Here is a 72,089-nt window from a genome sequence, read left to right on the forward strand (position 1 = left end):
TATTGAAGCAAGGGTAAGATACCAAAAAGATATATCTAGGATAGAACTCGTCTGCCTTTGCCCGGTAGTTATTCCCAAGTGGGAATCGTCGATACCAGTGTAGCCAGAGAGAGAGAGTGAGGAAACAGGTCCGCTCTCTTTGACGTCTCGCTGGAAAAGGGAAGAGTTTTTCTCGTCCGGGACGGAAGCAGTTATAGTTCCTTAAGGGGTAAGGAAGATCCCTGCGCTATGCCTCTGATTGCTCAGAATGTGCCATATCGCACAGTCAGGGGAGGCACTGACGCACAAGAAAAGAGTTCTATTTGTTTCTGCTACATAACCCCCTGCTTAGGCTGAAAGCCGACAGAGAAAAAGGTAGCAGAAAAATAGCAAAAAAAAAATTAAATAAAAATGTCAATTTATTCACGTTATTTTTGTTTTTACGAAGAAAGAAAAATGTTCTTAGTTTTCTGTAAAAAGTTGGGGAATATTTGCGTTATTTTTTTTTATATAAAACGTTCTTTTTTGTAGAAAGGAGAGAAAGAAAAGTTTCTTTTTTAACAGAAATATACAGTTTTACATAGTTTCTTTGGCCAATGTACCCGTCGGCCACTACGTGTAGTGGTCACATAACTGTTCTCATGTGGAGCATTTACCTCAGGTGTATGATGATGCTGTGTGTATGTTGGAGGAATGTGTGGCTCATGTATTAATGTGTCCAGAAAGGCTCTTTTTACCCTATCTATGGAAACTTCTCTTTTTTACCACTAATGTTGAGGATAAAAGTTTTATCAGTGCGTGAAAGCACGCGATAAGGGCCAGTGTAGGGTGGAGTTAGGGGAGCTTTTACTGCGTCCTTTCTAAGGAACACGTGAGTCCATGTTGATATGTCCTTCGGGACCAAAGATTTTATGGTCTATTCCCTAGGTTGCATTGGTGGTAGCTTACTGAGATAGGCTCGTAGTCTGTTGACATACAGAGCTGAGTCAGTTGTTGTATCCTCTATCGGGGTCAGCATCTGACCTGGCAACAATAGAGGTGCTCCATAGACTTGTTCGTCTGCAGAATATCCCAAGTCCTCTTTGATTGAGGCACGACAGCCAAGAATGACGACCGGTAAGTACTCGCTCCATCGCTGTTGGTCAGGGTAAGCACGTAATGCTGCTTTCAATTGGCGATGGAAGTGTTCTATCATCCTGTTAGAAGCTGGGTGATAGCTCGTTGTCCGAATGCGTGTGATCCCTAGGATCCTGGACAGTTCCTGGAATAGGTGGGATTCGTATTGTACACCACGATCAGTGGTGATGGCGGTGGAACTCCGTAATGCGATATCCAGCCTGATATAAGAGCTCGCACTACAGACTCAGCCGAAATGTCTGTGAGGGGAATGGCTTCAGGCCACCGTGTGAAAAGGTCTATACAGGTCAGGAGATATGTAAATCCCTGACTGACCGACCAAGGTCCAACCAAGTCTATGTGAACATGGCTAAACCGAGCGTCTGGGGTGCTGAATGTTCCAAGGGGTGCACGAATATGCTCGTGTACCTTTGACTTTTGGTAGGATACACAGGAACGTGCACAGGCAGTGATATCACGCCTCATATTTGGCCAGAAAAATCTAGCTGTAATCAGCTTCACTGACGCACAAGAAAAGAGTTCTATTTGTTTCTGCTACAGTTCTCCTGTACAGAGGCCCCCCCGGATTCTACTTTTGCTTTTTCTCGCTCACATACTTTAATTCTGAATTCGTAGCAGTGGGCCAACACCATTGGCCATGTTTTTCTACCAAAACAGTCGTGAACAATTTTTTTAATGTAACCAACTGATATAAATTACTGCACAATAAAAATAATGGTAAAATTTTACTTTTAAAGCCCATCTCATGTTCGTATAGAAAAATATTTTTTTTTTGTTGTAGATTTTGGTGTGAACGAATCTGCTAGCCATTTCCATCACAGAGAAATAGTTTTCCTGATATGAAGAAATTACAGTACTCATGCAGAGAGTGATTCGTGCTGAAATAATAACATTATTATTTAAAAAGCCATTCTTAACATGGGGAGGGGAGGGTGTTTTGTACCTATTCTGTACTTTAACCTTACAATTGAATAAAAAACATATCATACAAAACTTTAATTAAACGTGGAAACACGATTTAAATAGAGCGGATCACTCTCTGCATTAGCACCGAAATTACTTTTTCAAAAAGTGAGTGATCACTTTTCCATGTAAATTTAACTTAAAATAAGCCCCCACTTTCTGATCACATAGTCAGGGAGTATTTTTTCTTTGTTTAGTGGCTAAAAGGTTTTTGTTGTTTTTTGTTTTTTTTCTGCTTTCATCTTTCAATAAAAGACATGAGGAAATTGACGAACAAAAATAAAGAAAAATCTGTATACAGATATGTATAAATCCTTGTTATCACGGGTAACCATTTTTGTATGCGTAAGCTCGTGCATATTTTGCTGTAAACAAGTAGTTTTCCAGATATTAAACAATGTAATTCCTTATGCTATCAGTGGTGACCATTTTTGTATGCAAGCGTGTGCTAGGTGTATCAGAAATTTGGAGGAATGTTTGACACCCCTAACAGAAAACTGCGAATAAAATATAAAAAACTCATAATTTCTCTTTTTTTAAAGTGGGTTGTTTATTTTCTGTATGGAATATACTTCCAAAATAAACTATTAAAGTTGTTTAAAAAATAATAAAAATATTATTTTTTAAAAAACAATGTTTACAAAATGCCAGCATGCCTTCAGGCAGCCATTTTTCTACGTAATAAAATCAATAGAATTTTATGAGTTAAATATTTTTCCATTTTTTAAATTTAAAAATCTATCAAAATTTTTCTATTGGTTCAAGGTTTACGATATTTTCAGGGTCAATGTGAAATTTTATGCTCTTTCCAATAAACCAAATATAACATTTTAGAGAAACGTTTTTTTTTCAAATTCACCTCCCCCCCCCATTTTTAAATGTCTATTAAAATTTTAATAATTAATTTATGTGCCAAAGTTTTATATATCACAAATTGAAGATCAATAAAGAAAATATTATAATTTAAAATAAAAAAAATAGTTTTTTTAAAATTTACCTGTAAAGTCCAAAGTGTAAAACTTATTTTTAAAAAACCACGTTGATTTTTTTTTTTTAAATGAAAGCTCATGTTATGCTTACATCGTCAAGTAAATACCAGACGCTGACGGCAAATATTTCTATTTCATTGAATGTTTTCTTTTTTTTAGACATTAAAAAAAAAAAATTTAGTCGATAAAGAAGTATTAAAATATATTAATCAAAACTCGTGTATTTCATTAAAAGAATTAAAAAAAAACATCGATGAAGCGGATTTTTTGTTCAAGGGGAAAAACTTATAAGTGAATGTGCGTTTCCTTTTTAACTACGGAGGATGAAAAATACTAATTTTGGTTAACACACGCAATAAAAAAGAGACATTATTTATGTCCCTTGGACGAATCCGTATTTCATAAATTTCATTTTAGCAGCAGCAGCTCTTTACAGCTTTGCGCAAAACAGGTTGCGAAAATGCGATTTTCTACGACCCTCGCTTTAAAAAATCCTTTTATTTAAAAAATACATGGAATTTAAAATATAAATATGGATAAATTCTTAACAATGAAGGATGGAACTACCCATTTAATAGTATATTTTTTTAAGTAAGTGATTTTTTGGCATTTATATATATACATATATTTATAAGCAAGTCAAAATATGTTGATTTTCTTTATATTTAAAAAAAAAAAAAAACGCTTTAAAAAAACAAATATTGCATTGTTATTTTTTTAAAATTTGGTCTTTGCTCCTTTAATTGAAAAAAAAAATTAGGGTTTGAATTACATTTTTCAAGTAGTTTATAAGCTTCGAAAAATAAGTTGGATTATTAAAGTTCTGATCATCATTTTTAATGGCCACTTTCTGATACACCTAAGCGTGCGCATATATTCTGCGCATGTGTCAAAATATATACGCGCAAGAGCGCACATATATTCTAAGCGCGTGTCAAAATATGCGCACGATCGTGCATCCAGAAATAGCCACCACTGATAACATATAGAATTACATTGCTTAATATTTGGAAAACTACCTGTTTTTCATCTAATTTTAAACTGTTCGCCAAAGATTGCTACACTATGTGAGAAGTGCGCGAGCCTTTTCTAGTCTCACACAAAAACACGTGTTCACATCTCAAGCTATATTACTTGTCATATACATACGCGCATACAAACATACACGCGCATGTCCACATACATAGATATATTCACGTTCGCGTATATACACTCACATTCACGTGTATACACACACACGCTAACGTATACACATGTACTCACATACGCGCACACGTACACACACAAGGACAACGTCACTTCCCCTTTGAAGGAAATCCACACATGCGCAAAAGACCACCGGAAACAACTATAAAAGCAAGAGCAATAAGCAGCTTCTTTCTTTTCCAAGTCGCCTTCCGAGGTGAGTGGTCTACGGACTAGTCGCCGCCGTTTTGGCACACGCACGTGCCTCACGCCACTTGCTACTATATGTGGGGCAAAAAGCTAACAAACAGTACGTACACCTTATATGCTTTCTCTCTCCATGAACTGGATTGACATTCTCACTCTTTCTCTCTCTCTATCTACAACTTGTGCCGGAGAACACCTCCATGTAGCTGACTGCTAACATGGCGCACAGCTTTACTGATGTCAACCCTCTATCTTTGTCTACACGCTGGACTATCATTCCCATTTCCACTACATTACTCACTTCTCTTCCCACGCGCGAACAAACGATAGTGACCCGAACGTGAGATGAACACACATTTCCTTTTCTTTCTACACCACCAGTCCCGCAACAAACGATGGTTACACCCGAACGCGGACATGAATACGTGTTATACCTAAAACATTCATTCTTTCAACAGTAAATAAACGACATGTTTATTTTATCCAGCAATAATTTTTTGTTTCCTTCATTCCATCCGTTTCATTATTTTCTTTTGTAATGGGATTCGGATTTATAAATCCTAGTCCTCTACAGAAGGCAGTTTGGTACACGAGTGCACATTTAACAGCCTTCCTTTATGTGCTTGTGCATAGCGTAAACGAAGACTGTTAAATGGCGGAAAATAGTCCCAGTGTTCAGGGGTTAATACCGTGCATACAGTAAATTTGCGACAGAAACGGTTATCATATTCTTTTAAAGCACACTGAAATCTACAAAAAAATATATTTTTCTATACGAACGCGAGACAGGCCTTAAAGTAAAATAATACCAAAATAATTAAATTAAACAAAATCATTTTTTCTTATTTCGAATCAAGTAAAAATTCCATTTTTTTTTTTTTTTTTGACTTGATTACTAAAATTAAAAAGGTATTCTAGCAAATTACCTAACAATTTAATAAAGAAAAATATCATAAAAACTGAATTTAACTTGAAAATACTACAAAAAGAAATAGTTTTTTAAATTTAGTAATCCGGTAAAATATGGAATTTTTACTTGATGAAATAATTCGAAATAAGAAAAACGATTTTTTATTATTATTATTTTTAACCATTTTCCTGCGCAATAATATATTTCAGTTTCAAATTGGTTAAACAATCACAAAAAAAAAAGAGAGAGAGAGAGAGAAAGAAAAAAGAAAAAAAAGATCGTTAATGACTGTTCAAAACGGTCATTTTTCTACCAAAATGGCGTTTTGGTAGAAAAATAAATAAATAAAGGTTCATTGATGTCGCCTCGTTGCATGTGAGCGAGAAAAAACCGAAGTGGCTACAGAACCAAAAATATATTGTGTAAGTCTCGTAAATGCGAAAAACACCCTGACACATGAGAAGTGTTTACAGAACGATAACGAAATCCCAACACAAACTCGACATTTTCTTTTCATACAAATATAAAACATTTTGTGAGAGAATCATTAACACCCCAACGGCCCAACACAGTAATCACACACACACACGGTGTGTTACGCATGGTTACACTTATGCGTAAATTACTTCCACATTTTGTGTTATGCGTAGCTAAAACGCAGATAATGTCTACGTTGTAAACTTTGTTAAACACTATGTACGACGAGATATAAGACACGCTATAAGCTTAAAATTTAAATCCTTCAGGATTGCGAATTCGTTTACAAGTAGTAGCGCAGGCAAAAAAAAAAAAAAAAAATGATACTCATACATAATTTTAACCAATCTGTTTTGCGTGCGTTTTTAGAGTTATCTTTACGATTACTGTTTCCATTTCACTTCCGGTTATCCTTCACCCTGTTAAAAATGTTTGTTTGTTTGTTTGTTTGTTTGTTTGCTTGTTTTTTTTTTTTATTTTAAGTACAACAACGTTATTATTTAGAAACATGATGAGGGGGGATTCCTTTACCGGTGATGCAAAAGAATAGGCGACTCGAAGTCGGTAGTAAACTGTAGCAAATAAAAAATTTGCATTATACTTAATTATTTTTTTGCCTAAAATAATAAATGAAATACTATTGTTTCATTGTTTTTAGTATTATAAAAAAAATATACTACGTTATGAAATATTTATATAAGTTTCTTTATTTTTTATAAAAATAAAATACTTTTTATCTGAAACTGTTTGCTGCGGACTTCGAATCGCCTATTATTCTGCAACATCCCTTTACCTATTCTGTACTTTCACCTAACAATTTAATAAACAAAAGATATAGTGAAAGAATCAATTAAAAACGAAGGAGCAATCGGAAGTGAAGTGGAAACAGTAATCGTGAAGATAACTGTTTTTTGCTGCAATCTAACCTTAACCCAAGTTTTAGGCTAAGCTAGGTTCAACTTCTGTAGAAACCCCCCAAAATATTTGATTTAGGAATACAATGTGAGAATTTTATTCTCACATAGTTTAGAACTCTGGCAGAGAGAAAAATAAACACATCGAAAAGCACTCTTACCTGGTTGATTAAGCCAGGTTGTCTCATCTTCTCGATTGCAAAATATGTTGTGTCATTTTGCTGCTCAGCCGAGCCTGGTAGTTAAAACTTTGTAGGAAGTGGTAGGGGGAAAAATCTTCTGTGAAGATTATCATTATTCCTAGACTTTAGGTCCATTTAAACGATGTTCCAATATAAAAAGGCAGATAATTCCACCGAAGAGGTAAAACCAAAATCAACATTCTTGGCTGATTAGAAAGACAATATTACGTCCAAAAAAAGAATGCCTAATTTAGTAGGTTAAATTGTCTTAAAGGTACCTTGAGAATATTGGGCGCCAAAGCCCTTAAATTTATAAGAATATTAAAAATGAGTCCATCATGCATAAAAGATTTACTCGGACTGAAGCTTTCGGTTTAAACATGCTTGCAGGTTAAAAATTCAAATCAACCAATGAGAAAGGCTGTAATTAAAACAATGTGTTAAACCAATTAACCAATGAAATGACATGATTCAAGTCATGTAATTTCTCACACACTGCCAAAGGAGCAAAGACAAAGTAATGGATATCAATTACTTTTTTCCAGTTATTAAATACAAGACAAATATGTATTAGACTGTCAATTAAGTGACAAGTAAATAATTCTGGTGGTCGCAAGGACTTAGGCCATCTAGAACATATGTTGAAGAACGGAGAAAAAAAGGCCAAAGACCCTAGTGTTTTGATGTGATGTTTTGAATATAATAAACTAATCATGACCAAAGTTTCATTTCATTTGAACAAAACACTAAGAAACGGGCCCTAATTAGAGTTGGGGCCCGTTTTGTTTGGGGTCACCCTATATATGTGTTTCTGTCTATGATAAATGAATTTATAGGCAATAAACCTAGTTTTATCTAAATTACCAATATGTTAATAATAACAAGAATTACAACTTGAATATAAGTTAAATGACAGCTCAATAGGTTCTGAAATTAAAAGCTTAGTGTAATACTTTTTCCGAACAATTCGGACAAATCCACTCCCCAAGAGTATCCTGTTGTTTCACCTCAACACAGTCAAAATGATACCAACTGTCACAGGCGTCATAGCACACCACAGGAAATGATCCGTCATTTGCAATGGAACAAGTTCAACAGAAGGAACCACATTCCTCCATAAATTCTGCTGAAGATGACGCAGAAACAGCCTTTAAATCCAGGGGAAATAAATGTTTTAAGGAATGAATCTGTTCGCAACAATCCCTTAGTACACAGGCCGAGCAAACTTTGCCATGAGTAAGTACCTTGACAAAACTCCAAAAGGGTTGAGTTTTTTTTTGCGATTTAATTAATCTCCCACCAACACCTTCTGCGGGCAATCACCTGATATATTAGCATCAATCTCCTGCGAGGACAACAAGTAATTGTTGTGCCATATCTTTCTGAATTTTTCAATATACCTGCGTCTCAATTCCAGAGATTGCAAAAGTTTTGCTCTACTGGGAAGACCAGGACACAAATTGTCCAATCCATAATTATTGATGAACAAACGTGGATTATATAACCAGTTTGTGAGAAATGATTAGGGGTTAAAATTTTGAGACCCCTCCCCCTTCAGTAGTAGTAATATATGTAAGTGGTTGCGAAAACCTTAAAAAGTCTTCATTTTACAGATGAGTGTTGAGTTGCTGTTAAAGTGAAAATTTACCGAAGATGTAAATATGACTATATTTTTAATTATTTCTTTTAAAATCTTTTCAGCCAGCCAACACCAATTAAATACAGCTAGTTATAGATTTAGATAATAAAAGTAAAATTAAATGAAATATGTCATGATGATCTCTACGTGGGCCTTGAAGTGATGTTTAAGTCTTCAAACTAGGAATCCTCAAAGTTTTTGAATGGGGAGTCATATTACTGACTTTTTAAAGCTACGAGAGCCAAAATTAAAAAAAATATATATGACTTGGAAATGTTTTATATTGTTTTCCTCATTAAGTTTTGGCTTTTTTAGTATGAAGATGAAGAAAAATTTCTATGATGTATGTGTTCGATATGGAATGAAGTTATAAAAGAAAAATGGCTTGATTTGATCAAGTAGTTTGTCTTTTTTATCACAACACAACCATCTTGGTAATTTCAGCTACAAAGAGGGAGGGCGCCAGGGGAAATAACTCTATCTAATACTTGAAGCTTGTCAAAACGCACATGAAGTTCTAAAATTTTTATTAATAAATTTTAAAATGATTTTTTTATAAACAGAAAGTAAAAAAGCAATACATAAAATTATTCAAAACTATAAAAATAATCTCATCAAATTTTAGCAAACTTCAAAAATTAGATGGAGTTATCTCCCTTGGCACCCCTCTCTTTGTCACTGAAATTGGCAAAATGACTGCTTCGCGCTAAGCCTAACTAAAATTTGATTTTCCTCTGTAAAGAAAAAAACAACTACTTGATAAAATTAAAGGATTTTTTCTTTTATGAAAATTTTATTCGATAACAGGCACGTACATCACAGGGTTTTTTCATTATCTTTGTTTTTTTTAATATCTTTGTTAAACTGCATAAACACTGAAAACCTCATTCTGAAATGATTTTCAAAAAGAAAAACCACCACATTATTTTCACACATTTCCAGTTTTTACATTTTTCTTGAATATTTTTACGTTTTCAATAAGAGCTCCGCAGGCCAGATTAAAAAACTTTGGCAGGCTGGATCTGGCCCGTGGAGACCCCTGCTTTAAACCATTAATTTAAAAACTAATTTCTACTTAGAATTGATGAATTATTACAAGAACATATAATATATATTGTTTGGTTAGAAAGAGTGTATTGCATCAATTATCTTAATGGCATACTTTTAATGAATAGGTGCTCAGAGGAGTTCGGTTTTTATAAAGTCAGTTCCAAATATTGACCTAAAATTCTGAGTCAATCCAAGAAATGATTGAAGCTGTCTATGATTTGAAAGGCGGGAAAATTAACAAAGTTATATAAGTGGTCATTATAAAAGTTTTGATGAAACATATTTAACGTTTTTATGATATATGCATTGCAAATGCAGATTGAATTTTATGCGACGAAGGCCATCAACTCCCTGTATTTCCTCCTATAACAGACAACACGCTATGCAACATACAAATATCTGTGCATGAGGTCGCCAAGCTAATCAAGAACCTTGATTCCAGTAAAGCAACTGGCCATGACGGCATTCCAGTTATAGTGCTGAAAAAGCTCCAACCAGAACTTGCCCCCATACTTACAAAACTGTTAAACGTTGCCTTAAGGAGAAGTGCTTTTCAACACCCTGAAAAACCTCATCAGTATGCCCTGTATTTAAGAATTCAGGTGAAAAGTCATCTCCCTCTCAGTACAGACAAATGTCTCCTGTGTGTCATGAATAAGTTGTTGGAATCCATATTAAATAAAGAAGTAGTCAACCACCTCAGCAGAAACAACCTTCTTAGTGACATGCAATATGGTTTCTGCTCTGCAAGATCTACATCAGATGTCCTAACGGTTATATCTCATAGGATTAGTGAATCTCTTGACAAAGGCTTCCTTTCCAGGGCAATTGCTCTTGACATATCGAAGGCCTTCAATAAGGTATGGCATAAGGGCCTACTTCACAAGATTTCCAGCTACGGTATCACTGGAAATTTTTTCTCAATCATTAAATTATTTCTCTCTGATAGGTTCATAAGAGTAGTGGTTGATGGGCAGAAATCAGAGGCCCATAGTATTAATGCTGGAGTCCCTCAGGGGTCCATCCTGGGTCCAACTCTCTTCCTGATCTACATCAATTATCTCCTAAAACACATACTTAAATCATTCGTTGACATCTATGCTTATGACACGACCATCTATGGCAACACATCAAAGGCCGTAAATGACAAAGTTCTCTCTAATTCTCTCTCCTCTGATCTTGAGCGCGTGATACAATGAGGGAAGAGGTGGCTGGTCACTTTTAATGCATCCAAAACCAAGCTTCTATCTTTACATCATCAACGCTCTGATCCCCATCTGGCATCAATTGAAATGGATGGCTCTCGTCTTGGGGAGGCTCCATGTTTTGACAAGCTTCTGAGTTTGACCTTTACTCCTGATCTGAAATGGAACATGTACATCAGGTCTGTTGCCAAGGACGCTGGGAAAATGGTGGGATCCTTCTACCGCTCCAGATATCTCACTACTGATGCAATTCTCTATCTGTATAAAAGCCAAGTACATTCAAGGATGGAGTACTGCTGCCACATCTGGGCTCGAGCTGCTGCTAAAAACAGCCTATCCTGCCTTGACAAAATACTAAATAGACTTTGTAGCTTAGTGGGGGATGCCCTTTTCTCTTCTCTGCAGCCTCTCTCGCACAGAAGAGACGTTGCGAGCCTGTCTTTGTTTTATCATTATTTCCATGGCAAGTGCTCGTCTGAGCTCCAATCTCTGATCACCCCTCACCAATCTTTCACGAGAAACACCCGTCTGGTTGAAACTAGTCAATAATTTTCCCCACTCTTTATCTGTGCCTAAATCCAAACGTAGATTCCATGAGCAGAGTTTCTTTCTCAGAAGTGTACGACTGTGGAACTCTCTTCCATTTGCCTGTTTCCCACCTGACTACAACTTGAATGTCTTCAAGTTCAACATAAACAAATTCCTGACAAACCGCCCCCTTAAGTAAGACACTCTATCAAATCTCCAATACTAATGATTACTACAATACTAGCTCATTGATTGCTGTACACGCAATAACCTTATCCCTGAGTGGCCTCCTCCGGGCCTTGATAAGTGGTGACCTCGAGGTAAAAGAAAAAAAAAAAAATGTTTGAGAATTTTTTCTCTCACATTAATAAAACTTAAAAACTATCAGACAAGATCTTGTATGCATGTGTGCTTCTCGCCTGAACCTAACTTTGATAAATACACATTGAATAGTGCTTGTACAAAGAAATGCGACAGATCGATTTCTTTTCTTTAAATAAGATTGCAGGAACAGGAGACATAACTCAAATTGCTTATTTTTGTCGTAAATTTATCCGTTTTCAGATAAATTCGACATGAAACGAGAGCCCGCAAAAAAATAAAAGGCAGAGAAGCAAAAGAATAAAGTTGAAAGCAGTCTTGTTTAAGATGAAGAAAAGATTTTATTTACAAAATAGGTTTCAAATTATTCCCTTTGCAGGTATTCAAGAACAGAAAAACGCCAAGTAACAAGAAAATGGTACAAAGAAAAAAAACAAACTAGTTCATAAATTATAAACGTCACTTCACGAACAACTACCATTAATATAAAAATTAAGAACGAGTACTTCCAAAAATATGCACACAGTAAATTATATGGAACGTGCTCACAAGTTTGAAGACACAGTCATTTGCCTTTTTTTTAACTGTCAGTTTTAAAGGCTTTGAAATTACCCCAAATTTCTTTTCCTCAAAATATGTGCATACCGTCGCTGTGTATATAAAAATTGTAAGGAAGTGTTCACCTCATTGCGACCAGTGTTTTTTCTTTCCAGATTCTTCTTCCATAAGGAAAGGCTCAGGAACCTTGTTCGTGGCAAGGAATGAAGCACGCATCCACTCTCCTTGGCAGCAGGATTCGAAAAGGAAAATTTTTGCACTGGATTCCATGACATCATTCAAAAGGAGCTAGCCTTACTTTTTATTAAAAATTAATGGTAGTTTCGTACATATATCAAAATGTACAAAACCAAGTTTAATAAAGGTACAAAATACAGCAAATATAAAATATGAACCAGATTAAAGATATAACAAACATATACATGGCGATACACAATTGTTAGTGCAAAAAAATTCCAACATTTAAGAAGGCATATTTTAGATTATTTTCAATTTTTGCCTAGGGTTAACTTAATATTAGCACCTATTAAAGAAATGTATGGAAACCTCTAATGAATAAAATTAACACAATAAACAATAGCAAAAAAAAAAAAAAATGAAAAGAAGGGCCTTTTATTCAATTTAGCTTCTTTTGGCATTCGTAAGAATTATACACAATTATAAGTTAGACACAAAATGATGACGTCGCTCATACTGTGTAAAACGTTGGCGATTTTACACAAGAATTTGGAGGTGCCTATCGTTCGTTATTTAATTAAATTACTTTTTTTTTTTATTTAAAAAATATTTTTGACATAAATTTCCTATACCAGGACTGAAAATTATTCAAATTTTAATTTAACTAAACTACTACTTTGGCTGTTTGTTGTTTAACTAAATTGGAACTTATGCACTTATTGTACAGCGTTGAAATAATAACATTTAGAAAGCCATTCTTAATATGGGGACAGGAGGGTGTTTTGTTAGGTGTGTCAGAATTTTGGGGGAATTTTTGACACCCTTAACACAAAACTGCGAATAAAATATACAAAACTTGTAATTTCTTTTTTTAAAGTGGGTTGTTTAATTTCTTTATGGAATATACTTCCAAAATGAACTATTAAAGTTTTTAAAAAAATAATAGAAATATTATTTTTTTATTTAAAAAAAAGAAGTGTTTATAAAGTGCATGTATGCGCTCATGCCGCCAATTTTTTCTACGTAATGAAATGAATTGAATTTTACGTAAGTAAGTTTTCAGTAAAATTTTTTTCAAATTTTTCTATTGGTTCAATTTTTAAGATATTTTCAGGTTTAATGTGAAATTTTATGCTCTTTCCAATAAACCGAATATAATATTCTAGACAAACGTTTTTTTTAATCCCCCCCCACACACACATTTTGAAATGTCTATTAAAAAATAAATAATTAATTTTCTTACCTAAGGTCTATATATCACAAATTGAAGATAAAAGATCAATAAATAAAATAATCTAATTTAAACCAAAAACAAAAGAATAGTTATGTACAAATTTGCCTGTAAAGTCAAAAGTTTAAAACCTTTTTTTAAAAAAAAAACATGTTGATTCTTTTTTTTAATTTAAACCTCACATTTTGAAAATATCATCCTGTAAAAATTGGACACCTACATTAACTTTTTTCTATTTCATTCAATGTTGTTTTTTTAGATTTTTGAAAAAAAAAATTCATTGCATACAGAAGAAATACAATATTTTAAATCAAAAACTCATATAATTCTTTAAGAGAATTAAAAAAAATATGGAAAATTTGTTAGCGTTTTTTTTTTTTAAAGTAAAATTTGATGAGTGAAATGTGATCATTTTTCAAATATGGTGACCCATACTTGACTAATTTCATTATTGACAGTAACCACATGTCAGATATTCAAAGGAGAGATAAGACAGATATCAGTACTTCAAATGTTCTTTATATAGTTACTACCGGGAAATATATTTGGCCTAATGTGTTGTTTTTATGTTTTTGAAATAATTAATTATGACGTTTTCAGCCTCCGTATTTGTCAACTGGAAGAAAGGGAAGCAACTCCGCTCTGTTACCACATGTTATTATATTTGAAAATCGCGGTCTTTTTGAATGGTTGCTGAAAAAATTCTTTTATTTAAAAAGTGCATGGAATATAAAATATAAATATGGACAAATTCTTATAAAAGAAGAATGAAAGCTCCCATTGATTAGTATTTTTTATAGGTAAGTGATTTTTTGGAATTTATATATATTTATTATAATTGGCATAAGTTAAAATTTATTGAATTTCTTGAAATCGTTTTTAAAGAAAACTAATTTTAAAAAAATATTGCATATTTTCTATTAAACTTTTTATTATTTTAAAATTTGGTCTTTGCTCCTTTTATTGAAAAAAAATTAGGGTTTAAATTACATTTTCCAACTTATAAGCTTCGAAAGATAATGAGTCTAATCATTCAGATTTTTATCACTTATTTTTAATGGCGACATCTGACACTGCTAGTGTTTTGTAACTATTCTGTACTTACACCTAACAATTTAATAAAAAAATAATCTTTATTGTTTCACAACTTATCTCTTGTTTGATTTGTCGCCTTTGTTTGTCCAAGCACCCTTTGAATTATTATTATTATTATTATTTATGGCGGACCTGAAGAATCTTGCCCCCTCCTATTTTTTTTTATTTTATTTTTTTTTTTTGAGCGGATTATTATCGAATGGATACTAATCTACCAGATTATCAAAAAAAAAAAAGTCGATATTTAAATATTTGATCACACGTCTGGTCGGCCATATTAGATATTCATCGTTAGTCATTTAGACGAGACATACACATTTAAATCCTGATTTTCTCTAGTTCAGATGGGTGCAGTAAATAAACTTTTAACTCGAAATATCCCTTCAAAGTGTATCGTGGTTATATGAGAAAATAAAGCTGTCATTTCGTTTTCCGGTACGCTCGATCTAACTTTTTGATCACACGTCTGGTCGGCCATATTAGATATTCATCGTTAGTCATTTAGACGAGGCATACACATTTAAATCCTGATTTTCTCTAGTTCAGATGGGTGCAGTAAATAAACTTTTAACTCGAAATGACCCCTAATGTACAACATGACACAGAAAATAAACATTTATAATGCGTACACAGCTTTATTTTCTCATATAACCACCATACGCTCTGAATGGATATTACTCCGCCATTGTTGTTGTATCTATGGCGGACATTTACGAGAAATCCAGTTCGTAATATGCACAATTACCGACTTCCGGGTCGTACAATGCATAAGTATCACCCAGATTCAGAAGGGGAAAACGCTCCGTCTGTACTTTCACCTAACAATAAACAAAGCAAGCATACGTAAAACTTGAAAATCCTACCCCCCCCCAAATAGCACAATTTGCATAAGTACTTTTAAACCTTCTATCTGAAAGTACCGGTTAAATATATTTAGTTTATTATTATAATTGGCTCGTCATTAATCAAAACTAGGAGCCAATCAAGTATAATGGGACGGGAATGGTTGCTAGTTGAAAGGAACACCATGGATGGGTGAATTAACATTGATCAAGGGTATGAACTGCGTTTGATTGCGCATGGGGCGGTTCGTGACTTCATGACAAGAATTTGTTGACATTGGATTTGAAGACTACTAAGTTGTATTATGCAGGGAAGCAATCCCACGGTAATGTGTTCCGCAAATGGGAAACGCTTAAAGGATTGTACATAAAAACTTCGCCATATGCTGCTTTTTACTGTGGCAAAACTAGACGACCGGTTCGGCGGTTCAATGTTCATCATGGGGAAATCAGCAATCTCCAAAATGGACAACTCAAAACGGATGCAAAATTTGCCTTAAACGCCCGTGAAAACCGATTAGACTACATTGAGCTATTTATTTCCAAATAAAAAGAAAATCAATGTTACTTACAAATTAGGCACAAAGCCATCAAAAGTGTGGGGAGGACGTCGTTAATCATCCTGTCTACGCTATGAGGCTATGAGCTACCCTAATTCAAATATACAACCCAATAGTTTCAATTTAAAGTACTACTTCTTTAGAATTTTTACTGAACTGTTTTAGGGGGGGGGGCAGGGATACCTAAATCTAAGTTTTAGGTTTGGTTTGATAAAAATCGGTTTGGTTCGCCGAACCAAACTAATGGTTCTGTTCAAATTATGTAAAAGCACCGAATTTAAATATTATTTAAAAGATACTATTACTAAACCAGAAGGCCCTTATGCTATAAATCTATTCACTGTGCAGTGTGCACATTGTTAAAGTCGCTACTCCCCGGTGAAAGCGCTTCCATACGATTTCGAAGATTAAGGAGGAGGGAATGTATGGGATGAGAGCCTCCTGGTACTCAGGCCAAATACTAAATTTGATCCGGCTAAAGACTTGTGCTAGGTTGATTTACCGTGTACACTACTAAAGTATATTTCCCAATGATTACCTTGTTTATGGAAATAGTTCAAAAAAATTTTTGTCTGAGGGAAATTCCTTTTTTTTTTTTTTTTTTTTAAGGTTTTGGTCTTTTCTTTTTCTTTTGTTCAACAGGTCTGTACGCCTAACTCCCTGTGAAGTGCGAATCGACCTACGCTTACTTAGAACTGTGAGATTTTTTTTTAATCCCACCCATACTCTCTCTCTCTCACACATCAATACGTTTGAATTTTTCTCGTCTCTCTTTAACTTGTCTTTCTCTATTTCGATACTCAACGTATTAATTACCTCCTCTCTTTATCTATCTGTATATCAACATGTGCGCAATACTCTCCCTCCTCTTCCATTCCTCGCTATTTGCATGCTTAGCAGTGGGCTGAGTGAGTGAGAGAGAGAAAGAGAGAAAACCGTAGACGGAGTGGCTATAGTCGCTGCTGATGTTGCCACGTCATCGCTGATTGGACAAATATCGTCTTCGCGTTTAAACCACGTGCACACATAGAGCGAGTTTTCACGCAGTCAGTAGCGCAGAGGACAGAGACAGTTCAATGAGAGCTTGATATAAACGTTAGATTAGACTACGCACACATTTTATATTCAAAAATGCCAGAGGTAGGAAAGTTATTTATGCATTTTATTATGTTTTGCTAGTAATGTACACTTGTTTCCAATCTTTTACTTACTAAAAAGAACAAACTTTCTCATTGCGTTTGCCTGTGCGGCAAGCTAAAAGTATTCCCCTCTCTCCCTCTTGTCCATAGGTGACTTTTTTTTTTCTTTTTAGGGATTTATTTAGTCAATGTTAAAAAGAAAATTACCTGCTGTCTAGTTGGAGGTAACTCTTTACGGGTGTCTGTATGGTCCCGACAGCTTATTTTTCGTCTTCAAAATTACAAACGCAAGGTTATTTTCTAGAATAGCGTTTATTATTCTAATTTTAATTATATATTGCTTTTAGGAGCACAAATGGTTTTTTTTTTCTTTCTTCCCCCCCCCCCTGTAAAATACTTTCCTCTATAAAAAGTATACATGTCGCTACTACACCGGTTGGAAAGATTAACCGTGTTTAAATATTAGTTAACCTTTTTGTCGAATGAAACATTTTCAACTCTTGTAGCGTATTATTTTACATCCTGTTTCGCGGCGCTTTTATAGATTTCTTTTCGCTGAAATAGCATTACTTTTGAATTTTGAGGTCTACTACGTAAACCTCGTGCTGTACCATATATATATTACTAGAAAATCGTGACATGAAAGTGCTTTTCGAGGGAAATCATGACGCTAATGCAACCCCTCCTTTTTTTTTTTCTTTGTAGTTATAGGAAATTCGAAACTTTACTCCAAAATATGAAACTTAAAAAAAAAAAAAAAAAAAAGACTCGTTTGTGCTCCTACAGCAAAATCTTTTCTCCCAAAAGACGCCATGAGCTTTTTAGAAAAATATTTTCAAATGATTGTGTGTGGGGGTAATATTTTTTTAGCGTTGAAGTCGTTTTTTTTTTTTTTTTTTTTTTTTTTTTTTAGGCTTGCTCTTATCCTCCTTCATGCCGGCTTTTTTTTTTTTTTTTTTTTTTTTTTGACCCATCCCAGGAAATAGATTTTTAAAAAATTAGCTTTTAATTTTATTACAATAGTTTGTAGCATTTTTTTCTATAATGCACAATTTTGATATACGCCCATTATTTTAATGTACACGCTCCCTTCTAAATTTGATTCCCTATCGAAGTTTAGCTATTAAAATTTACTTCATTTTTTTTTTTTCCTCGATCACAATCGCCCAGATTTTCAGATTATCTAAGCGGTTTTAAAGTAATCGCTGTCTTTTGGATAACTTATTTTTTCTATATTTTATTTAATTCAAATCTTTCGAGATTTGATAAATTTTATGATCACCCTGACCTTTAAACTACGGAATTAAAAATTTTCAAATTTAAAAAATTTCACGGTGCTAGTGCAGAGAGTGATCTGCGCTATTTTCTAAATCGTATTTCCAAGTTTAATTAAAGTCTGATTTTTCTTATTCAATTGTAAGGTTAAAAAGTAAATAGGTACAAAACACCCTGTTCTCCCCATGTTAAGAATGGCTTTTTAAATAACGTTATTTACGCCCGGATCACTCTGCACTAGTACCAATTTCACTTACGAATGGATTGAGGAGTTTGATGTTCAAACTCCTAATTTTTTTTTTTTGTCTTAGTCTCCATTACTCAATAAAACGCTGAGCTTACTGTTTTATTTAGGCATTATATATTTAAAAAAATGGTACTTATGCATCCGTTACCGCGCTGAAATTTAGAAAGCCATTCTTAACATGGAAAAATGATTTGTAATTTTGTACCTTCACTTAACAAATAAAAAAAATATATATATAATAAAATGAGTTTAACTTAAATACTATTTATTTAAAAAAGTAGCGCGGTAACGTAGATGCATAAGCGCCTTAAACCAGAAAGAAAATGGAAGGATTAATTTGTAAATAAGATCCGGTTTAATTAACTACCTTTAAAAATAGTTTCCCAATCTTACTAAAACATTTTTTAATTAAAAAAAAATTGTATTAGACCATTTTTATCTTTTTATACTAAGATTTTTGTCGATTTAACCTTCGACCTTTTTCATGTAGATCTGTTTTATTTCTGGAACTTTCCAAATCAATTGCAATTTGTATGAATTTAATTTCTCCAGATTCTCAAGTTCAGAAAGATATATCGGCCGAAATGTGAATATAATGATCAAAATAAGGGAGGTAGTACGAAACAAATTTCAGTTTTATTCCAGTTTTTATTTTAAATCTAAAAATGAGTGAGAACACCTTTTTAAAATAAAACTTAAAGGAAAATAAACCTTTTCAATGATCGTGTCTGGACTTGTTTCATTTTGAACTTTGATCAAATCTAGATTCATTAAGACCCCCCCCCTTTTTATTTTATATGTATATATTTAAGCATTAACTTGAAACGTATTTAAAGTGCTATATTTTTATAGCACTTACTGTGTAACATGAAATGTTTTTAGTAATTTTTCAAATATTTCTAATTTCCCTGAAGTTTTTTTTTTCTTTTTTCCGGTCGTTGTAATCTCGTACCTAAAACTGGCTGATATCTAAATATGAATAGAAATAAAAACGATTAAGATTCATACCGGTTTTGTAGTTTTTTTTTGCATTCTAAGTTTTTTTAGACATCATTTTTATAACGACTCTTCCATCTGTAGCTTTAAGATTGCATTGCAATTTAAGATATACCAAATTTAATGTAAAGGAAATAGTATAGTTTACAATTTAGATTTTTCATTCATATTTCAAAAATATGAAGTTTTTAAAATAAAATTGATATGAAATTTCTACGTAATTTTTCAAACTTAATAACCGTCTTTTGAAAATTTAGGACATAACATAACCAAACAAAATTTTCCACGTTAATTTGAATTCGTAACTTCGAAAATTTACAAAACCACTTATAAAAAGCAAATCATATTCAAAAAAAAAAAAAACCTGGCGGACCTAAACGAGAATCACCCTCCTATATTAGTGTCCAATCAATAATAATCCACTGAAAAAATTAGCACAAAGCGAAAGCCGTTATTAAAATGGGGAGGTTGAGGGTGTTTATTAAGTCCGTTTTATGGGAGGAGAGGTAATCTTGGACATTTTTGATAACGTAAATCTTTCTATCCTCCTGTACGTAACTTTGAAAAGATCAAATTTTTATTCACTACTGGGATATTTAAATCTTTCTAATACTATTTTCTGTACTAGTGCACTTATCGATCCGTGCTGAAATAACGTTATTTAAAAACCATTCTTAACATAGGGAGGATGTTTTGTACCTATTCTATACTTTAACTTTATAATTGAATTAAAAAAAACAAAACAAAGAAAACCTTTGAACTTGGAAATACAATTTTAAAAAATAGCGCGGATCAGTAAGTGCACTAGCACCCTATTTTCATAATAAAATTTTGAATTATTTTACTTAAACACATTTATGCAACGGCGGGTAAATATTTTGGATTTTGTTAGGATTATTTTTTTATTGGCTAAATGTATCTAAAAAATAATAAAATAAACCTTAAACGAATACAGAAATTTGGTTAATTTTCAATCCATAGAAAATTGTTTCTCTCCAATGAGAACTTGTTGCCTTGTTTAAATTTACGATTCTGCCTCTCATTCAAATCTATTGATTTAAAGTTTTTCGCTTTAAATTGTAATTTCCAGATATTACCTTTTGTGTGATGCAGAATATGGATCGTACTAAAATAACGTTAAGAAGCCCTCTTAACATCGGGCTGGAGTGAACTATTCTCTACTTTCACCTAACTTAAAACAAGATGACCATAAAAATTGAATTACTCCAAAATTTTATTTAAAAAAAAAAACAAAGCACGGTCTATAGTGTGTGTATATATATATATATATATATATATATATGAACTAAGTTTACCGAAGTGATCCAAGATGGCAAAACTAAAGTAAATATTAAAGAATTAATATAAAGTAATCTCAACCAGATGTAAAAGCTCGATAAAACCAAATATAGAGCTTATAAGAACAAGTAGTTAATAAAACATGTTAACAAACACTTTGAAAGAGTTAAAAACATTTAATTTTAAAAAGGAAACTAAATAAGTGGATAGTCCTTAATCCGCGGAGTTTCGAATAAATACTTTCCTTCTACCCTCTGAGAAGGAAAGTATTTCTTCGAAACTCCGCGGATTAAGGACTATCCACTTATTTAGTTTCCTTTTTAAAATTAAATGTTTTTAACTTTTTCAAAGTGTTTAACATGTTTTAACTACTTGTTCTTATATATAACGTAAAGAGCATCTAATTTTGTTAAATAAACTTACTCTTTCGGGCTATTTTGCTCCCAATTAAACGTAAAAATGACGTTCTGTCGGGAACATAAATTTTGCAAGGGACGTTTGATTCAATAATGCAATAGTGTAGGGGCAGAAATTGGGCTTTTTTAAAAACTTTATAGAAACCTTAATGTCGCCCGACATACCATTCAATAGAGAAACAAAATTAAAACATCCTTTCCCTTTCAAATGTTTCTAAAACATTTGCATGATGAGGGGGGGGGTGACTTTTACCGAATAATTTAAAGTGATTTTAAGACCTTCAATTCAAGTATTATCGATCCATTTGTGCATCTAAAAAATAAACAATATTAATGGTGCAATTTTGATTTTTGAGATGTGAATGTATTTTGATTAATCGGACAATTCTCATCTCACGTTGTGCTAATAACACAAGATGAGAATAAATTCTCAATTGTCCGATTAATCAAAATAAACAATATTAATGGTGTTTATGTATTTTTGGTACCGCACTGCACTGCACTATTCTAGAATTTTTTTCAGATTATCAAGTTTCATTATATCTTTATTAAATTGTTACGCAGAAGCACAAAATGGTTACAAAACGCCCCCCTCTCCATGTTAAGAATGGCTATCATCAGGGTACCAAAAATACATAAATACTATTAATTTTTATCGTTTCCTTTTTATGTCTAATACTAAACTTGTGTTTATTTTTATTTATTTTATTTTTTTTTTTTCAGTTTGATCAGGAGCCGGTATGTTCATTTTTTTTTCTTTTTCAATTCTATTAAAGGGAAACAACCCTCTATTTTTAATGCTAACAAAATCGATAATCTGTGATAACGATCCTTACAAATTTTTTGTTGTGCAAACTTATGCATTTTTTTTTTTTTTTTCTCGTAAATTTTTACGACGTGCCCCAGCGTATTATAAACACCCCAACCTCACCATGTTTTCGGAATAAACACCACCCCCAACTTCGAAAGCCGTTCTTAACATTGGAAGGTTTGGGGCTTTCCACCCACCTGGATAACTGTATTTTTAACTTTAAGTTTATTTACTTCGAAACAATAGTGTCAAGTTTGGGTTAGAACAAAAAGTTCTCGTTACGACCCTCAATAATAGCTCCAAAATCAAAAAATTAAACAAAATGGTAGAATATGTCGCACAATTTGTAACTTCTTTATGTATTTAATTTTCGATGGAGGTCTGGGATGGCTGTAATGAGATCGCCATTATTTCCGTTTATAACTCGACAGACTGGACTATTTCTCTTTCGCAAATAAACCCTTTAAAATAAGTAATAAAACATCCAAGTAGGTAGAGTAACTTTTGCTATTTGGTAACTTTTACCCCTTCTGTTGCTGGTTTTTAAAAATATCCCGAACTTTTAAATTCTTATTCGAAAAATTGCATTTCTGAAAAGATTTGACAAAATGTTTACAAAAAAGTAATGGTGAACTTATTTTAGTCACGTAAATTACAGTGAAATATTTTAAATGATTTAATTAAATTGAGTTTTAGTGAAAACTTTATAAACGCTTTCGTACACGTAAAACACCGAAATGAAAATTCGTCGGAAAAAAAAATATCAAGTTAAGAATGCTTTTTTTTTTTTTTTTTTTTTTTCTCAGTTAAAGAAAATGAAATCGCCGAAATCTTAATCTGAAGACTTTGACTTTCACTGATTTTCGAGTCTGCTGAAAACGAATATCGCATTTAAATTTGCCGAAAACAAGTAGTCTTCCGGGTGTAAATTCCTTATGTTATTTTTTGATGCACGCGCGTCAAAAATATGTACGTACAAAAATGGTCACTGAGGAATTACACTGCTTAATATCCGGAACTTTAAATGCTATATTCGTTTTCAGCATACCCGAAAATGTGTAATCAGCTTAAAGGTGATTAAGGTGGAAAGTAAAAAAAATTTACCTGTGTTTCATTAGGTGTATCAGAATTTTTGTAGATCTTTTTGACACCCCTAAGACGAAACTGCGAATAAAATATAAAAAATCTCGTAATTTCTCTTTTAAAAGTGGGTTTTTCTTTATGGATTATACTTCCAAAATAAACTATTAAAGTTGTTTTAAAAGTAATAGAAATATTTTTATTTAAAAAACAGTAATGAATTTTACGAACTCAATATTTTTCTAATGATTCTATTTTTACGATATTTTCAGGGTCAATGTGAAATTTTATGCTCTTTCCAATAAACCGAATATAATATTTTAGACAAATGTTTTTTTTTTTTTTTTTTTTTTTTTTAATTCACGCCCCCCCCCCTTTTCAAGTGTCTATTAAAAAGTAAATAATAAATTTACTCAGTCATATATCATAAATTGAAGAGAAAAGGTCAATGAATAATATATTCAAATTTAAAACAAGTGTTTTTTTGGAAATTTACCTGTAAAGTCCGAAGTTCAAAACCTTTTTAAACTTTTTTTTTTTTTTTAATGAAACCTTGGTCCTTGCTTTTTAATTGAAAAAAAATTAGAGCTTGAATTACATTTTTCAAGAAGTTATAAGCTTGGAAAGATGGGGTGGAATTATTCACTAATTTTTCACAATTTCTGACACCTAGTGTTTCATACAGGTTGTGCTAATTACTGCTTGGAAGTCGCTTAAGGTATTTTACGTTTCTTAGTAAGAAACTGAAGTATGTTTGCAGACAGATCTGTACTCAACGTCCGATCATGTTTGGACATGTCGAATCTAGAAAATTATAGATATGCCAAAAGATTGGCTACTCACTTATTAATCCGTGCTAAAATAAGTATAATTAGAAAGCTATAGGTACCTCCAAAATGCTGTGTACTACGTCATCAGTTCGTGTGTTTATTGTAATTTCTATGGAAGAGCATTAGCACTATAAAATTTATTTGCAAATATTTTACGTTCGTTATTTTAGAACGGTAAAATAAGTGCATAAGTTCAAAGTAATTTCTCATATTACGAAAAACTAGTCCGTGTTAATGTTTTGAAGATATAAGAAAGCTCGCAAAGAATTCAAAATTTATACATCAAACGATAAATTTATCAAATTTCTGAATAAATAAAATATACAATAAAAAAAATAAGACTTTTTGTAAAGCAAATAGATTTTTAATCACGAACTAGACGATAAAATTTATTTTAACCTGTTCTGTTAAATGCTTGTCCTTACAGGCTTCCGTATTTTATTAAAAAAAAAAGCGCAAATTTTGATTTCAACCTGTCGTTTTAAATAATCAAATCGAAACTTTTTTTTTTTTTCTTTTTTTTTTTGGTCGATTTTTCTTTTGCAATTTTTATCTCAAGTCATATAAATATATTTAATATTGGAAACCCGTTATATAAAAAAAATCGGTTTGAACTTCATATCGCGTAATATTTGAATTTAATATCATTTAAAGCTTTTTAAAAAAATTTTTTTTTTTTTTTTTTAGAACACCTAAAAAAAAATCCTAATGTTTAACGAAACCTACTTTTAATATGTAAGTTTATTTAATGAATAAATATCGAAAATTTCAGGTAAATGACTGATTTTTGCTAGATTTTTAAAACTTAGGTGTGTCAACGTTACTACATAGGAACGTTGTTTTAATGCGTCGATAATGTAAACGATTTTTGTCTCGCATTTTCATTATTTTTGTAAGCTGTAAAAAAATTAAAATATTTTATTTGAAGCTTCTTTTAAATAGTAAAAGTTAGGGTGATAATTAGTTACATATAGGGGGGGGTTAAAACTGGCGCGCGTTGGAGGTACCTAAAAAGCTATTAACATGGGAGGGGAGGTGTTTTGTACCTATTCCCTATCTTACAATTTAATATAAACATTAAAACTTTAAACTTAAATACTATTTTAAAAATAGCGCGGATCAATAAGTGCACTAGCGCAAAAGATTGGCTTTTCTGGGTAACTTCTTGGAAAAGTTAGGCGACGTCCGATCGCTGGGACAGTCCATAGGCCTTGCACGGTTTATCAAGAAACTGATTAATATGGGGATTAGGGTTTAACAATTTCCAACTGAACAAAATGTGACAAAAACATTAGTAAGAAATCTTACCAAAGGCAAGAAATTTAATTTTCTATCTACTTGTGTATATGCAAATCAAGTTGTTGTTGTTTTTTAAAACGAAATTACATTTATTAAAATCCATTATTTCTGAGTAACTTTTTTTTTTCCAGAAAGATAAAACCCTGAATTTTATCATTTAGAAAACAGAATAATGTAAAACTTTTTCTATTTTTAATTAAATTTTAAATGTTAAATTTTCCCAAAAAGTTAACAATTGACATTTTTTGTCTTGCACAAAAAACACATAAATATTTAAAAAAAAAAAAAAAAAAAAAAAAAAGTTTTTGAAATAATTTATTTATTGTCTAACTAAGATTTAGGATGATTTTCTAAGAGAATATGCAAAAATATAAGTACCTGGATTTCAAATAATTCCACTTTTTCATAAGGTAACCAGTTATTTCGCGTCAATCTAGAGTTCAAATCGACACTGTTTACGTTTGCGTTTGATAAGAAGCAAACTATGGAAGACCAAACAGGCCAAAATAACTTATTTTTCAGTGACGAAAATTTCAATGTATTATTAAGCTGAGGCTGGCCAGTACCAGATGGGTGACCATTTGTATGAGTTTGGTTTTTAATGTGTATGTGTGTGGGGGGCCAGGCTCCCCAAAATGGGGGGGGGGGAATTTAAAGCAGAATAAAAAAAATTATTTCAGCGTGTTTGGTCCACCGTAGTCGAAAGGCGGCAAACGTTTTCAAACGGGATCGAAAAAAATGATGCTGTTTTTAACACAAAGGGCATAATATTTATCGAATTTTTTTTTTTTTTTGTATCGATTTTTCAAAGCATGCTGTTTAATAATGGTCATGCATTATTCGGATCGCTAAAAAAAAATTGTTAATTTATTTATCAAAGATTTTAAAATGGCTTTTTTCGTATAAATATTAAAAAAAAATTTTTTTTGTTTTGCTTAACTTACATTATTTTACTTAACATATTCACCTAATTTCACACTTCAAAACTCAAAAGCGGGATAATTAAACATAATCGAAGTTCTGATATTCAGACGTCAAAATAAGGTATGCAAACTATTTTTTTTTAATCTATTATTCTGTCCCTTACAACAACACAATATGTTGAGTTCAGTTTCAGATGATTATTTTAAGCATATTTGTTCCCACTTCAAAACAGTTGTAAGCAAAAAAATATATATATAAATATCGTTTATGAAAAGTTCATTCTTCTCTTAATCGCTGAAAATTTCGTATTGATCGGATAATTACCTAATTTTTGGTAGATTTTTAAAAAGACGGTCCGTCAAAAAGTACTGAGGATTTAGTGGTTTGGTTCTATTTCATATCCGCTTGTGAGGCGACTGAAATGGTGGGAGATCTGTTCTCGGTGGAGTTGACCTATTCTCTGACAAACTTAAGGGATGATCCTATCTATTTTTGACACCCCTAACACGAAACTGCGAATAAAATATTAAAAAAAAAACTCGTAATTTCTCTTTTTAAAGTCGGTTGTTCATTTGCTTTATGGAATATACTTCCAAAATAAACCATTAAAGTTGTTTATAAAAAAAAAAAAAAATAGAAATATTATCTAAGTGTTTACAAAGTGTCGGCGCGCCTCCATACAGGTTTTTTTTTTTTTTTTTTTTTTAATGAAATCAATTGAATTTTACGGGTTTTTTTTTTTTTTTTTTTTTTTCCAATTTTTAAACTTTAAAAATCTATCAATTTTACTATTGGTTCAATTTTTACGATATTTTCGGGGTCAATGTGAAATTTTATGCTCTTTCCAATAAACCGATTATAATATTTTAGACAAACTTTTTTTTTTACCCCCACCCCATTTTGAAATGTCTATTAAAATTTTAATTAATTTACTCACCAAAGTTTTATATATCACTAATTGAAGATAAAGGATCAATAAATATATTGTAAATTAAAAGGGGTGTTTTTTGGAAATTTACCTGTAAAGTCCAAAATGTAAAACTTTTAATTGGAAGCTTGTTCTTATATTAGTCCAGTAAGTAATGGACGGAGACAATTTTTTTTTTTTTTTCTATTTCAATGTTTTCTTTTAGATATTAAAAAAAATAATTTATTCGATAAAGAATGAAAATATAATAAATCAAAAATTCAGAAAAGAAAAAAAACGACTTTTTTTTAAGGCACAAACTTAAGTCAACTTTTTAAACTATGGGAACAGATTTCTTCAGGCACAAGGCTAGATGGCGAACGTGTGGTTTTTACTGCCTTCTGTCCATCCGGAGTTCTAAGCAAGGACAAACAGCTACTTCCGGTTTTTCGATAAAGACTTGCGTAATCGCGCTTTTTTTTTCAAATAGCCGTTTAAAAAATTATTTAAAAAATAAATGAAATTTAAAATGTAAATATGGATAAATTCTGAACAATGGAGAATGTAACTAAACATTCAATAGTGATTTATATATATATATATATATATATATATATATATATAACTGAAGTAAAATTTCGTTGATTTCCTTCAAATCTTTAAACACCGATTTAAAAACAAAAGCAACTATTGCATGATTTGCTATTAAACCTGTTATTTTTTTTTTTAAATGTCTTTGCTCCTTTAATTGAAAAAAATTAGGGGTTGAATTACATTTTTCAAGTAGTTATCCCCTTGCTAAGACAGTTCGAATTATTTTTTTTTTTTTTTACGCATTCTTAAGATCAGTTTCTGACACTGCTACCTATCTACTCACTGCGAACTTGCAGCGACCCTGGAAGTATTGAGCAGCTGATCTTTGTACTGTTTATCAACAACTTAGCCTTGCCGTGGGACTTAAGGTTTTTCACATTTCTTAGAAAGTGAAGTCTCGTTAGACCCTATTCCAACTATCCTAAAGTTATTTCTTGAAGTTCATGAGGTTGGATCTGTTTCCAATTCCAAACATCAGTTTAAAGTTTAAATCAAATGCTGTTGAAATTCTACCGTACATGGTGCAATGCAAATTCTACCGTACATTGGTGCATTCGAGGAGCAGAGTACGAGTACAGCTTCCCTGCCTAAGCATGCCATGATCCTGAATTCTGTGGAACCCATTCAAGTTTAGTTGAAGGTTCTTAACCGTTTTTTTTTTTGTTTCAGATGTCCATTTTTTTTAATTTTTTTTTCTCAACCATGACCTATTCTGACGTTATATGTTGAGCACCATTCCACCCAATTTTTTTTTTTATTATTCCACTTGGGTCCCACTCCTATTTAGATTCTCCTGCTTGATTTACTGTGATCAAACAGTAAGTGATGTACGTTTGAAAAAGGGTCTTACTCATTACGTATTCTATTTGGTTTCTCTGTGTTTGCTAGTTATCTCGCTCCGATCGTGTCTCCATGTTATATATATATATATATATATATATATATATATATACACACAAACAATTTCAGGTTAAAGGTAAGACATCCAATTAATTTAACGAGGTTTATACGAGAGTGCTCAATACCTAGGTAGAGCAAGATGCTTTACATAAACATTTAGCATTCATGTTAGTTTAAGTCATAACAAACTGCGTTTACAAAAGTCCAGTATACTCGTAGCAATGCCTAAATGTTTATGAAAAAATATAAAAAGCATTTGTAATTTTGTAAGTAGGATTAAGCCATTGTGTAACTCTAGGGTATTAGCGAACGACCCCCTTCCCCTCCATAAGACTTCATGCTTAAGTTGAAATAATTTTTGCAATTGTTAAACAATATAAAGCGTATATTTTGTTTTAATAATTAGGTTTTAAAAATGATAGATATCCAGTTCCAATTAACAAAGCATGAACATTTCAATCTTTAAAAAAAGAAAATGAAAGTAATTTTGCATATAATGCTTTGTCATTGTCTGTGCGTCTTTTCTCATTTTTCAATACGTTATGACGATGAACGCAGAAAATCTTTGCTGAATCACTCTGAATGGGACTATTTCTTCCCGTGAGGATGGGGGTTAGTGTAATCTTTTCCTCATAAGGATGCATCCTGTCATCCTCTTTAGGGTTCAATATGTTGGTTCACCATATCACCCACTCACCCCTAAAAATATGATGGTTCACGATCCCCCCCCCCCCCCCCCAAAAAAAAATGCGACTTTAGCATATTTGCTAGATTATCAAATACTGGCCTGACAGGTTTCTGAAAGTCAAGTAAATTATTCAAAAGAGAACGGTTATGTCCAAAAATTCATTATGCAAAATTAAAACGCCGGAAGTGAACTGTTTACCTAAACATGGTAAACATAAAACGAAATACAAAACCATATGGAAATAATTGTAAAAAATTGTAAAAAAAAAAAAAAAAATAGTTTTAACACTTGTGCTATCATGAAACAAACTTTTTTTTTTTTATAACGCTTGTTTTATGGAATTTATTTATATATTTATTATAAATGGTATCTTTTTCAAATTTTTCTTTCACAAGTTTTATGGAATTTTATGAGTTAAACGTTTGTATAAAAATAGTTTATTAAAATGAATAAATTGAATTTTGTCTGATGTATTACTTTTTTTAAATATTCCCATATAAATATTGAATGTTTATTTTTGTTTCATAAAACAAGTGGTTCCATATGGTTTCGTTTTTCGTTTCATGCTTAGTGACTTCCATTTCATATTAACGTAAACTGAATTCCCTTCCGGAGTCTTAATTTTGCATAATGAATTTTTGGAGTTTTATTTACTGTACTAAATATTAAGTAAGTTTTGGTAAATGTCACCTTACGCTACAATAGAATTTTGACCACTTTTTTTTTTTTTTTTTAAGGGGTATTTGAGGTCGCTGACAACGAATCTGATAATCAAACCCCCGTCGCAAATTTACCGTTTTCATGGTATGAACCTCTGTGCCTTGGGACTATTTTGCGCCATTTCACTGCCTTCTGTAGTGTTTTTTGGGTTTGTATTACTGTTAGATTCGAAAAATTTGTCAAAACAAATGTTATCAAAGCCAAAATAAGTTACTTTTCTATCTGACTGGATATCTTTTATTTAATGTAACGTTTGTTCAGCTCGAAAAACAGTGTTTACCGATGTATTGGAAAATTAAAAATGACACCCGACTCTTTGCTCTTTGACACAGTAAGTTTGGGAAAAGGTGTTAAAAATATACAAAGTACTGTTAGAAACTCGCTCAATATGTTATTGCGACATAGGCTGACATATAATCGGTGGGTTTTTAACAGTATTTTATATTTTTATTTTTAACTCCTTTTCCCAAACTTACCGTGTGAAGTGCCATTTTTAATTGTCCAATACATTGGTAAACACTATTTTTCGAGCTAACTAAACATGTTACATTAAATAAAAACATATCCAGTTAAGTAGAAAAGTAACTTATCTTGCCTTTGATAACATTTATATATTTGTTTTTTTGACAACTTTTTCGAATCTGTACAGTAATACAAACCTTGTTTTTCTTACATAATACGTTCACGTGCAAACGGGCGTGAAGTCTTATCATATCGCGGAGGAATCTTTAAGCGGCCATTTTTTAAATAGGTTTCCAAAAATGTTTTATATATATAATGCTTTTTAATTGATCTAAAGTTTTCACGATCAGTTTGCAAAAATACCAAACGTTTGTTTTTCGGGGGTTTTTTTGGGGGGGGGGGTATTCAATTATTGAACTTATGTAGTTTAACAGGTGCTTCTGCAGTTTAATTAACCGTTTTTCCGTAAGTAACGTGGTCAGCCACCCTAGCACCACCCCTGTCGTCCCCTCCCTCCCCAATGTAAACAATTTTTGTGAAATGTTAAACGGTATTCTACTAGGTAAACGGAGCGTTACCTACAGAAAAACGGTTAAACTGCAGAAGCACCTGTTAAACTACACAAGTTATATACTGACCTTCCCTCCGCCAAAAAAAAAAAATAAAACGAAATACATGTTTGATGGTTATGTTTTTGTAAATCGTTTGTGAAAACTTTTTTTTTTAACTTACTTCAAATGGCCACTTAGATTCCGATGTGATAAGACACTTCACTACGCACACGAACGTATTAAGAAAAACACTACCGAAGGCGGTGAAATAGTGCAAAATAGTCCCATGGTCCAGGGGTTCATATCATGCGAATGGTAAATTTGCGACAGGTTTGTCAGATTCGTTGTCAGCGACCTTGAATACCCCTAAAAACCCAGAGTGGTTGAGATTCTGTTGTCGCGTGAGGTAACATTTACCAAAGTTTTTGTAAAACTTGATGTGCTGTAAAAAACCTAATTTGGAAAAAAAAAATGCTCTTATCGAAACTGAAAGCTACTTTGACTTAATGATTATTAGTGTCAAGCAAACACTCAACATTTAAGGCTGTTCTTCATACTTAAGGTATTGTCCTGTTCAATCTAAGGTTATGCTCTCATGCCTCCTTTCGTATATGGTGGTGTTGGATTATTGCCTGTTGCCTGGGGCGTTCTTACAGGTAAATACCTATCCAATCTATTTTGAACTTTTTAGATTTCTTCTACCCAATGCGTGTTAAATTAATGACATTAATTTAAGTGTAACCTTCCTGTGGGTAAATAATTACCTAAGCCCCCTTTACAAATGTTTCCATTTTCTGTTCTGATAATGTTTTAAATTATGGTTAAATTTGGAAATTTTGTTCGCTAAATGAATTGTCAGTGTGACTTTCTGTTCCTGTAATGGAATTTTATTTTTTGTGCGTGCGTGCATGCATGCACAGAAGAGTAAAGTTAAGTATGGCCACATTGAAAGAATTAAACTTTTTTTTGTTAGATGTAGAACAAAAGTAGTTGGTTTAGTCCGGATGAAGACCAAGGGAAAAACCTGGGAAGTGATAAAAATGGTCCTCCATAGAAAGAAGGGTGAAGACCTGGACAGAGAAAGGTTAGCTGGGAAGTCAGTTTTTTCAAGCCAGAATGTAAAAAATGGATACCTTAGGTTAGGATTTTAGGTACACTTCTGTAGTTTAAAGCCCGCTTTTCTGTAGATCTCACTTGGCAACATCAGGAAAACAATGGAAACCATTGGATTATATAGTGAGCAAAAAGCAGTGAGCAAGCAAGTAGACGGAAAAAATTCCAGCAAAGCGCAAAATAGCATTGCGCTTCCCTTCTACCTACCTACCCCTTCAAGCGTAGTATAAACGACTTCAACCTCCCCCATCGAACTGCTTTCAGATCCCCACCTAATGTTAAGGGCGGCTTTCGTAATAAACCCCCCAACCGCAAGAGCCGTTCTTAATGGGGGGGGGGGGGTATTACACTGGGCCAGGTCGTAAAAAATACCAACATCCCATACACAAAAAAACTTGTTCACTAATTCAAAGAAACAAAACTTATCTTCTCTCTCTCTCTCTCTCTCTCTCTCTCTCCCTCCCCCAGTAAAAAAAACAGTTGCCATAAAAACAAATAAAACTAAATGCATTAAATTATAATAGGTTTTTTTTTTTCTGTGTTCGTTTTTTTATTTCCGTTCGTTCTGTCTAATCTGGCAAAAACTGCTGGATTATACCAAGCAAGGCCCACTGGAAAACCCGGTTTTAATTGCAGAAGTATCAGATTTTTTTCTGACAGAACAGATATTACACTTGTCTCCTAGATTGTTCTTTTAAAATTGTCACATTTAAAGAGGAAACGCATATCACTCTTTCCTGACAAAATCGGCATTAAAATCTTGGGAGTAGTTTTCCTTTTCTCACAGATGGTGATATCCTTACTTTTATGCAAAGTGCTAATCTTTCACCGTAAAAACTAGTCTTCGTACAATGGAAAAATTTCTCTTTTTCTTTCGTATACAGGCTCGTAGAATTTCAATGGATAAAACTTTGCAAGTCTCGTCTGTAGAATACGATACGTAACTGCTTCTCCACTGATTACAAATCTAATTTCCAGAATTCTTGCCACCATAAGTATTTGAATGCAGTCCATACCATTAATTTGTTTGCACTTTCATAGTGTTCCTCATCTTTTGGCTAACAGCCATTCCATCTTAATCCTTATTCTCAAATGGCTTTTGACCTTGGTAAGTGTTGGCACAATAAATAGTATATTAATTTATTAGTATCATAGTCATGTGGGCTTGTTTTCCATTTGTATTATGGGTGTAGGTCTTTTTATAATATTTTTTTTTATTATTAAACTAGCGGGGGTACCCGGCGTTGCCCGAGTGTTTGTTTCCGGGACGGGGGGGGGGGGTTAAAAATGTTATGGTAGGTAAGTAGGAAGGATCAAACCCGGAGTCATGAGTGAAAGTAGGAAAATAAAGTGTGAAAAAAAAAAAAACATCTGCAACGTTAACAGTTCGGCCACCAAGAAAAGTCCATTCCAGTTGTTTAGGGAAAAAAAAAAAAAAAACGACTACGGTAGGTCGGCGCGAACGTGAAAATATAATGTGAATTGTCCAGCACGCTAACCACTGCGCCACAGAGCACTGCAGCTTAGTTTAGTGATTTTAAATAACTTCACATGAAAGAACTACGGAGCCAAACCAGTGTTCTCTTCTCAACTGTTCCTTGTGAACGATCCCCAAACGGTGTTAAGTGGTGGCAGGGGGAGGAGGAATTTTTTAGAGAGAAAATATTTTACCACTTCCATTGATCTTAACTGATTTTGGCCGTGACTTCTCAGCAGAAAAAGTAAAGAAATCTAAGATTATCGAGGAATTTGAGAAATAATAAGCCTATAACACAGCTCAGATATTGTTCTGCCGTTTATGCATATTATATTTGCATGGAATATCTTGATTTTTAATCCTATTAATGTCAAAATCCGACGGGAAAAAATGAGTTCATTTTATTTATATAGAAGATAACATTCTTCTTTTGACTGGTGGAGAAACCCCATTAATCTGTTCTTTAATCATGATTGGTAAATATTCTTGCTGATCTTGTCTTTTTAGCAGAGATATCGTGATGGAGAGGAAGAGAAGTTCTGCAAACTTTTCATTGGAGGCTTAAACTATACGACCACCGAAGAAGGCCTCCGTGGTCACTTTGAACAATATGGTGAAATCGTAGATTGTGTCGTCATGAGAGATTCGTCCACAAAAAGGTTTGTTTGCATTCATTATTTTCAAACTTAGTTTTTAATTTAAAAAAAAAAAAAAAAAAAATCTCATTACCACTCCTTGTAATTGCCACAACTTGTAACCATTTCTAAAATTCTAAAAAAAAAAATTTTTTTTTTTTTTTTTTTTTTTTTTTTAAATGTAGATCTCGAGGCTTTGGTTTTGTAACTTACAAAACTGAAGATATGTTGGATGAAGCTCAGAAGGGTCGTCCCCACAAAATCGACGGCAGAGAGGTCGATACAAAGAGAGCCATTCCTCGAAATGTAAGGAACCACTTGCAACCTCCTTTTCATCTATTTAAATGCATAATTTATTGTAAGCTTTTAACATTTTTTTTCTTCGTTTCCATTCTAGGAATCGGATGAAACTCAAGCCACAGTAAAAAAGATGTTTATTGGTGGTTTAAAAGAAGGCACCACCGAAGAAGAAATCAAAGCTAAATTTGAAGTTTTTGGCCCCATCGATAAAGTTGAAATGATTAAAGATAAAAGTACTGGCAAACAGAGAGGTTTCTGTTTTGTTACGTATGAAGACTATGATGCTGTTGACAAATGTGTCTGTAAGTATTGTCACTACTAAAGTCACCTGAAAATTCTTTAATTCAAAGTCCCAATCTTTTTAGGTAATTTATGGCCAACAAATCAATGTCTTCTAATAAAATGTAAAAATATATTTTCATGTTTCTGCTGATGTCACCTTCGATGTTTAGATGCATTTTTTCTAACTTGGTAATCCTTGGCAAACTTCTGAGCTGAACCTTTTGATTTGTGGGGTAGATTGAAGTGGTTTTCTATTGTGCAATTTTGCCACTTTGTGACCATTTAAAGCTTTAACACCACCCCCTTTATTTTTTATAGTGAGGAGACGAATTTCAGTGAATGGAAAATATGTTGAAGTTAAGAAAGCTGTGTCCAAGAATGAAATAGAAAGATCTGGAGGTAAATCTTTTGAACTTTTTGAGTAGGGGGGGGGTGTTTATACATTTTTCTTTTCCTTTATCTAAAACTTATTTTTATCTTTTTAAATAGGTAGAGGTGGCATGAACAGAGGTAAGTGGTTACGATTTGAATTTATCGATTTTGTTTGTCCTTTGCTGAGTAAAAAAAAAATTTCAAGTTTTAATGTAAACTTATTTCTAATATAGTTATGCAAAATTTCTTTTAGGTGATTTTGGTGGTGGCCGTTCTCGGAATAATTATGATGACTACGGCAGTAAGTATAAATTTTTTTTTAAAAGCACACGCTCAAATCCCCCCCCCTTCCCCTCCAAACGAGTTACATTAATACCATCCTCCCAGAAAAGTAAAGTAAATGAGAATAACAAAATTGTTTTAAAATGTATTTAAAATTGTTTGGATAAAACCTTTCACAATTACTCAATTTTATGTATATTTTATATTACACACAGTTGTATACCCATCCTGGGATGGGCATTTTGAGTTGATGAAACTGATGGCTCCCACCACAACTTGTCAGTTACTGCACCTTATTTCTAGAATCCATGTTCAAATTGAGTAAAATCCATTAAAAACTACTTCTAGAAAAATTTTCAATCTTAAATTGAAATTCAAGAAATGTTGCTAATTTGTATTTTTATTGGTTCAATTTATGTAAATTTTTGAATAGGTCTATATTCCAAGACCATTTAAAAAAAAAAAAAAATCACAATTTAAATGTTCAGAACTTTTTTTTTTTTTTTAAATCAAATTAAGGGCTTATTTTATAACATCCAGCTTTGTGATCTAAGATTAGTGGGTCCTGCATCAACCAAGATGTGGCGACAATACTCTATGCATGAGCAAATGGTGGCATTGTTAGGTGGGATTTATTTTTCTTGCACAAAGCCATCACGTTTTTCTGCAACAGTCCTGGTAATGTCTAGAATGTATATTCTAATTAAATTGTTAAATTAATGCCAGGAAGTTTTTCTCATGTAGTCATCTACTGAGATTTTCTTGTAATTGTTACAGGAAAGATTAATCTTGTAGTCAAATGTTACCATGAAATAACATAACTGTTACCTTCTATACTAAGCAGTTGTTACAAGATTCAGTGATCAGTTTGTTTTGGGTTACCATATGTAAATATTTATATGTAGATATATATTAACGACTTGATACGAAACATTTCAGATGGCGGTGGCAACTGGAACATGGGTGGCGGTGGAGGCGGTGGCAACTGGGGTAATTCAGGTACTTGATTTTTTTGATTTTTTTTTTTTTTTCTTTCCCCCTCCTTTTTGTAAGACTAATAAAGTTAATTTACTTTAATAAAATCTTAGAAAAATATCGACATCAACTTCAATACATCTTTTCCCTCTCTTCAATCTGATTTTGATATTGCTTACAGGTGGTTATGGTGGAAACCAAGGCGGCGGTGGTTGGAACCAGGGTGGTCAAGGAGGAGGAGGAAGCTGGAACCAGGGCTACAGTGGTGGTGGTGGTGGTGGTAGTGGCGGAGGCAACAGTGGAGGTTACGGCGGTGGCAACTTCAACCAGCGAGGCAATTTTGGCAGTTACAACCAAGGCAATAACTTTGGCGGCGGCGGTGGTGGTGGAGATTATGGTGGTAACGGTGAGTTATTTTCTTGGATTTCAACAACTTGGGACATGTTGAATAAGAACTTGCCTAGATTTCAACTTGTAAATAGTGTAGCCACACTTGACATGAACCAAATAACTCACCACATTTTAAATTCTAAAACTAATTGCCTTTCTTTGCATGCTCATTGCAAATAACTTTAAGGACATGGCAGCGGTGAAGGTTGGGCGGATGGGTCTATCTGCAAATTTATAAGTCTTAAATTTTAATCCATTTCTTCAACATTTTGACAAGTTTCAGTTACTTCCATCCAAGTTGTTTCTATCCTGGAGTCGTCAGTCCGACTTATTGATAAATTCACTGTTTATTATAACTGTTTGCTGCCAAATTGTTCCGTTAAAGTTTTCTTGCATTTGAATTTCAGAAGAACCTGCTGTGGCGCCCACAGCTGAAGCCCCACATGACAAGCTTTCGTCAGCAGAATATTCATACGGTTCGTTGACAGTATTTCTAACTACTGCGAAAGCGTGGTGCTATTCAAAAAATTTTATATCCATTTTATTGGATTTTTTTATTAAACCTTTTTGTCACTCATTTCATTTAACCCAAATGAATGTTTTATAGCCATTGATTTCTTCTAGGTTTTATTTTGCTTTCAACTTTCAGTTTCATTTATTTAAAAAATTGATATTGGTTGACATGATATTGTGGCTACTCTTAATTTACAAGGCCTTTTTAACTAAATGTAGAACCCCCCTCCATGTTTGTATGAATTCTCTTGTTTGCTTAACTTTACATGAGCATTCAATTTTCTGTTGAAAAAAATAAAATTCTTTGCTCTTTAGCTCCTCTCCCCTCCTGGCACTATTTAATAGGATTTTCTTTCTTTCTTGCCTCCTTGCTGGAAAAATTATGCTTTTAGTTGTCATACTTAAAATAATTCATGAAGTTGGTATAGAATTGTTTCCAATAACAATTTTTACTTTTAAAACTTATGTTTAAGAAAATGCCAGGAATCAGTATTTTAAAGTTTCGCTATAATATATATATAATTGGAATGGTTAACTTTTTTCTTTTTTTTTTTTTTTTTTTATAGATTGTCTTGTTGTTTTTCTTTAAAGTCTAAGACTAACTTTTAACTAACCAAAAATCTACATGAATCCACTTAGTATTAATGCAATTTTTGAACGTTTACACTAGGGTATTAAATTTAAGTAGGTAATGTACTAATTTTTCTTCCAAGACTTAATCCGTTTTATTTTAAGCTAAAACAGGCAATGTTTGACAGACAGCTGCTTTTATTTTTCACTCATTGAAATGGATTTGCCACAATGCTTAAATAAGTTGGCTCAATCATTCACTTTGTTAATTTTCTACTAGTTCCAGACACCAGATTACTGCATGGTTTAAGCAACTTGAAATATCCCCAATTAGTTTTAATGATTTTCTTTACAATAAAATATAAATGTGATTGGAGTGGGAAAACCTAAAAAAAGATCCCAAAATAATAAATGAACAAAGTAAAATGCTAATTAGTATGGGTTCATAAGATCTGCCTAAACACCTAAGGTATGAGCTGCTTACTGTTTTCTGGGTTATTTCAAGAACTGAAAACAACTAACCAACCTTTTGGCGGTTAAAAAATTGAGGATGTGTTCTAGGGATTGGAGGTAGTATCTGGGATAAGTCCTGTTTTGGCGAGGTTATGAGCATGTTGGAGTGGGCGTCTTGGATTTCTGATATCAAAGTTTTGAGAAACGGGACTCTTAAGACTTGTGGAGAGTACAATCTTCACATCTAATTTTTACTCTGTGCAAAATCGGATCAAAATGAGGTAATAAATCTGGACTCCCCATCTCTAAACATGGCTAAGACATCCCTGGATCACAAAAAAATCACATAGGCTACATTTAAGCAAACCAACTGCACAGGAACAATCTGAGCAATCACCTCATTGTCATGTTTACAAAACTCAAAGCTTGCTGCAGTTTAAGAATGAATGCTCTAGTTCTCATCTTCACGCCATAAAAAGAAGGGGTTGTTGCCTGCTTTAACCTTATAGAATCTGGTAATGCATTTAAGCCAATAGCCAAATCAGAACTGACTTTAGCCTGACACCTAACTTTAATGAGGTGGTGGCCTCCAATCCATTCCAGCAGCAAATCTGAAAGTGTTCCCACCACTCGAAAAGTGCTAAGTTTCTATCCATGATATTAAAAAAATATATATATATAATCAATGAATAGATTGCTGGCCTCTGTACATTTTTGGGATAATTGTGAAGCACTGCTCCTGAATTGACATTGCTTGATTCCAGTGGCAAGAAGTTCAAGACAACTATAAACAATGCAGAAATAAGCAAAACACAACACCTGGTATTTCTAAATGGTTATCTATTTAATACTGACCAGCCTTAACATTGCTTAACTTTTGTGATCTAACGGGAACTTTTGATAATCTTGTATCAATTATTTAGAAAGCAAGACCAAATCTTGATCCTAAAATGGCTCAATTATACCGAATCTATATTAGAAAGCCATTTTGTTTTGAATATAAATTTAACATTTTAATTTATCTATTTGAGAAATTGCTCTATTTTGTGAGATATACAGTATATATTGATACTGGTTTAACTTTTTTAGAATCTGAAGTTAAGCTTTGAAAACTATCAAAGATAAGGAAAGCCTTTTATGGGTTGATTTGTCTTGTGTATTTTTTTAGGCAGATTTCAAGTCCACTTAAGTTTAAGTAAAAAAAAAAAAAAAAAAAAAAAAAAAAAAAAAATGACTTTATTCCTTATTCATATTTCAAATTTAGTTAGTTAAAATTATTTGAATAGCAACATTGTAAACAAAAAAATCAAGTTTAGTTGTACTTGTTTACACCCCCCTCCCTTTATTTTATGGATTTCTTTTAAAAAAAAAAAAAAAATTGGAATATTTAATGTCCCCCCCCTCTCCCCTTTAGCACTGAAAGTTTAAAAACTAACAAAACGTTTCCTTACAAAATTCACCAAAATGCATTTTTTCTAAAGCATGTTGATTATTTTAATCTAATTGAAAAATTAATACCTTCTATTTCACAACCTATAGAGCTAATGTGCTGTACAATTAATCCAAAACTTGGAAACAGATTTTTTATTACTGTAAAAAAAAAATTTATATTGATTTGATGCAATTTTATGAGTGCAAATAGCACGAATCTGAAATTAGTGTCGTTTTCAATTTGGGAAAGTTAGGTCTCGTGGTACTTAGCCAATTGTGTCACAGCAAATAACATAGCCTCTTCTGTTTTGATCTGTGCTGTCTTTCAGTCACCCTCCCTAATAAAACTTCCATCTTGTAAAAATTGAAAAATAACACGGTAGCATACACATAAGCACTCTTAAACACCTATCCAGGTAGGGAGAACTTATCTTGCCTTTTATTAGCATTTTCTTTACCATTTTTTTTTTTTTTTTTTTTTTTTTTTTTTTTTTTTTTTTGTTCTCTCTCTCTTTGGGACGTACAAAGAAAGCGCCATTATGTTCTTTGGTATCCCAGGAATCGCTCAGTCAGAAGGGGATGGAAGACTACATTGATCAGGTTATTTTGCTGTAACTGTCGACTGAATACCATGTGACCTAACTTTTCCTAAACTGAAAACAAGGCTTGAATTTCAGACCCTCATACACTATCTGCACCATTTTAATGACCAAATTTTTTCCAAATTCTATTTAAAAAATAAAAAAAAAAAATGAATTTATATTAACACAAGTTTTTTTTTTTTTTTTTTTTTTTTTTTTTTTTTTTTTTTTTTTTTTTTGCCCTTTATCGACTTGCATGAAAAGAGCTATGTAAAAGATGCTTAAAACCGTTTGAATTATGCAGATACCATCAGTAGTTAAAGTTATGAGAATTTTAAGTGGTAAAATTTATTCTTTTTCCGTGGATATTTTTCTTTAGAAAAAGTAGGCTAAATTACGGACCACTGAATTTCAAGAAATTCAGTAATTTCGCCACCATTTATTTATTTTTCCAGCTATTCTCATGAAACTTGGCTTATGTAAAATTGTACTCTTTCGTATTATACATAAGCCATGAATTATAAATTTAGATGTACAAGTTCCAATTTTTTTTAAACTCGCGCATGGTATCATACAGTGGGTGCCTATTTATGAACAAAACTAAGTATTATACTGGTTATTTAAATATGGCTTTATTGAGAATAGGCATTTTCCTGCCTCCTCACCAAAGGAGCTTAATCTTGGGTGTAGCCATTGAATGCCTAAAGAGCATTCATGGCCAGTATTTACTACCCTCAAAGAAAAAAAAAATTGAGTAGATATGAATTAATTTCAGAAATAAATCAAAATTTTTCATATAGATTTTTGATTTCTGTAAAAGATAGAAATTCCCATAGTCGACCAGTTCAATTTTGTAAATCCTCTCTATCTGGCCAAAAATATTTTCTAAGATGCAACCATAAATCCTACTCTACATGAATCCTTGATGGTACTTTCACAGTACCAGGATAGCAGGAATCCTGATAAGCAACAACTATATATTCACCAGTTGATAATTTTTGTCATTTCTATTTTTTTTGTTTTTACTGAAAATTCAATTATGTAAACAAAAATATTTTACCTTGTTTCCACCATAACGGTTAAAATGATTACTTCTATAGGTTTTAGGGTATGCTGAAAACGAATATCGCATTTAAGTTTTCTGTAAATAAGTAGCTTTCTGGATATCAAGCAATGTCATTTCTTGTTCTCGCTTCTGAGTTTTTTTTACCACTAAAAAAACAATTCTACCTTAAGTACAATCCGGTGAAACTATGCTCAAACGTACCTACCAAGATGGCCACCAGCAATAATGTAAGAAATGGCATTGCTTATTATCCAGAAAGCTACTTTGCGGAAAATTTAAATGCGATATTCGTTTTCAGCATACCCCAAAACCTTAAATGGTGGTCATTTTAAAAAAAAAAAATGTTATGGTGGAAACAGGTAAAAATTTACAGAATGCATCACAATGAAATTCTTTATTGAACTGCATAATTATTTAGATATCCTCAGTTAAAAAGTTTTAGATTCGAAAAAATTGTCTTGACAATGAGTTAAAAATAAATTCAAGTTTAATGATATCTCTTATTTAATTGTTGGGTGAAAGTACAGAAGTTATCAAAAAACACCCTTCCTGGTTAAGAATGGGTTTCTAAATGTTATTTCAGCATGGTAGCATACGTGCACAAGTACCTTTTTTGTTTCAGTTTTTTTTTTTTTTTTTTTTTTTTTTTACCACTAAAAAAACAATTCTACCTTAAGTACAAATAAGTTAAACGCATTTTGTCTTTTAACGCTTAACGTTAAGACAATATTGTTTGGAAATCAAATTTGAAAAACTTGAAAAAAAAATTTTAAATTGACAAACTCAAAAAAATGACTAGTCTAGTAAGACTATTTTTAAGAAAATACTTTATTCAGCTTAGCACATGACGCGCTTAGCAACCGTTTTTCTGTAAGCGGATTTAATTAACATTTTAAAGAAAATTCCGCAATTAATAATCCAATATTTACATATTATACATGAAAATAATTCTGAAACTATTATCTATATGAAAATGGATGATATATGCCGATTTATTTTATCAATTTTGAAATATTCTTCGTCAACTTTGCGCTGTAACTTTGCTTCCTGTGGTTGTTTAAAAAAAAAAAAAAACACCACCAGTAGATGGACTTCTATGTTTATATAGCCTGTAAAATTTCAGCTATATCCAATCAAATTTAAAGATGGATCATTCTTCTTCAGAAAATCCCACTCTAGATGCAATCCTTTATTTATAGAAGTCAGATACATCCTTTGAGTACTGCTGCTGCATCTGGAGGAGTCAGAGCGCTCAAGTACAAGGGTGTTTTTTAACTATTCTGTACTTTCACTTAACAATTAAATAAAGATACTATGAAACTTGAATTTATTTTTAACTCATTCTCAAGACAATTTTTCGAATCTGTAAAGCAAATGATCCAACAATTGTGTAAGATGGCCGATTGTACTCCAATCTCTCATTCCCTTTATGAAACAGGTTTCTCCAGTGGGTCATTAGAATATGCCAACTCTGCAAAGAGTAAAAGTCCCTGAATGGGGTCGCCTGTTGACCATCATGGGTAGTGACCCATAGTGACAGGATCTTAGTGGTTGGGTAGATAGATCATGTTCAAGGTATTAGGACATAAACTGCAACACATTTACCATTTTTGTCTCTTACTTGGGATACATGGGTGATTGGACAGGCTCAATACAATCAGTTGATCATGACAAATCTAACAAGAAAATGTGATCATTCTCCACATTAGATAAACTGATTTAGTAAGTTGTGGCTGAAAGGTCAATCAACTTGTTGGTCAATATGGCTGAGAAACCAAAATGTTTCTTAAAAATAAGACTTTTAGAAAAAATGGAAGAAATATACAGCTGCTTGGATGTACCAGAAAGACTACTATATTCCTTATGTTCCTTGTGTTGGGACAAATCTCACACACACACTCTTCCCATATAGTGCTCAGAGGTGGATTAAATTAATAAATATTATACAAAAAGCCTCATAAGCAAAACCATTCCGAACTTTCGAGACTGAAGCAAACCTAACCTTTCCCTTGTTTATAGTAATATAAGCAACCGAAGACCTAATAAAGTTTAATGACGCACTACTAGTTGAAACGGCAGAAATCTCCAAATGTCTGTTTTGACAATGAAAAAATCAAAACCGATTCTCACAAAATGCTGAATACTAGTAAAGAAGTATCAGGAACACTGACCTCTTCCTGTGTCTCTTTGGAAAAGATCAGGACTGACCCCAAAAACAAATGTTATTGATGTCAAAAGGATCCAAATTAAAAGATCTGGTGAAACCATTAATACAAACACCTACATCCTAATATTCGACACTCACTATAACCCCAAATAACATTAAAGTAATAAAAAAAAAAAAAAAAAAAGTAACGGAACCTTACAAACCAAATCCACCCTGATGCCACAACTGTTAGAGATATAGACATCTGAGACCAATTCCACATCTGCTGCATACTGCATGAAGTGAGAATGAGATATATGCAGATTGTAAAAAATAACTGAAATGTGCTAATTGCCAAAAAAAAACATAGCGCAAATGAAAAGAAATTAGTAAAATGAAATATACAAAGAAAAATATAACTCTCAAAAGCTGAAAATATATTCTGAAATAACAAATCTATCCCATCAAACTAATCAAAGGAACTAATGGAAGTTTTAAAATATTATAAAACAAATCAATATTAAATGTAAAGATTATATAAAAAAAATTTTTTTTTTTTAGCTAAAACTCAATCCCAAAATGCTGCAACACAGAACTTGCAGAAAAGACTCAAAAAAAAAAAAAAAAAAAAAACCACACACACACACACACACAAAGGGAAAGAAAATAGACCAAAATACAGATCATAAACTTAAGACTAAGCACCACAACTCAAAACAAATTTGAATAAATGGACATAAAAGAACAAAGATCAGACACTAAACTACAAAAAAAAACTAACTTTAAAATGACTGGCCCATAAACACAAAACAAATCCAGTGTGCCTAGAACTGATGAATTTCCATGAACAGTTTCTTTCCTAAAACTACCCCCTGCCCAGGTAGCCTCTTGCTATAATTTTTTTTTTTTTTTTTTTATCTCCTGACTAACGCAGCTATTCAATGTCAACAAATGATCAAATTGTATAATTAAACTTTGTTCATTCTATAAATCATTTGCAATCCTCATTCTTCATTAAACAATCCATTTAGCAACTCGACTCTTAGTGATTTAAATAAAAATAGAAAACAATTTAGATTTAAAATTAAATTTAGCTTTGGTAAAATTAGTTTCCACTCAAAAGTTGAATGGGTTTTTATGCGCGTATTAAATAAATTTGACTACACTATTTCTAATAGTGTTCTTTCTACAAGACTTTTTTTTTTTTTTTTTTTTTTTTTTTTTTTTTTTTAATATATATTATAAATCAATGATCTGTATTCTTGACTTCTATTTTATTTACAAGATGGCAATTGGGGAAATCAAAACTTTGGTTCTGGCTATGGAAACAGTGGCAGCAATGCCGGTGCCATGAGAGGAGGAAACTATGCTCAAAGATCAAGTGGACCCTACGGAGGTGGTGGTGGTGGTGGTGGTGGAGGTAAATATTTCTCTCTCTCTCATTTGGAAAATGAAACTTCCAAATATGAATAGACTTTTTGTTTAAGAATACCGTGTTTAAACTGGTAGGAATTTTCCTGTCACTTTAACTTAATTTATTGTAGAATTAATTGGTTTTAATATTTGTAAAATTTTAAATGTTTCAAAATTTTTTGGAGATCATGATCACGGTTTTTTCTGTACATACTTTAAGGCATTGTTTTATTCCTCATGTTTTAAATGTCACTATATAACAAGATTTATTTAGAATTTCTCGTTGGCACTTAATCTTGCTATAAAAGTAAAAAATAAGTTGCTAGACAAATGGAAGCTAGAACTCAAAAGTGTAGGAGTGTTTTCCACTCTTGGAACTAAACAACCGCCTGAATACTTGGCTTCTCAGATAAAATAAACATCTATTTAATATTCTAAAAAGACAATTGTTTTAAAAAGATTGTAATTTAAATTAGAGCGAAAAACGCTCTTAAAAATAAAGTAAAGATATAACAAAAACTTATTTGAAAAATTCTGCAAGAACTTTCTTAACCTAATAACCTTTGGTCATTTAAACTTCAAACTTTTATATAAATAGATAATTGGATAAAAACCTTAACTTTCATTCAACTGTTTCATATCCAAGTTTTTTTTTTTCCTCTCATTTAAGGTGGCTATGGCGGTGGAATGGGAGGTGGTGGTGGTGGTGGATATAACAGACGGTAACTGTGTTCAACATAGTATATCTTGGGGTAAGTATATTTATCTTGATATATAATGGGAATCCGTAAAGGACTTTGTAAATTTCTATTCTAAAGACACTCATTATTGTGAGACATCAACATCTGTAGGGTGCTGCCTCTGGGAAATGTTAATTAGCAGCACTTTGGCAATCTGGTTTATCATTTGATTACTTTTTCATGTACTATTTCCATTTCCAACAATGGCTTCAGAAATAACATTTTACCTTGCTGCAAGATTTGGCTTACAGATTGCTTTCACCTTGCACAGACTTTACATTAATTTCACTGCTATTTTCATTTGTAACTTTTACTATCAACATTTACAAGTTTTTAACTATTGCAAAATGTTTCAATTTTAAGTTATTTTTACCAGATCTGCAAGTACATTTGCAAATGTCTGTACCAAAATTTTTTTTTTTTTTTTTTTTCACTTTAAATTTTTAAATTCCATTTAAACCATGTACTATTGAAAATGTATTTATAAACTACAAGTTAATTTGACTTTATTTCCAACAAAAATGATTTGCTAGCATGGGGATAGAATTTTGCCTATGTATATTGACTTCCTCTTTATTTTTTAGGCCTGGTTTGCCATGGAGCCGATTTAAAATGACTGTTTGCCAGGATTCCGATTCAACTGGATGCACTGAACCTACTGCTGATTTATCGATGCTCATGGTGAATGGGCCCTGCTCATCTAGTGTGAACAGCTGCAATAAGAGGAAGAATGCAAAAAGAAAAATCCACTCATATATATATATATATATATATATATATATATATATATTTCTGCAATTCATAGACTGCTCTGTTTTATCTTGTAAATAATGTCAGTTTCATAAAACAAATTTAGGTTGGAGATTTTAAAGGATTCCTATTTTGTACCAGTCTTGAGATAATGTGCTTGCTCTTCTATCATCATGACTGATTTTTACCATCGCTAAGACAAGTTTGATGGCATAGCTAGAGAATACTATTTATTGTACAGATGATGGCTAAAAGAAAACTTTTTCTTCCAACCTTCATCATTAAATACAAAGGCCAAACTGGAAAGATATTCCTTTTTCCTCCTCCTCCCTACTCCTTTAAAAAAAAAAAAAAATGGTGTATCACTTGCACTCTTCACATTCCTGCCATCCACTCAATATTTGGATTTCTGTTTTATTTTCATCAAACTCATTAAAAACCAGATTCCATAAAAAAAACAGCCTTTTCACTTTTTTTTAACCTTTGAAAAATTGGGTCCAGAAATAACATATCCAAACTTGTTACCTTTTTATTTTTGATTTAGCACTAGAATGTCTTTTTCAATTTTCCTTTAAAATAAAAAAAAATGTTGTCACGTTCAAAACCTCTCCAGTAAAATTTTGAGATATCCTGCAAATGTTGAATATAGACAAAATCTAAATGTTAAAACAATTGCTATCCTCACTGTTTAAATACTATAGCTAATGTTTATAATTTTTATAGTTTGTCTTTTTTTTTTTTTCCATTTAGAAAAAAAAAAAAAACTCTGCTCCAAATATGTAGTTGTCTGCACTAGACGGCATTTTCTTTTTTTTTCTTTTTCTTTTTTTTTTTTCACCATCTGCTTGATTTTTTTAGTTTTTTTTTTTTTTTTTTTTTTTTTAACACTTCTCACTTGATTGAACTTTCACACATCTTGATTAAAATATATCTACACTTGCAGATCACCTTGAATTTGTAGGTGTTGCCTTGTGAATTATTGTTTATTAAAAAAGAAATAGAAAAGCTATTAGATAGTTTCTGCCTTTTTTATTGATAGTGTTTTGCTTCATTTTTACCAAACTTTGCACTCAGCTCTTAAATTATCTAATTTCTCGATACTTAATGTTTTCTTCCCTTAACTCTAGCTTAACAAGTTCTGGTGGAAGACAGGAATGTAATCAATTGAGATTTAAAATGTGCTAGTTTCTTGTCAGTTTTACTAGCTAGTAAATTAGCTAAAAGTACTAATGCTTTTATTTTTTCCTTCTAAAATCTTATTTTTGGAGCATAAATGTTGAGTTTTTAATATCTGAAAGAACTAGTGATGCAAATAATGTTGACATATTGGTCCTTGTTAGATCACCAAAGTTGAGCTTAATACCAGATGGGGGACCATATAAGATGACAAACCACTTCCACCCCTGCAAAAACCTCACTTGGCTGGGATATTTGCGACTGGGGACAGGTATGTGAATAAATTTCCTAGAAACTCTTATATGGGGAAGCTCTCAATCTATTAGTGCTTGAAATGCTAATATATTTCTATGCCTTAATTCCTTATCCTCCATTTATTAAATACTAACCTTCAGTCAATCGAAAAGTTTAATGAATTTACTGTTACAAATTTTCAAAGCTATGGAAAATTCTGAATTTGTATCTATGTATTTCAGATTTAGAAGGGACTGTTTAATCTTGATTAGTGTTCTTCCGACTCTTTGTCAGAAACAATGGATAAATATGTGGCTGAGCATTAAGCGTGTCTAAGTTTTTCTTACTTGTTATGGAAAATAAAGTTTACTTGATTTGACCAATAGTACATTTAAGTTATATTCAAAAGGAATTGAAAATATAAGGAAGTGTATTCACCATTTTTGTATGAACATTTATCAGTGAGAAAGTTGTGTTCAAAGTGGGTACTCTTTGTTCAGTTGATCAACAATAACAATGATTCACAATACAACAAAGGTGCTTGTCCTAGTATAAGCATCTTTTTGTTGCTTGCATCAATGATAATGAAATCAACCACTTTACTCCAATGTGGTAATTTAAAGACTTTCAAAGATGCTGGCAAGGTTTTGCTCTGTATTTTGAAATGCACAGATGTTTTGTTGAAATAGCAAGTTTTATGTAGCATTACTGGTGCGTTTGGAGGAAGAATTCACCAAATAAAAAAGTGCTGTTTCATTAAGACAATATACAGTGAAAAAACGTTAATGGCAAAGCTATGAATTTCTTCCATGCCCACACTATTCAAATCTAAATGCTCTAAATGAATAGATATCCAAAACCGAGGTTAAAGACAAATTGTTCAAAAAAATTTTAAATAGCATCCAATTATAATAGAATTATATCAAGTTCTAAAGCAGCATTCAACTTAGAGAATTGAGCTGTTGGCTCAAATGGTGCATTCTATACTTCTAAACAATTGTATTTTTTACTCGGATTTTGAACTAACATCAGCAACCCATTAGAATAAATTCATTGAATACCTAATTTAAGACTATTTTTAGTCCTTACACTGTATTTAGTATCGACTTCAATTTTATTTAATTGCAAGTTTTATCATTTTTACAAATGATAAAATGTGTAGAAAGATAGGAACTCTTGTCCTTTTATGTACAAGCAAAAAGTATCTTATATTACACTTAATTTGTTTAGTTCTCTATTGGTGAGGGAGAAACAATTTTAATTTTGCACCCAATCCAGTAGTAACTATCACTCTTTTTAATTTATATTCAGTCATTTCTCTGTATTAAAAATTGACCTTGTTTCTAATGTTTTAATTTAAAGCAAAGCAACAAAAAAAAAAAACAAATGGGACTCAAATGCTGTGATCATGATTTATTTTTTTTTACACATATTGGTAAATGATATAAAATTTTAGTTGTGTTGAATAGGCTTTTTTTTTTTTTTGACCGAGGACAGTATTAGTTCATAAGGTATTTAGCAATAGCATAGCTAAATATATAAATTTTGTTTATGACTTGTAAGAACAACCAAAAATAGTTCATAATCTAAACAAAGAAAATTTTTTGTCTGCATGTATGTGTGACATTGTATATAAGCTGTCGCTATGTTTAGTAATTTATGTTGTCTGATGAGAACCTATAGTCTAGCACCAAGACTAAATCTCCATCTTGTATTTTTCTCTGAAATGTCAATTTTGTCATACTTAAAATGATTTAGGATGGGATTGAGGAGTTAGGAAAATGGGGGGTGGACTCCACCACACATCCTTGTATTTGACAATAGTGTTTGTTGAGTATCATTTATTGATTTCCGATGATCGTTGTTAACCTCCATTTCCATGATCAAAGTCTTTCCAGAAAGACTTTTGCAATTTAGGGAACGGACCACATGAAGTTAACATCTGTAAGTACAAGTGTTTCTGTGGAATAACTGGATTTGAACTTGGCATGCCCAGGTTGCCAGTCTGTTGTTAACCACTGTCACCTCTTGTTTGCTACTTACCTCGTTTTCTCAGAACAGAACTGGGCCCATCATCACACTACTTCAAAGAAAAAAAATGTTTTTGTTTTTTTCCCCAAAAAGTACAAACTTTGTCAAAGACTGTTATGATATGCAATTGAAATCCTGCTGTTAACACATAATAAACTCCAATAATATTGATATAAATATATAGTATAATCACATTGACATTTGTTTTTGTTAGATCACAAGTTCAGCAGCAGTGAGTCTGGTCAGCACCAGATGGGTGATTTAGTTATACCAAATGCTGTATGTAGGAGGATGTCAAAAGAAAAAAAAAAAAAAATCCAACTTCCTGCAAAACCCATCATCTTCACTGATGATACAAGTGAATAAATGGGCCTCAGACCCTCACACCAATTCTTTTTCTGTCAGACTTAAGCACAAAGACAATCTGTTGAATAAACTTTGTGGTCTGATATCAACGATCATAAATGTCTGACCTGATTTAAAATAACTTTTTCAGACAATACTATTTAATATATAAGTTTTGGCCTGCTGGTATGAAGAAAGGAATGTTTCCGCTTCAGAACAAAATATTATTTTGGAAAGAAATTATTTCTTTCCAAAATATTTTGTTCTGTTGCCTTATTTTAACTCAAAATCTCTTTGCAGACATTCTATATTCCAACACCTCAGCCATTAGAGATCAGGTGATTGTATGGTTGCAAACTGAAAAATAAAGCATTCTATTGTTTAGCTAGAAACTTAAGTACTTACCATGCTGAACTAATAACCATGGATGATGTGTAGCTATTCTGTACTTTTGTCTAACAAGATACCATAGATTTAACTGTTAAAATACTATTTAAAAAAAAAAAAGTGGCATAGTATCTTAGCACAGCACCCAAACTTGGGATTATGGATGCCTTTGGTCAACTATGTAGAACATGCCACTTCAGGCATCAACTCCATAATGCATCTCTATCATCTGGTGACTAAGAACATCCTGTTTGAGATACAATATCCCGACACATTAACTTCTAATGAAATTTTTCATTAACCTTATGCAGAAAAATACCATTAATAATTTTTACACATTAGATTTAACTTTGTATCTCTGGAAATACAATGCAGATGGTTAAAAAAATATTTTTACAGTAATGATACTGATTGTCTTCAAACGGGAGAAATGAAATTCAATAGTTAATTACTATTAAGAATTTTTGCATTTCATGAGTTTACCTTTGTTATTAGTGTTAACTCTTATCCTCCAGTGGCCTTTGGGCCTTGTTTAGTGATCTGTTAGTTCTACTTTTGTTTTCATTTACTATTAAACTATAGTCTATATCCTAAATGTTTGACTCTGAAATTTAAAAAACTTATTCTATACTCGCCTTCCACTAATACACACACACACACACACATTCAAGTAGTTCCAAAAGTAAAGCTTTTTTTTTTTTGGTCTTTACACTCAAAAAGATGAAATTGAAAGGCGTGAGTGGTACCATGAAAACCAGTGACCTTTTGTGCTCCTGAATTAATTTTTTTGACATGTTCACCACAATTCTAACATTAGCCAGGAATTCAATAATGCATCTCTGCTTCTGAAACATATCCATGACAGAGATTCCTTTCTTAGTCTTAATAGCAATATCTGCAACAATGATGAAACTGTCAAATCATAAATTCTCAAATATCTGGAGATAAGAGTTACTCAACAAAATTTAAAAAAATAAAATAATACCTTATCTAACTATAAACATACACTGAACACCAGATATATACATAAAACCTATAACTATTAATGTATATAAGACTCTGGCATTAAATGACCACATAGGTTGATATGCCAATCGTCAAAATAAATAAAAAATAGGATGGATTACTTTTGGAATGCTCCTTGTGTATGAGGTTGCATATATGTATCTGTTATAAAGAAGTACTGTTCATAACTTATCCTACGTGTGAATATTTTATGTAAGATTTCAAATGTTTAGACCAGAATATGTCTGGGTAATTTCATAGACAGCAGAGGTCAAACCCCCTTAACCTTTATTTTGATTGGAGACCAAAATAATAAAGTTTTACCGATGTCTAAGTTACCTACATCTAAAATTTCAAGTCTTTAGGTGCAAAATTGGATGAATTTGGTAGAATCGGCAAAGGTTAATTAAACTCTGACATTTTGGCAGCCAAATTTTTGCCCAAAAACTGATTAAAATGCTTGCCACATGTCTGAATTCCGTTTATGTAAAATTTCAAATGTTTAGACCAGAAATTGGTAGAGTGCAAAGGTTAAATTTTAGTAACTTGGCATATCAAATTTTGGACCCAAACCGATTAAAAAGCTTGCTTTATCTCTGAATGCCGTTTATGTAAAATTTCAAATGTTTAGACCAGAAATTGGCTGAGTAATTTGGTGATATCGCAGAGGTCAAATTTTTAACTTTGATCCATGTCCAAGTAACCTACATTTAAAATTTCAAGTGTTTAGACTAAAAATTGACAGGAGTTTGGTAGTTTTCAAAGGTCAAATTAACTTTGACACCCAAATTACTGGCCAAAACAGATTAAATAAATTTTCCAAAATCTCAATACTCCTTATGTCAAATCTTGAGTGCCTAGTCTGAAAATAGTTATTTGGTAGGGAAATGTACACACATTTTCACACACACACATATATACACACACATATATATAAGCTGAACGTCTGTGTGTCTGGTCACGAATATCGTTGACTATTATAGAAAATGTTCACATATAATGATAGATGTATCGAGACACAGGAATGGGTATGTTTGATCTGGCATAATGATGATTCATTAAAATTGTGGGGTCTGCGTACACGCCTGGTACACAAAGTATGGAAATAAAAAATTAAAAAACGTTTACAAGTGTTTTTGATATAGATGTACATAAGAATACTTCGATATTTGTTTTAACTTAAATAGGGATGGTATAAAATTGTGGGGTCTGCATTCGCACCTGGCCTCTATAGAATGGAAATAGCCACAAACTTTAAAGAGTTTTCATATCTATCTGCATAAGTATACTTTGATAATTATGTTTCAGTTTGAAGAAATATGGTATAGTAAAATTATGGGGTGTTCGTTCGTAGAATGGAAATATGTCACAAGGTTTTTTAATATAGATCCACAATATTGTGACGAGTTTCAGTGTGAACAGGTATGGTATAATGAATTATGGAGTTTACTTTATTTTTGCTTTAGTTTTGATACCTCCAAATTCACAAACGGTCCTCGTGACGACGACCGGTCCTACGCACTTGTCAGATGACGTCATAACCTGATTTACTTTAAATAGTTGAAAAACTGACTAAATTTCATGTACTTCGCGTTAGCTCAGTTGGTTAGCGCGTTGGTTCGTTATCTAAATGTTTTGGGTTCGAATCGTGGTGTGAGATGTCTTTTTTTTTTTTTTTTTTTTTTTTTTTTTTTTTTTTTTTTTTTTATTCCCGCTTATCAACCTCTGAACACACACCCCAAAACACCCGGGTACCACCGATTTTCTCGATTTTAATATCGAAACAGGCCTATTTAAGCCATTTTTCACATGTTCATTTTTATTTATTTTTTTTTCTCGATGTTTTTATCCCCCCCCCCTCCTTAAGTTTTAACGTTTTCTTTTTTTACTTCGCTTATAACAAACCAACCTGGTCATTAACCTCATTTGCTGAATAGCTATTGCTCTAAGACTTCCGTGTGCGCACCTGTCAATTTAGTTTTTTTTTTTTTTTTTTTTTTTTTTTTTTAAAAACAAATTCAAACATGTTTCAGTAACTCATTCTGGCTGGCCGATTTTATTTTCAAACTTAGCCTCAGGGCTTCGGGTTCAATCCTACTTCCCCCCCCCCCCGGTTTCTTTTTTGTTTAAAAGCACACACACCTCCAAACACCCGGGCAACGTGGAGTACCCCGCTAGTCTATAAATATAAAAGCGAAAATGTATGTGTGTTCGCTTTTTCTGTATGTCTACAAAAGGCTTTTTTCAGAGAAGCGGTCGCTCGCCTTAAAACTTTTTATATCACAGGTAAATCGTAATATCTCAGAGTTGTCGACGGAGCTCGCCTGTCTATTTAATTTGCTCAACTTCGAGAAGATAAATATTCAACAGTTTTCGCTCGCTGCATGTGGATTAAGCCTTTTCCTATCATTAATTCTGGCGGCATTATCCGGTTTCCCCCTACCCATGCATTCTGCAGTAAATGAAATGCTACTCCGCAGTCCACAGTTGACCTCATTAAGTCATTAAAATGTGCACCTGCCAAATCTAAGTAATTAAATAAATTCAAACGCGTTTCCGTAGGTATGTCATGATGCAATGGTTAACGTCGCACTTTTTTTTTTTTTCCTCTTCTTCACACTTTAATTTACAATTTTGCCTAAAGGGTTCCGGTTCAATCCTCATACTTAGCTACCAAAACATTTTTTTTATTTAACCCTCACACCAGCTAAACTATGAACTTCTACGCTATGACAATGTTACCAAAGTTATTAGCACATTAAAAATAGTTAGATACGATAGGTAAACGAAAAATAACAAGCCAAAAATGTGAATTAAATAAAAAAAAAAATAAAAAAAAATATGCTTACAAAAAATATTAACGATCGAAGTTTTTACAAAAAAAAAAACAGCCAGACGCCATTTTCTTTTTTAGTAACAGTCTTTAGAGTAAGGAAGACGAAGTGAGAGAGACACACACAAACGCAAACAGAGAGAGAGACATAGAGATGTCTCAACAGGAAACGAAATACGTGATTTAATAAACGCTAATGTGAAGTAAAACAAAAAAAAATAAAATACTGTTACGTCATCTCGTAACTCTCCCACGATGACCTCATTTAGTGGCTATCTGGCAATCAAACCTCTTTCACTCGCTTTATAAGCCTTATTTTAACACTATAATCAATTCCTCTTACTCTTGGCCTACACGGTTAAGTGGTTGAAGTTTGTTTCACTTCCGCGTCAAGGCTCCCGGGCTCAATCCAGCCTCACGACCAAAACTATTTTTTTTCTTTTACATCTTTAGACACACGGGCAACGTTTCTTTTATTTATTTTTTTTTACTTCGCTTATTCTTTAGTTAACCCCCCCCCCCCCCTATACTCACAGCGGGGTTTTTTTCGCTGTTTTATTTTTGGTTTTTCCGATTTTTTTAACATCGTTTCAGGATTATTACTTATCCCCCCCCCCCCCCCATACACACACCTACAAACACCCGGGCAACGCCGGGTACCCCTCGCTAGTCTTTATATATATATATATATGCAAAATGTGTGCGACCATTTCGTGTATGTCTTCAAAAGGCTTTTCTCGCACACGGTTCCGAGGTCGTTACGATCGCTTACAACTGTTTATATGGGTCCTAAATAATATGTACGATTTGGGAAAGCGCGTCGCATCTAGATTTATTTACGTCGACTTTTACAAAATTATTGCTATTTTGGCTTCTCGCGTGTTGATTGGGCTTTTTAGTATAAATATGAAACTAAACTCAAACGATGTCTTCTCGGCATTGCGCCAGGAAAAATGTCCAGAAGCAATCAGCTTTGATCAATCTTGTATATCAGTCTGGACAATTGGGAGCTGCTTTTCCCTCCCCAACATCTGTTGGGGGAAAGAAACAGTCAAATTTGGGTTTGCGTGACTTCTATTTGACCTTCTTAATTAGGTAAAATGGATGCAGCAGAGTTAACTTTTATTGCGCACGCCTGTTTTTATAGTTAAATAAATTCAAACCGGCTTAATGTTGTATGTCGCCGTGGCTCAATGGTTAACGTAGCACTTTTTTTCTTTTTTTTTTCTTCACACATTAATTTCCAACTCAAGGGTACGAGTATGATCCTCATACACTCACCTACCAAAACATTTTATTTTTTTTGGTTTTATTTTATTTCCCCGGAGTTTTGATTTACCTCAAGACACCCGGGCATCACCAGGTACCCCCCCCTCCTAGTACTTTCATAAATCAGTCCATTTTCTGTAGGCTGTTTTTGAACCCAGTCAACGACGGGTACTTTTGCTAGTCTATATATATAAAAGCGAAAATGTATGTATGTACGCTTTTCCTCGATGTCCACAAAAGGCTTCTTTCAGAAGCACTCTCTTGCTCGCTTCGCAACTTCTTAAAACTTTTTATATCATCCATAAATTGTAATATCTCACTTAACCACGGAGCTCGCCTGTCTATTTAATTTTATTGACTTTCAAACGTTAATTATTCCACATTTCCCGCATCGGTACGCGTTACATTCAGTTTTCGGTATAAAAAAAAAAAAAAAGCGAAACTCGACTCTAATAACAGGCCCAGAGCCAGTGAACGTTTAGTCAATGTTGACTTCGTCATATCAGACGAGGGAGCGGGTTTTGAAAAACAAACCCATTTATTGACCTCATTAAAAACTGTCCCACACAAAATTCTAACTGCTGAATACCTATCGCCGTCACGTCAATCAAAAACACGCACCTGTTTTTTTTCACACTTTACTATTTTCCAACTGCGCGTCATAAAGGCTTCAGTTTTTTTTTTTCACGGGCACCTGTTTTTTTCTTTTTCACACACACCTACAAACACCCGGGCAACGCCGGGTACCCCTCGCTAGTATTCTATATATATAAAAGGCAAAATGTGTGTAACCATTTCGTGTATATCTTCAAAAGGCTTTTCTCGCACACGGTTCTGAGGTCGTTACGATCGCTTACAACTGTTTATATGGGTCCTAAATAATATGTACGATTTGGGAAAGCGCGTCGCATCTAGATTTATGTACGTCCACTTTTACAAAATTATTGCTATTTTGGCTTCTCGCGTATTGATTGGGGGAAAAGAAACAGTCAAATTTGGGTTTGCGTGACTTCTATTTGACCTTCTTAATTAGGTAAAATGGAAGCAGCATGGAAGTTAACTTTTATTGCGCACGCCTGTTTTTATAGTTAAATAAATTCAAACCTGCTTGACGTTGTCTGTCGCCGTGGCTCAATGGTTAACGTAGCACTTTTTTTTTTTTTTTTCACACATTAATTTCCAACTCAAGGGTACGGGTTCTATTCTCATACTCACCTACCAAAACATTTTTTATTATTATTTAACCCCCCCCCCTCCCCCGGAGTTTTGATTTACCTCAAGACACCCGGGCATCGCCGGGTACCCCCCCTAGTATATATATATATATATATAAAAGCGAAAATGTGTTTGTATGTCTGCTAAAAAAATTTTGACAGACAGAACAAAAATTCGCGAACTTGGTATCATGTAAGCCTCATCCTTCGCCCGACAAATATAAAAAAATTGGTCAAAAACGTTAATTTTTTCACCCTGAAATCAACACTTGTCTACAGGGGGGGGGCAGCAAAAACCGTCCTCTCATGATGAGATCAGTTCTACGCATGCATCAGATGACGTCAACCTGATTTAGTTTAAATATTTGAAGAACTGACACAATTTCATGTACGGCGTGTTAGCTCAGTTGTTTAGAGCGTTGAGTCATTATCTAAACGTTTTGGGTTCGAATTTTGGTGTGAGATCTCTTTTTTTTTTTTTTTTTTTTTTTTTTTTCTTTTTTTTCCGATTCTTTAGATCTAAATATTGAAGCATTTTTCACGTAACGTTCGTGTTTTTTTTTTTTTTTTTTTTTAACTTCACTTATTCTTAGGTTTTTATTAACACCCCCACATCCGACCGACCACACACCCCCAAAAACACCTGGGTACCCACCGATTTTTAAAAATTTTAATATTGAAACAGGCTTATTTAAGCCATTTTTCACTTTTTTTTTTTTTTTTTTCCGATTTTGACATTTAACATTGTTCGTTTGCCTTACGTTATTTTTTTTATTTGTGTTTTTTTTTTTTTTTTCTCCGATGTGATCACACACTGAAAAGTACCCGGGCAACGCCGGGTACCCCTCACTAGTACTTTCATAAATCAGTTCATTTTCTGTTGACTGTTTTTGAACCCAGTCAATGACAGGTACTTTTGCTAGTGTGTGTGTGTGTGTGTGTGTATATATATATATATATATATATATATATATCTCACATACTCCATGACAATTGAGCCAATTTTTATGAACTTTAACACAAATGTCTTATGTATCTGGCATGTTCTTAGATAGGTTTTGTATCGAAATAACCCAATGGAAGAAGGAACAAGCTATTTGGACCAAAGTTCCTTTCACAGCCTAACATCAGTGCATTTGAGAAGTTTTATCACGTTAGCAAAAAGGCCAGGTGTATAAAATCAGCAGTAGGTTATATATATATATATATATATTATATCAGAGAGGCGGTAGCACTCTCTATATAGGGATGGCCCGTACACGCCTATATACGCCTACAAAACAAAACTATTCAAATCTCAACTAAAATCAACTTATAAGTTTCAAAAAGCATATATTCTTACAGAGAAGCGTCTTACGAATCCAGCGAGTGTCAGAACGTCAGTTAAAATGTCAAAAGAGAGCAAAAAAAAAAAGGGTACAAAAATGGCCAATTGTTCTTTCTTCTTCTGCTTTCTTCTTTCTTTTGAGACGATGTATCTCGGTGTACGAACGGTCTCTGACAACAGTTCAAGCGTCAATCGACTGCTCTTTACACGGTGAAGTGCAGTGACCCATCGCTTTTTAGCTAACTCCATAATTAAATAAGATTATGTGTAATAACAAGTTTTAAACACTATATACCCAATGTAGACAGACCACTTCGAACACGGAACTTCTCTCAAAAGGGACAGCTCCAAATAATACACCGGATGCTCACAGACGTTCCAGTTTGCCAGTGGCCTATATTTCTTGGACGCTGAATATTTGAGGTGAACGTTAAGGTTTTTTCTTTAAACAGTAACCCACCAGCGTTAATGAAACCACGAAATCTTTATCTCAGTTGATCAAAATTGTTATAAGAGTAACCTATCAGCAAGTACGACGTCAAAAAACAATGTTATAAAAACAAATAATTCTTCAGATTTTGGACTGTAAAATATGTACAAAATGTCAATGCTGTGACCAGGATTCGAACCTAGGTTAGCACGGCCACAACGTGGGGGGTCCTAACCTCTAGACGATCACGGCTAACACTGACGTCTGTCGCTCTTGGCAGAACGACACATGACTACTGTCAAACTATTGAAAAATAAGGAGGAAACTTGAAATTCTCACGCATGCGCAAAAATACACTATAGCAACCATTGTTAAATGCAGCTGAATCTGTTCGCTCGCTAAGAAAAGTAGATCAGACCAGTTCTTCTAAGAACTCACCAAACGCCAAAGGAAATAAGTTAAATTAACCGCAAAAGAAACTGCAAGAAAGTCATCTTCTAAGAACTCACTGGAAGCTGACCAAAAAGAATCAAAATCCAAGCCCTAGCCACAAAAATAACTAGATATTGTGGCTACTATACACAATCTACTAATAAAAACAAGTAAGTTTTCTAAAATAAACTACAATAAATTAACCAAGTAACCTCACACTGTCACTGATTAGGACTTCATATAAAGATAACAACTACACTATTGGTGTATATACCGTTCCACACTTTAACTATTGGTGACGGGGCAGTATCTCAATTCTACGAGAGTTTTCTTGCTATAAGATAAGTGATATTATAGTAAGATACACATAAGTGTTATATGTTTACATTTAATAAAAAATGCCAAAGTCAGCACGTAGTAAAAAAGCTCAGAGAAATATAGACTATGAAAAAAACAAAGTCAAGGTATTATCTGAGCAAAAAGAATACTATCAGAAAAATGCTGAAATAATAAAAATTAAGTATCATGCAAATCCTGAGGCAAAGAAGGCTGCCTCACGTGCTGACTCAAAAGCACGGTATAACAGGGATCCCGAGGGGAAAAAAACTACCTCACGTGCTTTTTATAACAAAGAACCAGAAAAAAAGAAGGCTGCCTCACGTCCTGACTCAAAAGCACGGTATAACAGGGATTCCGAGGGAAAAAAAGCTGCTTCACGTGCTCTTTATAACAAAGAACCAGCAAAAAAGAAGGCTGCCTCACATGCTGACTCAAAAGCACGGTATAACAGGGATCCCAAGGGGAGAAAAGCTGCCTCATGCACAAACTATTATAAATATAAATATCAAAAACTGCCAAATCTTTGCCAAAACGCCAAAGAATGGACCAAGAAAAATTTAATAATGAAGGTATGAACATTTTAGAACTTTATAATACTCTAACTGTTTTATCAGAGAGGCGGTAGCACTCTCTATGTAATATAGAACCGATGGAGGACCAAGAGGCAACTCCTAAGGCCCAAAACCCAAAGACCTAAAACCTAGCAGGAAGCGACCTGCTACTAATGGAGGCGGCAATGAGCCGCCTCCTAAAAAAGACAATACTATCATGAATGTAAGTTTAAAAATAAGACTGTAAGTAAAAATACTAATTAACAAGAATAAAAAAGCATTGGAAATGCAAAAGGATATAGGGATGGTATGCCAAAAAGTATACAAACAAGATAGCTATGAATGGCTAGGCACATGGAAATAGAATTGCATCCAAAGTATAGCCCTATAGCTTTTTACAACCGTAATGATGGCACGGAATGAAGATTGGAGAAAAGCTATAGGGCTATACTTTGGATGCAATTCTATTTCCATGTGCCTAGCCATTCATAGCTATCTTGTTTGTATACTTTTTGGCATACCATCCCTATATCCTTTTGCATTTCCAATGCTTTTTTATTCTTGTATATATATAAATGAGGCATGTTTGAAATGAATATTTCTGTTTAGACAACAATTGAACAATGATACTTCATTTTCACGTTTTAAATTTTTAATTCAAGCTATATATAACTATTTTATAAAATCAACAGTATGCTCTTTGCACTGCCATGTGGACTACAATGTATTGTGGAGGCATGTGAAGCTTCATCCTAGTGCATTGTAGCAGGTTCCCAAGCAAGCAAGCAATCAATCCATATGATTTAAAAAAAAAAAAAAAAAAAATGGGTGACCCAATCATAAAAATGCGAGTGAAACATTTGTTTATCATTATTCAATCTTGTGCAACGTTGCATCTCCCTGATTGTGAGTGTGTGTATGCAATATATATATTACTATTTCCTGTTACTGTTTACTGCATATGCCTGCTAACTTGCTTGGCATTTATAGGCACTTAATTTCCCTCTATTCCTGTGTTAATTGCTACTAGCTCATGGAGTCATGGTTGGAATCTCCCAACTGACAGTAATTGTCATTTTCTACACTGATGATAGTGTAAACATGAAACACTAGTGTCTGTGGGTGTATATATATATATATATATATATATAATTACACACACATTAGTGGGGCACATGGAAATTCCACGGTTCATAAATAAAAATTGACTTTAACTTACTGCGATGTGGTGAGCATGCAGTAAAATAATAATTTCAAAGCATGAGCGTAGTTATTTAAAAAGAGGAATATTGAGCGATTATATTTGAAAATGAGTTAGGAAAGAAATACAAAATAAAGATGATATTAGGAAAGTAAAACAATGACAGTGTTATGCTATTTGCTTTCTCTGCCTTTTGAGACCAAACATGAAAAAGTGCTCTCCTATAGCTGACTGCTTGGTTGTTTCCTTCCTCTTCCTCTTGGCTTAACAAAACAGAGGGGGAGAAGGTGAGTGTGAAAAGAGAAAGCAAAAGAAAAATTGTAAACTGACCCTTGTTGATTAGGGAATTTTTTTTTTGGGGGGGGGAATAATTTATCTTTTATTTAATCGAAAAACCAAACTCTGTCTTTTTACTCGTTTGTTTACAATTTGTATAGATCAACCAGAAGAAACTGGTGTAGATCTGGAGTCGTTCCTTTCATTTTGCTTATTTTAGCATTAAATTCTTTATTTTAATTATATCCATTTGTTCAAATTTTCTATGTTCATTCCTTTATCCCTTGTGTTTTATGGTAGACATTATTGTAGAATTCAGGAAACCTGCCACTGAACTAAAACTCTGGTAAAACAAATGCTAATTTGTGCCAGATATTAAGAGAGCTGTCTCAACATATAATTGAATGAAGAGGTAGATTTGACTTAACACCTTTATTTGTGATGGCAAGGCTGGAGAAGTATTGTTCTCATCAGAGTGCCTCTTTTAGAGGATTGGGGAGTTGGATTTCCAAAGATCAAAAATCAATGTTGTCTCTGTCCTCAGGATAAGCAAATAAATACAAATAACCAGATTACCTTATTTTAGAAAGTGACCTTCTTGAGGATAGAACAGGTACTATACTTTTATCCTAGACTAAAAGCTAGGTTGTATAATTAATTTTCCCACATAATTCTATTTATGACCTTATATTTAATTTTGGAATAAGTAATTTTTACATGGATAAAGTCTAAATTTTTTATATTAGCAATAATCAGATAGTCCTCCAAAAATTTAAAGAAATTCTTATAAAGAGGACAAGTTTCTGTTTAATTTGACTTTTTTGGTCCCCCCTGACAAAGGATGATTGGACCTAGTAATTCACTCTCGTTTGTTCACTTTGGATTTTTTTTTTTTTTTTTTTTTTTTTTATAATTTTGCACAAACATTAGTCATGGTGAAAGTAATTTTTTTTTTTTTTATTTGGGTGAGGGGTAATAAAGAAAATCTAAATTCAATTAAACTAAAGAAAATTGATACATGCATGTTGAAAAATATCAGTTTGTCAATTAGTGTTAATTTTTCTTTCCTTAATTTCTTTTTTCTTTGTCTCTTGTTTTACTTTCTTTTCTTTCTTTTTTTTTTTTTTTTTTTTTACCATATGCTCGCCCATTTGACAACGATTGTTAACTCCAACATTGTGTTCTGCAGATTTTTTCTTTCTTCTCTTCTGGCTGTGTTGTCTCTTGCATTAGTGGCTTCCAAGGTTTACAGGTATAAAAGCAAAATAACTAAATAAAAAAAAAAAAAAAAAAAAGTTGGAAACACATTCCAGTTGGGCTCTGAGAATGTGTGAAATATCTTTGCAGAAAACGGCCCTCTAAGGGCTAAAGTTCACATCTATATAGTCTGTCGAAACCTCTTTGACGGCAGCTCATCTCTATTTCCTCCTAGCCACAATCTGCACTCAACTGTCATAAATTGTTGCAAAACACATTACCATGCCTCAAACTGCTTGTCAATTAATTCTGAACATATTGCCTTCCAGTGTAAAGTCCTTTGTTCCCATTCACTGCCAGACCTTGATTAACAATCCCATTTTAGTTCCCTTTGTGTGTGTTGGTGAACAACTTCCTATAGATTTGTTCTGCTGGTAAACTTGTTTGCTATTTTTATTTTTTTAAAATCTGTTAAACCTTTTGCAGGGAGGGTCGATAGTATCACATTTTTTTTTAATCCCCATTTCATGTACGTTTCATCTATGTAGATATTGACAGTGTGAGACTGAGAAAGCAACCCTTGTCATAGACATAAGTCAGAAGCAAAAATGCAGCATTGAATTCCTACAAAAAGTGCATTTAGAATGTAGTGACTGTAGAAAAAAATTCTGGAGCACAAGAGGTTGCTTGTTTTAATGGTACCACTCTCGTCTTCGTAGCTCTTCAATTTTTTGAGTTAAAAAAAAACACTGGGAGGCTTTACTTTTGAAGTGAACCTCGTGCACCTACTAACTCTAAAACTCTCATTGCTTCTTTTTACATAACTGTACCAGCAAAGTCTTCTGTTCTGCATTCATCTTTTGGCTTCGAAATCTAGTGGGCAAAGCCCTCTTCTCCACCTTACTTGCTCTTTCTCATAAAGCAGACATAAACCCGATTTGTCACTTCTATCATTATTTCCATGGCAAGTGCTCAGCCGAGCTTCTATTTAGGGTACTCCCACGCTGTAGAACATTCGTCTAGCTACAACTGCTAATAATTCCCCATATTATCTATCTATGCCTAAAACTAAACATACTTCCCATAGGGAAAGTTTCTTTTCTAGAACTGCCCATTTGTAGAACACAATACCATGAGGCTGCATCCCAGCTGACTATAACATGGCTATTTTCAAGTTTAACAAAACAAATTCGTGTAGAGTTTGTCCTCTAAAATAAGCAAATGATACTCAAGTTCACTTACCGATAATCATAGTATTGTCTCACCGACCACCTGATACTCATTGACCCTTATCCTCATGTGGTCTTCGGGCCTTGATAAGTAGTGATATTTCCCCACACACAAGTAAAAGAACAGATGTCACTATATTGTCTAATTTTAATCTTTCTCTGAAGTCCTCAAATCCAAACCGGTCTTAAAACTCACATTACCCATGTATCGTATCATTCTTATAATTTTTTTTCCATACAACAAATGTTCTCAACCCTCATCAGCCAGTTTTCATTTGCCTTTATCATCACATTGTGTAACATTTTCTACTTTTTATATATATATATATATATATATATATATATATATATATATATATATAAAAGCATTCTTTGTGTGGGAGTTTAATGGACTATGAAACGGATGGGCTGATTTTTTTTTTTTTTTTTTTCACACGATACTTTGTGTAGCAGTCTTTTTAAATAGGCTTTGTATCAGAATGCCCACAATAAGTGCCAAAAATCTTTTTAAAGATTTTTATTTTTATTTTTTTTATTTAAGCAGTCCGATTTGGACTAAAGTTCACATTCTTATACAACCTAACATCACAAGTGCATTTTATAAGTTTTATCACCACACAAGTAGAAGCGCCCAGTGTTTAATCAACAATACGTTCTTTGATAAGGTGTGCGCATTCGAAATTAATGTTTCTGCTTAGAGCAATTAAACCATGGTACTTAACTTGCCTTTTGAACTTTTAGACGATTATATAAAAATAACTTTATAAAAGCAACAGAAGGTTCACCAGTGAGCAATCAAGCAACAATTCGATTAAATAAGCTTGTACATGTGTGTGGCCGTTGATCTGTACCTTTTGAATCATCCTATGGCTTGAAACGCAAGGTGACTTGTTGGTGACTTAAAATTCTCACCATGCCATCGTCTCCATGTCTCTACTCCCCCCCCCCCACATTAAAAACGACCTTGTGTCCAATTTGCTTTTATGGTAAGTTTAAAAGCAACACCATTTCTGCAAGTCATCTTTTGTTTTTGATTGACGACGTTAAATTTGAATGCTTTAGACTTTCGGTCGCATCATGGAGTAGCAGTAAGACGTCAGACTTTTTTTCACCTTTTCTGCCTTCGTGTCATGGGTTTGAGCCTCCCTGCCTACTACCACTTTTTTTTTTTTTTTTTTTTTGCTTGCTCAACACACACCTGAACACCCGGGCACCCAGGCTAGTCCTTTATAAAAAAAAAATAACCTAAAATTAATTTGTTCTTGCTTATTTTCTTTACTTAATTTAGAATTGGTTAACAAAAGGACAGTCTTGAAGAGATTTATGTTCATGTCCAAGTTTTTGTTTTTTTTTCTTTTCTAGAACTGCCCGTCTGTGAACCTGTTCTGTTAGTCTGCTTTTCAGGGTCGTCTTCGAGCCTGATGTAAACAAATTCTTGTTGAACCGTCCCCCTTAAATAGTGAATTTCTACCCAATTTCCATCACTGTACATCCATTAACCTCATTTCTCAAATGACCTTTAGGCCTTGATAAGTGGTAACTCTCTTGTAAAAAAAAAAAAAAAAAAAAAAAAAAAAAAAGCCACTGCACTTGTGTATCCAATGGTTTCAATTACCACATGCGTTGCACCTAATTCCCTTTCTACAAACTGATTTTTTTTTTTTTCAACACTACAACCACTGATCATCACTTTGATCTTCGTGATATTCACTCTCAGACTTTTACTTTCCATAGCATTCCTCCCAAGTCTTTAACTCAAGTAGATCATCCATTGTTCATTGTTGGTTCTCCGATTTATTGGAGAGGTACCTTTTTGTTTTCAGTGGCTGCATGTTATTCCAAACGATTGTCAAATAACCGTCTATTAGTTTTTCCTGAAATTTGGCCACAAATTGTATTTCATTAAATAGATGTGCACAGTAAATATATTTTATTTTTATTTTTTTTTTTTAAATTCTCACTGGGACTCAAAAGAGGTAAAAAATGGAAAAAATGACACGTTTGGTCCCATAACTTTTAATTCATCCATTAGATTTTTCTGAAACTTGGCCAAAATGTGGAGCCCATTGTTCTTAATTTAAATTCAGTACGGGTAAAATTCTGGTTTGCATCTTTGGGACTTTTAGGGCTAAAAAAAAAACATGCCTTTTTGGAGCTCTTTTTATCATATTACTCAAAAATTTGATATGTATGTCTATATAGTGGTTTTCCATGGTGCTGAATTCAAATATACATGTCTTAAGGTGTGAAATTGCACCATTTTTCACTGGGATTCAGCATTCTCAGGAGCTCAAAAGGGATCACAAATGCTCCCAAATTGTGAAAGATGACACATTTTACCATATGACTTCTGCCCCATCCATGAGATTTTTCTGAAACTTGGCGAAAATGTGAAGGCAAGGTTGGCCCTTCACACTCCTCACATTCATCATTCTTCACTTTTTTGAGGCGTCATCTCACATGCAGCATCAGAGGGGGACCACACAGGCGCAGCTTGTTTCACAGGCAAATACTAAATCATCAGCATAGTGTCTCTTTCAACAACCACGATGAAACTCCACGGACAATGTTTCTAAGACACAAACAAAAGCTCTGATGCACTCTTAGTTCAGCATCACAGTATGAAGTCATGTGGTCTTCAACAATCACTGACCCGAACCTCGTTCTGGTTATGTCATCGTCTCTTACATTAGCAACTTCCTGTGTCACAAGTTTAAAACACCTGGATATTCCCCGCCCCCAGTCTTTTTACTATTCTTACTACTTATACTTTTGTTCTAATGAACTATTTTTGTGATATTATAGTCAACCCCAAAGTGTTAGGAAGCAATTTACAACAAATATACATAAATATGCTGTAACTCTTTAAAAATATATATCCATTAAAATAAAAAGTGAGTGTGATACTATAGTCAACCCCCATCCTGCTTCCAAGTGTTAGGAAGTACAAAAGAAAAACGAAATCTATTATATAAATATCACCTGTCTGTTAAAATGTATGTTTGTATGCCTCACAAAAACTTTTGACAAAGGTGACAAATTTTCACAAGATCAGTATCGTTTTGAAGCTCGACCCTTGGGACAACAAATATCGAAAAAAAGGCTAAAAACATTTATTCTTTCACTCTCAACTGGGCACTTTTCTACAGGGAGGGGTCGTTTTTTTTTGTTTTTTTTTGTTTTTTGTTTTTTTCACCGATATTTTTCAAAAGTCATCCCCTCTTTTCAGTTGACTTGCCTTAATTTAAACCTTTGGCAATGGATGCAACGGTAAAAACGTCACTTTTTTTTTTTTTTTTTTTCTCCACGTTCTTCTCCTTTGCAGTATGGGTTCGAGCCTGCCTGCCCACTAATACTTTTTTTTTTTTTTTTTTTTCTCAATATACATCTCCGAACACCAGGGCAACGCCAGGCTGGTATAACAAAAGGAAGTAGCTTATCTGGTAACAAAAGAATTTTTTTTTATTACATTTTCACCCCAAACAAGGCACATTGCCACTTTGGTGTGGGTGGGTATTATGTAGGGAGTTGGGCAACAAGATGTCAGTTCACGTTACACTTGAACTTCTATATATCAGTACAGTTGGGGAAGCAGGGACCTGGAATGGAATTCCAAAGTCTAGCGGTTCTGGGGAAGAAACTACTGGAGTAGAAAGCTCTTTAACATCTAGGGATCTCTATGTGGGGGTGGGATTTAGCTGCCTGTCAGGTTTGTCGAGGGTGTTTACGTCGTGGGGGTACAATTGCTTGCCGTTCGTCAGAGCATTCACCATAAAAATACTTGTAGAATAGGCAGAGGGATGCAACATTTCGTCGATGGGACAGAGGCTGAAGCATAGATGACAGTTCAGGACCTATCAGATTGGCGACTCTCTTTTGAACTTTGATAGGACTAGTAACAGATGCACCAGCCCAAATATGACAACAATACTCCATACATGGGCGAATGGTGGCCTTGTAGAGGTACAGAATACTTTCGGGTGTTAGTAGTTTTCTAGCACGGTAGAGAGCCTACCTTCTTCGCAGCAGTCCTGGCAATGCTTTCAATGTAATTGTTCCAACTCTTGTTTCGTGTGAACGTTAGGCCAAGGAGTTTAAAAGATGTACTTTCAGATAATGTCATTGGCCATTGCTATTGGTGGTGGAGAAGGTTTCTTGTACTTATTGAAGGAAACAAGTTTAGTCTTGGCAGCATTGAATGTGACCATCCATTTTAGGAAATAGAATTTATCACTAGACAATAGACAGTAACGTAAACAAAAAGAAACTTGACATGGGATGGTTAATCAGGGTGACAGTAACAATGAACCTCAGATATATTTAGATTTGGATTAATGAGTTTGGAGTTTGAGGAGTGACTATGAGGTGCGACAATAAGAACGATTTATGGATGAAAAAGACCAGTTTACAACAGAGTTGAGAGCAATGAGGGAGAGAAGTGGATGCTGAAGAAATCAGATTGTGGCTTGAGTCAGGTAGAGGAAGCTTTGGGAGATCAAGGTGAACTGATGACTACAGATGAATCCAGCCTCAACAGGATGTACATATGGCCCTAAGCATGTAGAGGGTCGATGGTGTCACTCACACCCAGTCTAACAAATATATATGTAAAGTATCAGTTTGTGTTTTCTTTTGTTTTACCCATATTTTTTTTATACTTGTGAACTCATGCACTTCCCTCGATGCTTGTCAGTGTGAGAGGCTGACGACATAACTATAAGATCAGAAGATGGAGAAGAAATCCATGGCACACAATGTTTGGGTAAGCAAGCTATCAAGTGTGAGGAACATGTGGTGCCACATTTCTTCTCTTTTATGAATCATTTCCTAACACTTTGGAGGGGGGGGTCTATAGTAACACAAAAGCTGTTACTAAATGTTCTGTTAATTCTCAAACAACTGAGTATTTTTGTATATAATTTCAATAACCTTCAGTAACCACGCGTTTGACCCTAGTTTATGCAAAACCTCTGACAATATCTCTTGAGACACTGTCAAAACCTTTTGTCTAGATCTACAAAAGCAAAATATAGGTTCTTCTTCTTACCAAGATACTTCTCTTGCATCAGTTATACTTTACTCGGGTATAAAACCAGACTGCATTTTATCTATTCTTATCCAACTTCTTATTTGCTGCTTAATTGTTCTCTCAAACACTTTCTGAACTTGATCCATCAACTTACAGCTTGTTTAATTATTTTTTATTCTGTTCCGTTGGCTTGCTTTCCAACTAACAACATGGTCGTCTCCAAGTTCAATGTAAACAAGTTCTTGTTGAGACATCTCCTTAAATAATTAAATTCTACTCAATTTCCAACAGTAACGATCACTACACTGTTATCTTAGTGACTATCATACACTGATTAACCCTTATCCTCAAGTAACCTTCAAGCCTTGATAAGTGGTGACTCCCTTGTTTATAAAAAAAGGCCCCTTCTTGCAGCAGTTCACAATTGTACTAAGATCTCAGTCCTTTAGAATAACCACTTTTTTTTATGATCTGATTTAATCAAGTTTATTTGTCAAAAATAAAAATGCAACCCAATGAAATAATGGGAACCAGGATTTTTATTGGAACCTTATCTTTAGGTGATTTCTATCTATCCAGACATTCTGTGCAGGTCAGAGTGCCCCTCCTCAGGGCTGCTGACTTCTCAATCCCACTTTTTGACACTGGTATCACAGTTCTTGCAGTGGGAGAAAACTTTCATTGATGGATAAAAAAGCACTTCAGCTGCAGTTTTTTTTTTTTTTTAAATATATATAATTTTTTTAATGATGGGGGGGGGGAGATTATTATTATTATTCCCTGGTTCTATGCTCTGCTACCTACCATAAAGTCTAATTTCTCTTTGGAGTTTACCAAGTGAGAATTTCGATTGCCTTCGCATTGAGATGTGCCAAGTATAGATTTGAGTTGCTCTTAGTTTGAGAATTAGAACCCAAAACTAATATTTAGTAACATGAAGCAGTGGTCAAGTTTTTTTTTTTTTTTTTTTTTTTAATTCTAACTCAACAGACTTTATATTACTTTTGTTTTTCATCTAAAAAAAATTCTTTAAAATAAGCTCAAACAAAACAAACTACATCTAAATAGGTAGAAGAGTAACTTAGGTAAGATTTATTTATTGTATGTTGCTTTTTTTTCTTTTTTTTTTTTAACTAGATTTTTTTTTTTTTTAAAGATGTTAACTTTTTTCTCCCTTTCATTTTTTTAATTTTTTAATTTTTGTATTTCAATAAATATCCAAACAATCTATCGATATAATTATAAAACTCAAATGACCTTGTAACGGGTATTGTAACCCCCACATGCGGTTTATGACTTCCAGTTGCGCATGCGTACATAAACCCATAAAAGCGTAAACAAATAAACACAAATCGCTACTTTTGCAGGATTTGACCTGCGCACTGGAATATTAACGTTATTATTTAGAAATTATTATTTAACATGGGAAGGGTGGGAATGTTTTGTAACTATACTGTTGTGATTTTCTTACAAATAAATCAACTTTCACCCCGTTGACAGCCATAAGAGCATTTTACAACGACGATTTACTCACCGCCTTCCTTTTTTAAAATTGATTCCCCATTTTTTAATACACCTTTCTTAAAAAACATTCATACATTGTCTTCTACACTACCAACATAAAAAATAACCTCAAAAAGTTTTTTTTTAATTGCGTTACAAATAATCAACGCGACAATAAAACATATTGTTTTACTGTGTACGTTTTTAATGTCTCAATTGTTTTTTTTTTTTTTTTTTTTTTTTTGCATTTAAATTATCCAAATAAACAATTATTAATACTTTCTGCATTTTTTTTAATTTTAATTTTTTTTTTTTTTTTTTTCACATCGTTCATTTCCGTAGTATGTTTAAACGCAATTTGCTTACAAATAAATCTACTTTAACCCGTTGACAACCAGAAGAGCATTTTACAACAGCGATTTACCCACCGCCTTCCTTTTTATTTTATTTTATTTCTTTTTTACATTTTCTTCTCCGTTTTTTAATACACTTATGACCTCTTAACATAAATAAAATAAATAAATCCGAAAATATTATGTATGAGGAATATTGATCCACCTCGCTTATGTAATGGTACCAGACTAATAATAGAGGAGCTGCATAATAATTTGATTGTTGCTAAAATTATTGCATCACAGTTTGAAGGAGAAATCGTTTTAATTCAATAAATTATTATTTGGGACGAATGTCCAATGATAAGAAGGGAGAGTTTAGAGACGTTCGACAGGACTCTCAAGGATATATGTGGAAACAATGAAACATTCGGAGGGATATTGACGGTGTGCAGTGGTGACTTACGTCATAAACAGATGAAATGATGCTGACATTTACAATGCTTGCATCAAAGAGTCGCTTTTGTGGCGTAAATTTAAGAAATTTTAAAACAAAACATGAGAGTTCAAGATAATGATGAATAATCTAAGTTTCTTATAAAGATTGGTGAAGGCAAAATTGAGAAAATGAAAATGGCGAGATTGAACTGCCTGAGGATTTGATAATCCATGCAGATAATGTTGACCAATGCATTGAATACATTTATCCTTCATTTGACAATCTAGAAATGTTTGAAAATTGCATATTAGTACCATTTAATGATACACTTAGGGCAATAAATCATAATTGTATTGAAAAATTTCCTGGACAAGTCAAAGAATATTTGTCATTTAATTCTTTTCTTGAAGGAACAGAAGCTACACATTACTCAATAGAATTTCTTGATTGGATAGTTATCAGGATTACCTCCACATAAACTCGAGAAAGGAGCTCCAATCATGTGTATGAGGAATATTGATCCACCACGCTTAT

At 33.1% G+C, this 72,089-nt stretch overlaps 1 protein-coding gene across 8 annotated transcripts; it reads left to right on the forward strand.

Annotated features, from left to right (window-relative positions):
• The first annotated feature begins 17,124 nt into the window (after positions 1-17,124).
• LOC145258173 (heterogeneous nuclear ribonucleoprotein A1-like 3) lies at positions 17,125-47,785 on the forward strand. Of its 8 annotated transcripts, none has more exons than XM_080115990.1 (14): positions 17,126-17,289; positions 22,245-22,259; positions 34,388-34,536; positions 34,698-34,818; positions 34,910-35,114; positions 35,413-35,493; positions 35,584-35,604; positions 35,720-35,767; positions 36,688-36,747; positions 36,905-37,129; positions 37,521-37,589; positions 45,159-45,293; positions 45,957-46,038; positions 46,611-47,785. In XM_080115990.1, the coding sequence occupies exons 1-13, from the start codon at positions 17,281-17,283 to the stop codon at positions 46,010-46,012; spliced, it is 1,194 nt and encodes a 397-aa protein (XP_079972116.1). In that variant the 5' UTR covers positions 17,126-17,280; the 3' UTR covers positions 46,013-46,038; positions 46,611-47,785. The 8 variants fall into 8 exon arrangements, with proteins under 8 accessions (XP_079972119.1, XP_079972116.1, XP_079972115.1 ...); XM_080115989.1 differs by having other exon boundaries at positions 17,129-17,289; positions 34,385-34,536; XM_080115991.1 differs by having other exon boundaries at positions 17,129-17,289; positions 34,385-34,536; positions 45,159-45,287.
• The last annotated feature ends 24,304 nt before the right edge of the window (positions 47,786-72,089 follow it).

Source organism: Euprymna scolopes, chromosome 33 (genome assembly GCF_053919585.1).
Source record: "Euprymna scolopes isolate OS-2025 chromosome 33, ASM5391958v1, whole genome shotgun sequence".
NCBI classification, from domain to species: Eukaryota; Metazoa; Mollusca; class Cephalopoda; order Sepiida; family Sepiolidae; genus Euprymna; species Euprymna scolopes.

Coding starts and splice junctions, on each gene's coding strand:
- LOC145258173 (XM_080115989.1), top strand. Junction 36,748..36,904: donor TGGCAACTGGGGTAATTCAG/GTACTTGATTTT, acceptor TATTGCTTACAG/GTGGTTATGGTGGAAACCAA. Junction 37,590..45,158: donor GTCAGCAGAATATTCATACG/GTTCGTTGACAG, acceptor TTTATTTACAAG/ATGGCAATTGGGGAAATCAA.